This window comes from Phascolarctos cinereus, unplaced genomic scaffold, assembly GCF_003287225.1.
Source record: "Phascolarctos cinereus isolate Bilbo 61053 unplaced genomic scaffold, phaCin_HiC Scaffold_2;HRSCAF=192, whole genome shotgun sequence".
Classification (NCBI taxonomy): Eukaryota; Metazoa; Chordata; class Mammalia; order Diprotodontia; family Phascolarctidae; genus Phascolarctos; species Phascolarctos cinereus.
The window spans coordinates 195,000,307-195,072,395 of NW_027555625.1; positions in this window are offsets into that span (position 1 = coordinate 195,000,307).

Genomic DNA, 72,089 nt, shown 5'->3' on the forward strand with positions numbered 1-72,089 from the left:
AAAGAACAATCTTGGCAGAATTAACAAAATAATTGTTGATCTTTTATATATTCATGGAATTTCAGATTAAGAAGGTATCTTTAATACCGTAAAATCTTTGATAATTTTGCAAATGAAAAAAATTGAGGCCTAGATTAGGGAAACAATTTGCCTAAGGTCACACATATAGCTAGTGACAGAGTTAAGACTAAACTACAGATTTCCTGACTTCCAGCTCTTGGATCTTTCTTCTACTGTACGACAAGTAAACTGATGGTAACAATCCTAGTTCACAGAGGTAGGAACTATGTTTGGAGACTCATTAATAATTGCTAGCTAGCCACCTGGAGTCATTACTACTGTTAACCTAATCAAAGTTGTGGCTATGATAAAAGCATTGGATTTGAACTGGATTCAGGAGCCCTAAGTTTGAATCCTGCACAGCCAGTTACTAACACTGATGATTTGGACAGAAGCATTTAATATTTATGAGCTTCAGTTACCTCACATTTTAAATGAAGAAACCAGACTATGTGATTTCTAAGCTCTTACCCTGGTTGAAATTGTCTAACTCAATATTGGATTCTTCTGCCAATATGCTATTTGTTCTTAGACAAGTCATCTCAAATGTTACTTCAGTATTCTCATCTGTAAAATGGGGATAGACACATTTCTTTCTTCAGTAGTTTTCATTTTATTTTAAGACTTATAAAGTGTTTTGTATTCAACTCTGGCCTCAGCCACTTGACATTCACTAGCTGTGTGATCCTAGGCAAGTCACTTAACCCTGATTGCCTCATCAAATAAATAAATAAATGAACGAATGAATGAATGAATAAAGCACTTCGTAAAAGATTAAAAGCCATAGAATTTTGAATCATTGGTAACATCAAGATGCAGTGCTTTGCCTAATTTTGTAGGTACCTTCCCAGAATATATCTACCTCTTTCTCTACAGAAATTACACAGGAAATAAGCAGCATGTGCAGACTCTCAGCAGAAGTTTGACATTTTTGCTGGTGTCAGTTCCTACAGTTAGCCCTTGTCATTCATTGAGGCAGAACAATTCCTCGTTACAAAATGTGCAGTTTTTAACTCCTTTTTCATTTAATCTCACCAATTATCTGCTGAAGTTACACATGAGTGGCCCTATATTTCAAACATGTGTTTTATTATCCTACTCCAGATCACGTGTCCATGCAACTCTGCCTAGATTTTGACAAACAATTAAAAGAAACTGGGATATGATATCCTGAAGAAAAAGATGGAGATGGAATTAATTTATCATAAAGGGACATTTTCAAGTATATGAAAATGATGCCTTTCTCTTATAATCAGTGAGAAGAAGCTAGAGTAATATCATCCATATGTTAACTAGCCATGTTTTTCCCATGTGGAGGAAATGTAGAATGTGGCAGATTGACATCCTTTATATAAGGAGATGGCATACCTTGCTTTAAGCACTCGAGGTGGTCATTACAAGTTACCTGGAAGACAATTATCTGTATGCTAAGTCATATTTCTTTATACAGATACATCTGTAGTTTTTAACAAAAAAACAAACAAACAACTCCAAAATAGGAAGAAATTATATTCAAAGTTTAGAACACATTAAAAGGAAAAATATATACAACATGTAAAATAAAGTACATCACAAAATATGAAGATGAAGCATGTAGGCTTATTTTTCAATGTTTCAATCTTCCACCAACATTCTACTCCAATATCTGATTATAGCATTAGGACGACACAGAGTTTTCAAAGGCAAAATCAACAGAGAACCAATTCTATTATGCCATGGGATCATATGATTATAGTTCGTGAGTTGGAAGGAGGATCCTTAAAGAGTCTACCTAAACAGAAAGATTTCAAATTAAAGCCCTATGATGTCATCCAAGGTCCTATTTAGCTAAATTTAAAGAAATGTTTATTGTCAAGGTGTCCTCAGAGTGATGATTTTTCAGACATAGATACTTTAAAAAACTATTTACAATGCCATTGATCAACTGTAAGCTTTCAGTGGACAAAATAACCATGCCTAACAAAAAAAGAAAAAAAAATCCATATTATTGAAATTTTGTCATATAATACTTAAAGAAATAGCACCAATACAGTTTGGCTAAAGTAAAATCTCTAACAGCATGTTGGGAATATAGGACTTGCCTTCATGAAGCTTATCCAGGTAATAAATTACAGAACCAAGATTAAATTGGAAAGACTGTGATTCCAAGCCTAGGTTTCTCTTCAGTACCTCACACAGCTCTCCAGAAATTTTAAGTTATGTTTGTAATGTAGCAAACATTTTGAAACTGCTTTATATTTGACAAATCATTTTTTCACTCCACAATCCTATGAAACAAGTTATGCAAGTATTATTGTAACCATTTTGCCAGTGGACATAGCCAGCTAATGAATATCAGCTTCATTACTCAAACCCAGATCTCCTGACTCAGCGTCTGACATCATTTCTATTGTATCATGTGATATCTCAATGTTTGGTAACCTATATTGGCAACAATGACTTATATGAAACTTACACCTAGACAGTTAGCAAAGAATACTTACATTAATTGAAATGCATTCTGGACTCATTATACAACATAATTTATATAACGTCAGAGGAACTTCCTCTTATGATTTTATCTAGAAATAGCTACTCCTACATTCTCTGCACTCCACATGAATTGGAAACCTACCAAGTTTCCAGATATACAGAGGGGGGAAAATCAACCATATGTTGAACAAATGTTTTCTAGCTTTGCACTTTTGACCTGCACCTCTGTTTCATAGTTACCAAAAAAAAAAACCTGTCTCTATTTTCTAAAGAAAGTTAAAACCATTTTTTAAATGTAGTAAGGATATGTTAGTGAATAAGGATTCAAGAGATAAAACATTAGACGAAACATAAAGTATTTTCACTCTTCTGGGAAATGAAGGGAGAGGAAGGGAATACACATTTATGTAGTGACTTCTGTATATCAAACACTGTGCTAAGCACTTTTCACAAGCATTATCTCACGTAATCCTCACAACAACCCTCCAAGGTAGGTGCAATTATTTTACAGTTGCAGAAACTCATGCAAACAGAGGTTAAGTGACTTGCCCAGGGTTAAATAGGTAGTAAGGTCTGTGAATTTGAACTAAGGTCTTCCTGACTTCAGCCCACCACTGCAATACTAGTTGCCTCTGAAGTGGGAATAATTCTGTTAATAGTGTCAAATCAGGGTAAAACTTCTAGCCTTTTGAGGTTAAATGCAAATTTCTGCAGAATAAAGGAATGTTTTTGAACAATAAGGATACACTATAGGAAGAAATTGATTATTGAACTATCCCCGAGTAGAAAAACAAAAGGTAATAGCTATTGAATGGATTCATCACTCTAACTATATTCAATTTTTGTTTAATTTAATCTATTCAGGAGGCATGGCTATTAGAGCCACATTGGCATAGCAGATGCTGAAGTTCTGGATTTGGATTTGGGATACTTGGGTTTGAATACTGCCTCTGATTTCAAAAAAATGGATTTTTTCTTGTTCCCTTCCTACTATTCTGATGATTCTTCCATCTACTTCATCCATATCATCCATATCATCCATATCATCCATATCATCCTCTTAACTTTGTCACCAAAGATTCTGTCCTAGACAACTCTCCTAATTTTTTCTGTACATTTTCTGTCTTGGGAATCTCATCAGCTCCTATGGGTTCAATTACCATTCCCTTAATTCCAGTTTCATATCTGCCTATTAGAGATTTCCAACCAGAAAACCTGAATCACTATTTTGACTCCAAATCTACCTTTCTTACAAACAACATTCTTCTTACAATGTAAGCAACACCATTATTCAAATCTTCCAAGTTCATAACTACCAAGTAATTCTTGTTTGCCCATTGTCACTCACCCAATAAATTTAATCAGTGGCCAAATATTGCCATTTCAATCTCCATAACATCATTTTCACATGCATCTCTCCTTTCTATTAAAACTTTCATCCTCCTAGTCCAGGCCTTCATCACTTCTCTCCAGACCTATTGTGATAGCCTCTTATTTGGTCCTCCTACTTCCAAAGTCTCCTCATTCTAATCCATTCTAATGCATCCGCCATAGATCTATTAAAGTGATTTTCTCAAAATGCAGGTTTGACCCTGCCACCACTGTGACCCTACCTCACTCACTCAAAAAAAAAAAATCAGTGTATATTATATCTAGAATCAAATATAAATTCTGTTTGTTATTTAAATATCTTCCAAACCTGTTTATAAATAATATTATCACCCTTTTATGAATAAAACAAAAATGTGGCTCAGGTGATTAAATAGCTTACAAATTGTTAATACAACTATTTTCAGAGATGTTGTTTGAACCCAGAACTTCCTCTCCTGTGTTTTCATTGGTTATGCAGACCTCATGGTAAAGAAACATATTTTATCAGTGGAGATTAGAAATTGGTACTTGATAGACTAATGCTGATAAGAGACTCTTCTATTCATCCAAGATTTTAGGAGAGCTGAATAAAAGGGTTCAGAGGGGGAAAAATTGGTGGAATTCATAGATTAAAATTCTACAGGGAAAGTAATTTCAGGAGGGGTGAGTTGCTGCCAATTGGAGACAAAATGAAGAGAAGCACTTCCTACATGACAGGAGTGAGTGGTCTAAAGAGACCAACGTAGATTCACAGGAAATTCATTGACCAGCTGTATACAGAAGAAAGCAAAGGAGGGTATAGAAAGAATGAATGCAGAACTGAGAAATCCCAAAGAGAATGTTGTACTGAACACTAAAGCTCAAAATGAGCTGAAACTACCAATGAATGTTGTGTATAACTAAAAGTGTTGTTTGTTTGACTTATATTTGGATAAAGGTAGGCATCAAAGAAATGATAAACCTAGGGAATGTGTAATATAATAAGGGACTACAAACAGAAGACAAAGCTGCTCAACTCTGATTTTACTTCTATTTTATTTGCCCGAAATGATGAAGTTAAAACCTAAAACGTGTATGAGGAACATAAAAGAGAATCTATCTACCCCTATGACTTCATTTACCATGCCCGAACAAAAGATACGAAGATGCTAAAAGAGTTGGTATATACTATGGCTGAGTCACTACAAGTGATTTTTAAAAACATGAATGAGCATGAAAAGAGAGTAGCCAAGACTAAAAACCTGACAATATCTAGGTTTTCAAGACAAGTGAAATTGACTTTGATTTCTGACAAAATCAAGAATATCTATTACACACACATGTGATATTATATACAGATTATATAACTATAAACACTATATGTATATATATATATATACATATAACTATACTAGATATACATTATATAACATGTATCCACATAAATCTTAACCCATATAGATATATGAATCATATTAAAATGCTGGTCAATAAACATCAAATATGAGAACTGATTATTAAAATAACCTTCTTAATCAAGAACACAGTAAGGCAGACTAATCACTTTTTTTTTCAGTTACTAGAATGGTAGATGTGGTTAATTATATGCACAGACAAGCTAGGCCAGATTTTCTTTTCATTTCATTTTCATATACTACGACTCCAAATCTAATACTCTTTCCACTGTATTATGCTGTATCCCTCAGGCATACGTACTTGACCCTGTACTGCTAAATAACTTTTTAATCAGTGAACCCTATCAAGGCATAAATAACCAGCTTATCAGATTTCTAAATGATGCAAAGCTTGGTGAGATCACTAATAAGTTCAAAGGCATAATCTGAAACTAAAAAGTTATTAACAGGCTTAAATATTGGGTTAAATGAAATAAGATTAAATTTAATAGCAATAAATGTAAAGCTTTACACTTGGGTTCAAAAAATCAGTGTCTGCAGTATAAGATGGTAAAGGCATAGCCAGAAAATAGTCCACCTGTAAAATCTCTGGAGGTTTTATTGAACTCTATTTCCATATCAGTAACAGTATTTTATGTTAGCCAAAAATGTTAATACTGTTTCACTCTACAACAAGAAAGGCATAGCAGCCCAAAATTAAAAGTGATGAGAGTTTCACTGTTCTTTAACCTGGGTAGACCATATCTGCAGTATTGTGTTAAATTTTGAGGGTATCCATGAAAGAAACTATAGAGTTTCCACAGAAGGACAATCAGTATCCTGAAGTTTTTGAGAATGTGACATATGAGAATTCATTGAAAGACTTTGGCATGTTTATTCAAGAAAAGAATTAGGGGAGATATAATAAACGTATTCAAATGTTTAAAAGGCTTTTATAGAAAATAGAAATTAGACTAATTCTGGTTGGCCCCAGATGACAGAATTAGGTACAATGGGCAGAGAATAGAGTTAGAAATTTAGGTTTGTCACAAGGAAATTCTCCCTCACGATTAGGGATCTCCAAACCTGGAATGGATTGCCATAGGAAGCAGTCCATTTTTCCTCAGTAGAGATCAGAAAGCAAAAGCTAAGTGACCATTTGAAACTATTTTAGAACATATTATTTGTTAAAGAACAGATTGGGCTTGATGGCCACTGACAACCATTTCAACTGAGATTCTGTGACTCTGTGAAATCATGAAAGTCTCAGGAGTCAGATGTACTCTAGTTGCTGATAAAATGGAGATTAGATGTAGCTGTGATGGGGAAAAATTAGAGATTATTGGGAGAAACCTAAGTGTATCTGTATTTTGTTTTCTTTAAATCTTAATTTAAAATATATCCAATTAAAACACAAGAATTAGAAATTCCAGTATTCAGCTCCATTAATATAATTCTATTTTGATTCAAAAATTCTGAGTGCAAATTTGTTTTATATTTCCTTTTCCTAGTTAATTGCGCTTAGGGCAACCTCGCTGTTCCAACCCCAGTGCACAGGCACCACTATCCATCACCCTGTAGATTACCCAAATGGCAAGTATAATACATAGCTGAAAATTACTTCCAGTATGTTCCTTCAGGAACACAGACCCAAAACATGAAAGGATAAATTGTAGCAGCTGTGGCTTAGTAAAAAGACCATTAAGATTATTATTTATTAGCAGTTAATATTTTCCTCAAGAAATTAATTTGTACTTATTTATTTGAATGAATGGATAACCTCTCGTTGGAATATAAGCTTCCTGGGGACAGGAACTATTTCATTTTCATATTCATGTCTTTAGTAAGAGAGGAAATAAAGAAGTAAACAAACATCATTAAATCCCTACTGTGTGCCAAGCACATACGTGTGAAGAGTATCTCATTTGATACTCACAACCAGGCTGAGAAGTAGATACTATTATCCCCATTTTACAGTCGAGGAAACTAAGGAAGACAGAGGTTAAGTGACTTCCCTCAGGTAACAAACCTAGTTAGTAAGTATCTAAGGCTGGATTTGAACTCAGGTCTTCCTCAGTCTAGGCCCAGCACCCTATTCACTGTACCACCTAGGTGCCTCACAGTGCTTTGAGCACATGGTAGCCGATCAACTAATGTTTGATGAATAAATTTAATTGAACTGCATAAAGAATTATAAGACTTGGATCTGGGTCCACTTATTAGCTCAGTGACCCTTATCAATTCCCTTCATTTCTCTAGCCTGAGTTCCCATATGAGTAAAATAAGGCAGAGTATATTTGCACCACCCACCTTATGAGAGACAATATGGTATAGTGGGTAAAAAGCTGGCCACAGCGCCATGAAGATATGGGTTCAAGTCCTGCTTCTGATACAGATTGGCTATGCTTCCCTAGGCAAGTCACTTAATCTTTCACTGTTCTAGTCAATTCTCTAAATTTTATGTTGGAGAGAAGGTGACAACTTGCACTGGTAGGAGTTTTCTTATCTAGGAAGAAGTCCCTGACCTCACCTAACTCATAACACTGGAGTACATGTCAAATGAGACAAAATATGTAAGGTGCTTTGTGAATTGTAAAGTTCTATATGAAATCAGCTATCATTTCTAATAATCATGATGAATATCACAAAAAAAAAACCAAAATGAAAAGTTACCATTCTTAATACAGCATGAAAAGGTAATTGCCAGGGAGCCTTACCCATCACCAAATACTTTTGTATTTGGGGACATGTCCAGTTTGGTCTCTGATACTTACCTACTCTAAGTTTCTTCATCTGTAAAATGAGTTCCAGAGAAGGAAATGACAAATCAGTTCAGTATTTTTGCCTAGAAAAAAAGCAAATGAAGGGTTGCACACAACTGAAACAATTAAACAATAACAAGATACTATGTGAAGTGCTTTGCAAGAAAAATCTTATTTAAATCCTAACAGTAACTCTGGAATGTAGGTTCTACTATCATCCCCATTTTGCAGTTTAAAAAACTTAGGCAGATAGATGTTAAGTGACTTGTCCAGGGTCACATAGCTAGTGAGTATTTGAGGTCACATTTGAACTCCTCTCTCTGGACTTCAAGTCCAGCACTCTACTGCATCACCTAGCTTCCTCTAGTCAGAAGAGGAGTTATAGTCCCATAAAACTATTCCATTTGGATTTGACAGAATCCAAGTTCAAATCCTTGTTCTGTAGTTTAGTCTCTGTTTGACCATAGTCAAGAGTTTGCTTCTCTGTGCCTCAGAGCCAGAGCATGAGTTCAAGTTCTGACTCTGATATTGACTGGCTGTGTATCCCTGTCCAAGTCACTTAATCTCTCAGTTTACCTTATCTGTAAAATTAAAGTGGGTGGAATATATGATCTCTAAAGTCATTTTTCATTCAAAGTCTATGATCATATCTATTACCTTTACCTAAGGCCCTAGAAGTTGTTTATACATTCAACAAAATAATAAATAGCTGAATTATATCAAAAAATTAAACCCCATAAATAAATGCAGTACATTCAGTCTTATGGACCATAAGAACGCATCAGAAAAGAAGAGCTAGATGGTTGTCACATTTTTAGATGGCCATTCACAGAATAGAACATGTCCAGGAAAAGGGAACCAAAATGATAAAGATATTTGAAGCTATATCTCTGAGGAATGTTTTAATCAGCAGGGGATCTTTAATGGGAAATAAAGACCCACTAGGGACCTGAGTCTAACAACATATCTGAAGGGCATTTGTGTAGCAACAGGACTGGCCTTATTTCCTGTGGCTCTAGGGGGTAGACAAACCAGGAACAATGAGTAGGATTTTATGGCAATCTAATCCATCCTCCACTCAGCTGCTGGGTCATTTTCCCTAAAAATACAGGTCTAATCATGGCACTACATTTTTCAATAAATAATAGTGCTTTACTTTCACCTCAAAAATGAAATATAAACACATCTGTTTGGAACTTAAAGACCTTCACTAATTAGCCCCAACCTCCCTTTCTAGTTTTTTTTATACATTATTCTGGGTCATGTTCCTTCTAGTTCAGTTAAATTGTCTTTATGTTTCCTCATACACAGAACTCCATCCACTTACTATGCCTTTTCCTAGGCTGTCACCCAGGTCAGGAATGTACTCCTTTCTCACTTCTGCCCCATTGAATCCCTAGTCTCCTATAAGAATCATTTGAAGCATTACCTTTGACATGAGGTCTTTCTTTTTCCTGCAAGTTGTTAGTGACCTTCTCCCAATATCACTGAGTACTGATTTTTTTGATATATAGCTCTGAGACTCTAATAAGTGAATAGGAGAAATATCTTGGACAGAAAACATCCTGCCACATCTCAGCTTATGCCAAGTAGTCAACAATCTATTGAGGTGTCTGAAATCCTACCTCTGGAGATTCATTCCTTTGGGTCTCTAAGGCTGTTTTTCATCTTTAAGAATCCCCTATTAAAATGTAAATATTACATGTTAATGTAGGGAGGTTACTATGCAACATCATTTATCACTTTTGCAAGGATTAGCTTACTTGTTTCTTTCCTACAAAATGAATGAATTGCCATTAAAGATATTGGGACCCTTAAAGAGACGTGTTCCATTATCAGGAAGTGTGTGCAGAAAATGAAAGGGCAAGATATATATTTGCCCATGACACAATGTGGATGAAATGCTAATTCTAGGGACATGGGACAAGTAAACCCAAGTTGTAGAACTCTGGATAAGTGCTAGTGAAAAAAAAGAATAATGCCTTAGGGAGAGCTTGACCCTCTTAAATCCCCAAACTCCTTCTGCTGTAGAATATAAGTCCCTAGATGACAAGAATTGTTTCATCTCTGGTTTTGTATCCCTGTTGCATAATTTAGTAACTGGCACATTAAAAAAAAAAAACCCTTACCTATGACTTCATTGGTGTAAGGAACTCTACATGAGGAAATTCTCTATACTAGTGAAGAATAGAACCTGTTCCCCAATTTACATAATGAATGAATTACCTCAGTGCACTGAGAAATTTGGTGATTTGTCTAAGATTGCACTGCATACATCAGAGACCCACCTTAAAACCAGGTCTTCCTGAGGCCAAGGTCAACTCTATCTGCTAGTATAAGCTGACTCTCACTTGGCACATGGTTGGCACTTAATCAATGATTATTTAATTGAAATTAATTGAACTCTCCAAATAGTTCCATTATTCTCTACCCCAATATTATCATGAGATCCAAAACATCAGCAGTATGAAAAACAAAAGCATATAAACTCACCTGGAGTTTATCTAAAATAGAAACAAATTCAAAGAGGTCTAGAATATAGATCACTAGTTCCTAACTCTGGAAGAGGAGAAAAACAGACAAGTGATGTTTACAATCTTAACCCCCCTGAGACATTCTAGTAAATTCTTCAGTAATCAGAGATGAAAATGACCCCACTATTTTTGTGGTATCATTTCACTCAATATATCTAGTGGAGAAAATACAACAGAACTTAAAATTTTGGTTCCTACTTGGCCAGTTAACTAAATACTTAGCAAACTCAGTTATAATCTTTCCAGGTCACCTTCAACAAAGAACAATGTACCAAATTTTAAAATCATTCTGCACTTGTGTTAAACCCTCTGAGACAGTTCTTGTTTATTCTCTGCTACATGGTATTTCTAATTTATAAGACTCTTATTGTAAATTCCTGAAGGTATAGACCTTAATTTTTTTTTTCTGTTTGTAAACATTGTGTGCACTCATGGTGCTCTCTCAGTGCATAATAATAGAGGTAATAATAATGATGATGATAATAATAATAATAGAAGAAGCTTTCCCTCTGGTGATATTTTTCTAGCTTTAGATTGTAATTTACCCTTCCTCTTTCTGCAGAGATGTGTTATCTGCAGACTCTGCAGTGACATGTTTTGCAATAGATGAGTGTCTAGGCTGCTCTTGCTAAGAGAACCTTGTAAACTCGTTTTCATAACATATGCCTTTACATTTATCACATTATTCTTAAAGGTATACTCTGTTGGAATGATGGAAAACTGAAAGACACTTGATCTATGTTTAAAAAGCGTGCCTTGCTTTGGCTGCCTGAAATTTTCAAAACATTGTGTCTGCAGGAAGCAAAGTTTAGTAGGTACAGGAGAAAATTAGATGGGATTCAGATCCAGGCAAGGAGAGTTCAAATCCCTAGAGCAAGTTCTTCTGTAGCTGAGAGAATTGATGACTGCATTTTAACTGCTACTGAATCAAGAACAAGGCAGGAGGGGAAATGCAATCTCTATACTAAACCATAGGCCTGTGGTCACCATGGTCACAAACTCAGCTAAGTGTTTGTGTGTGCTTGCATGTACGTGTTTTTGACTTAAGTACCCTAAAGAATGATGGGCCTTTGTTACTGGGTCTAAAGGGGTTACTTGATTGACTCTTGCATCTGAGGGGTAGAAGAAATGATAAGGTGAATTAAGGGAATTCCACAGGAAGGAGATGGGGGAAGGGAAAGAATGGGGGTTGGGCATTTGTTTTCCACCTCGGAAGGATGACTGGATCTTTTTGCCCCAAGGAAAACTCAGTGCAGTTTTACAGCCAACATTTTTTTGCAAGTACAATGATATAACAGAATACCACAGTTCTAGAAAAAGGGTTCCTGATTTTTAAGACTCAGTCTTTCAGTGAACAAGTTTCTGTAGCATCATTTCAACCTTTCCACATTTCTTACACTATGGGGTATGGGGGGGAGCAGGGAGAAGGAGAAAAAGCCATTCAAAAAGTAGGGCCTTTGAATACTAGATTTAGAGTCAGGAGGGATCTTGTTCTGTAGTTGTTTTTCAGTTGTGTCTGACTTTTCCAGACCTGTTTTGGGGTTGTCTTGGCAGAATTACTGGAGTGGTTTGCCATTTACTTCTCCAGCTCATTTTACAGATAAGAAAATTGAGGCAAATAGGGTTAAGTGACTTGCCCAGGGTTACACAGCTAGTGAGTGTCTGAAGCCAGATTTGAATTCAGGAAGATGAATCTTCCTGACTCCAGGTCTGGCACTCTGTGCATTACGCCACCTAGCTGCCCAGAAAGTATCTTCATGGTAGCAACAATACTCTACTCAATAGTTTTATCAAATACTTTGCAAATATCTCCCTTGAGGCTCTTAACAAGCCCATGAAGTTCATAATTTAGGTATTATTCTCATTTTACAAATGAAGAAACTGAAAAGCTCAACAGAAATTATCTAGTCCAAATTCCTCAATTTTCTCATGATTCTATTGTAATGTTCACAGCATTTTTTTCCATATCTTCTGTTATCTCTTCAAGCCTTCCATATCATTTCCTCCTTAAATATGCTTGCAATAGTTAAAACGTTTTCCAGAAGCAAGGTTTGGTATATACAAGAAAAAAAAATGTTTAAATTACCTTTACAAAAGTAAATTACGCTACATACATGTTATTTCCCAACAATAGTATGTGAGTTCCTGGAGTTCAGGGACTGTTTCATCTTTTATTTGTTTATTTCTCATGTTTAAAGTCATGAATCACCTTCCTGATGTCATGGTGCTCTTTGAGAATGAAGGACAAGCAGAAATCAACAATATGTGAATCATAGTAGCTGCCCCATTGGGTACCCAATTGAACAGCTCCTGTTGGACAATACAGCCCCTTCCTTCCTCCCTCCCTCCCTCCTATCCTTCTGTCCACATAAGGAATCATACCCTTACCTGCAGGTGCTCTGCCCAAAGAAACATAAATTTTGATCCCTGAAACCTCACAAAATATCTTCAGATTTACAGGATAGATATCTTTTTTAAGGACCATGCCTTAAAGCAGACTGCACAACTTGTAAACTTCTTCCAGGGGCAGATAGTTTGAACTACAGACAGACTAATGATGATTGGTTGTCATGGGTCACATGATAAACAGAAGAGTGCACAGTGGCACCCTATATTTTTCCTGGCCCTCCACATCCACCACCACACCCCGGAAATCCTTTGGTGGGGCACAAGTGGCCTGCTGGCCATATGTTTTGCAGGCCTGCCTGAAATCCAAATCTTTCTGGCTCTCATTGATTGGACAACAAAATGTCCCAGCCCAAACCTTATTTTGTCTTTGTTTTCCTTCTGATGGCTCAAGAGTGAGTGTAAATATCAACTGTTTCACTTTTGGCCAAAAACCCTGAGGGTCTTCCTATCCCAGATTCATTTTTTTTTTTGACTAGGTAAAAAAGTTCATTGTTTGCCTCATTACTCAAAGTGAGAACTTTAAAAAAGGCCAAGGTCTCCCAATAAATCCTAGGCCATATCCTATTTTCCTGATGAATATCTGGCCACTGGACCTAGATGGCTCTGAAGGAAAATGTGAGGCTGGTGACTTTGCACAGCCCTTCCTCACTCAAATTAAATTCAATTGTAAGTCATGTCATTATCTCCCTGATGTCATGGTCCTCTTTGAGAATGAAGGACACACCACACAACCACAACCTAGCCTTAATCACTGAATGGGATTTGCTTCAGACAAACTGAGATCTGGGAAAGATCTTAGCTTTAAAAAGCCAAGGTCTTCCACTGCATCCAGGAGCACTCCAATCATCCTGATCTACATTTTGCCACTGGACTCAGATGGCTCCAGAGGAGAGAGTGAGGCTGGTGACTTTGCACAGCCCTCCCTCACTTAAATCCAATCCACTTGCAAGTCATGACAACACCTTCACAATGTCATGGTCCTCTTCAAGCACAAAGGACAAGCAACGACAACAACTTCATGTTTAGCACAGCACCAGGGACTTTCTCCTCTTTCCTTCTCTGAAAAGGAACTCACTTCACACTTCACTGAGAAAACAGAGTCCAATTGTCACAAGCTCTATCTTGTACTCTATTTTATCTTTCAGAATATCATCTCTCATTTTCTTCTCCTTAGCTCAAGGCTTTGAACAAGGGGTGGCTCTTCCTCTTGCAAAGGTCAGTCTTCACTTATATTCTAGATTCTGTACCTTTTAAACATCTCATAATTAGCCCTCACACTCTGTAATCTTCAGTCTTTCCCTATCTACCAACCTTTCCTTATTACCTACAAAAAATACATGAGTCTCCATCATCCTAAAAAAAATAAATAAATAAAATAAATAAAAATAAACCTTACAAACAGAAAGACCACAAAATAAACTTCATTTGATGATACAGTCCCTTCAAACCACCATCCTAAATATATTCTCCCTTTAACAACTGTGAAAAATGATTTTTCTTAGCAGACTCAGAGCTTCTCCAATCTCCTTTTCTTCCCTTCTTCAGGAGGACATTAAGATCTAATCTAATGGTGCTATTCCTTCTCATTGTGTTGCCTAGGTAGGTCTGTGAAAATGTTGATTCCTCTCTATTGTCAAAACAGGTGATATAGAAATTGATGTCTCTTTAACGAAGATTAAGTGACCTAAGTCATATAACCCAAGACCCTCATTTTAATATAGCCCACCTCCCCATGTGTTGACCAATCAGAATTGATTGGCAACCCTTTGGGAACACTTACTCTTCAAAGGGCATATAACTCTGTACTCCCAAGCCCCAAATTGATCCAGTTCTAGACCAGCTCCCTTAGAGGGGCCTGTTTCAATCTCAGAGGTTGTGACCCTTCAAAGACTGAAGTACACAGCGAGTTCATCTGGAATGATTTCACAGACTCAAGCATTCTTTTAAGTCAAGTTGGCAAAAAGTTTATTGTTAAGCTTTTCAGCGGGCAAGAATTCTTAAGGAACCTGCAACTTTAGAGGGGTACAGTTAAAGTTTATATAGGATAAAATACAACAAAACATGTGCCAAATATGCCAACTAGATGATTCAGGGTGGGTTTAGGGAGTGGTTAAGGAGTGGTCAGTTCTTAAAGGAACATGTACTTCTTGTACGTACTGTGCAGGCATTTTACCCAGGGTTCACTAGGAAAAGCCCACAAGGGGGGCCACATGGAGGTGTGGTTTTAGGCGTTATACATCATTAAGTTAACTGGAGTTCAGGGGTAACTTAGAGTTCTCCATTCTGCCATCAGTCAGTATCTTGTTTGATAAGATAGATGTAGGGAGTATACATAAGTCTAGAATATAGATAATAAGAAGTCCAGGATGTAGATAGTGAGGTAAGGCAGTAGTATAGATAGTCCAGTGGGTAAGAATATCTTTATGACCCAGTGCAAAGCCAGTTTAAACTAATAATTCCTTCAAGTGCTGTTTGTAACTGCACCAGGAAAACAGATAAGGGAAAGGTTCTTGCTGGGACCTACTCATGAGTAATTGCTAGGCACAGTGTCCTTGGGCTGGGGAGAAACTGTCAGAGACAGTGTTTCTGAGGCTAGGGAGAAATTGGGGTTCAAGTACATGCACCCAAACACAAGCACCCAAGCACCCCATCAGGTCCAGTTCTAGACTATAACTCCCATGCAAAGCACGTTGCCAGCTTGAGAGAAGTTAAAAATGTGAACACAACTTAATTTCATTTGTCTTTTCTTAGAACATACTCTGGTGTGGATGTTGACACAACCAAATTCCTAGAAGTCAGTTACAATTCTTGCCTCTACTTCCTCTCTTCCAACTAAATTCTTTACTTGTTGCAGTGGAACAGCAGGCCTTATCACTTACCTGAAACTGCTGTCTTCCACGCGACCAATAGTTCATTAACTATTGAGTACCTTTTTTTCCTCAGTGCTCATGTTTCTTGAACTCTGAGTAGCATCTGTCACTGTTGACCATCCTCTCCTGAGTCCCCTCTCTTGTGGTTTTGTAACATTGCTTACTTATATTTTTCTCATTACTTTTCTAGCCTCTCCTTCTCAGTCTCTTTTAATAAATTATATTCTGTGCTCCAGCTTGGACCCTCTTTGTACATCTCTTCTCTCAGTGATCATGAACCCTATGGATTCAATTATCTATATTAATTAAATTCATATATATATATATATATATATGTATATGTGTATGTGTACATATTCATATAGATATAGTTTGAAGCATGTGTAGTGTACATATATATATATATATATATATATATATATATATATATATATAAACATACACACATATATATATACACACACACACTGGACATGCCTCAAACTAAACATCCCTCATCACCTTTTCACCAAAACTCCTCTCTAACTTCACTATTTCTATTGAAGGCACCACCACCATCCTTCTAGCTACCATTTTCTTTCTTTTCTTTTCTTTTTTTTTTTAGCTAAGCAGTGGGGTTAAGTGACTTGCCCAGGGTCACACAGCTAGTAAGTGTCTTGTGTCTGAGCTTGATTCGAACTCAGGTCCTCCTGACTTCAGGGCCGGTGCTCTATCCAATGTGTCACCCAGCTCCCCCCGCTAGCTAACATTTTCAAAGCTCCAGTGTCATCCTCAATGCTTCACTCTTTCTCACCCCATATAGGATCAGTTAGCAAATCCTGTGGATTTCACCTCCATAACATTTCTCTCTAGTCCACTCACAAGTCACTACAGTAGTTCGGGTTCTCCTAATTTCTCATTTGATTTTTTAGAAGACCTTTGATTGGTTTCCCTATCTTCTTTCTCTCCTATATGCATTCCATATTCCACCTAGCTGCTTAATCACAAAGAGACAGAAAGAGGGGTGTGTGAGGAGAGAGAGAGAGAGAGAGAGAGAGAGAGAGAGAGAGAGAGAGAGAGAGAGAGAGAGAGAGATCAAGCATTTACTGTATTTCCTTGATTTTCTTGATCCTATATGACAAATACCATTTTGAGGAAACAATTTGATTTTATATTTACTTGGTAATTTTTCATATTCTACTTCTGTTAGGATGTAGAGTGTAACTAAACATAAACCATAAGATAATGCTTTTTTCCAGATATTCCTCAATATCAAAGGTAATTTAAAATTGATTTTTCTGACATTTCACAACTCCAATTTTCTTCTTCATTTAAAAAATTATAAGCAAATGTATTTCAGAGGATAAGCTTTGAGTAGGTTAATTATTACAAGCATAGTGTGCATATATAAATTAGATGCGTAGGAATATATACATACATATATGGTCATCCTGCAAAACACATTTACTTTTAATAATCTAAAATAATGAGTTATAAAAGACATGAATAATTAATTTAAATTATATTTAAAATTAAGGAAGAACAGAAAATATGTTATCTTACGTTCTATGTTTAGTGATAGTCTATATCCTAATTTAGTGACAATCTACATCCTACCAATATGTGAACACTTATGTAAATCTATGTAGATATTGATATATTTACCATCATTTCCCCAATTAATGGAATCATAGAAAGCTCATATATCTCCATCAAATCAATCAATGAATTAATAATAAAATAAAACAACTAGATATGAACAGGTCCTCAATCAATTTGAAAGAATCATAAGGTCATTGGATGAAAGCAAATGAAGACATGTAGGAAATATCTTGTGATTAGCTGAAAAAATCACACATACTTTTGGACCTACGTATCACACAACAAACCAGTGCTAAACACAGATTCTAGAAGCAGATCAGTTGGTAAATCAGTTCAGTGGCTGAAGACTCCTGAGAGGGAATTAGCCTTGGGGATAGACTGAGGTAAGTGAGTTTCTCTCCTGCTTCAACCCCAAAATGACCAGGTAACATTCTGGAGTGTCCACTAGATGCTGATAGTGATGTCCCTGTAACAGCAGTGGCTAAAGACAGAATCTTCAAATGACCTGAAACACTGAGGGCAAACTGGACACTCCCAGGAAAGGTAGCTTCAAAACTCTTGTAAGTGTACTGAACTGGAACCTTTACAGAGGGCTAAAATTAAGAGGAAAATCATGAGGAATCCACAAAAAGAAAAATGGCATTATAGTATCTAGGAATTATCAGTTTATCTTTTAGCACATATACTCTTTATATGAGTCCACTTTTTCTAGGGACTGTATTTACAAGGGCAAAGTGTTTCCCAGGTTAGAAAATACAATACTGTAATAACTGCCCTTGCTATATCTGCTTTGGAAATACCTTTTATGAAAGCTTAATAATGCTTATTGTTGTTCAGTCATTTTTTAGTCTTATCTGACTCTTTATGACACATTTTAGGGTTTTCTAGGCAAAGACACTGGAGTGGCTACCCACTTCATTCTTCAGCTAATCTTACAGATAAGGAACTGAGGTAAATGGGGTTAAGTGACTTACCCAGGGTCACACAGTTGTTAAATATCTGAGGCCAAATTTTAACTCACTAAGATGAGTCTTCCTGACTCCAAGCCCAGTACTCTATCCATTGTGCCACCTAATTGCCTTAATTAATGCTTGCTGATAATCAATGGAGAACATATTGATAAGGATCATGGTACATAGTCCTCAAAATCCAAGTTCTTTAGTTTTACTTCTGGAACCCTAAATAAAAGTGGCAATGGCTTTCTGATGATATAGTCCACTGATTGGAGTAAGAATTTGGGAGGTAAACCTGGGAGGGGATGCAACATACATAAATAGAAGTATTATAATGCTTGTCTTTGGAATACATGCCCAAGGAAAAACCACCACAACAAATATGTGAAATAGGATTTTAACCGAATGTGTCTCACTGTTACTTCCAACAGGAGACCCTTTGGACAGAGTACTAGATATTCAATTTACAATTCCGTGATATTGGCTAATAACAGGAAATTTCCCCTCTCTATTCCTTTCTTTAAAGGTATACATGTAAAAATCCAAAGGTCAATAGTTATTTTCTATTTATTTTCATTCACACATGCTATGGTTTTAATAATTATTTCTGAAGGCTGAAATTAATGTGAAGATTTAGAATTAATATGATATGACAATAATATCAATTCTCAAATGGTAATATATTTTAATGAGGCAAAATGCAAATCATGAGATGTGGTAAAGCAATCACATTTCTCAGTCAAAAAAGAAATAAGGCGTAAAGCCAATTAAAATAGAAAATATTAATAATAAAGCATAATTTATTCCATATGATTCTTCAGATGGGAAAGAGAAATTATATTCATGTGATTGCCACTATGGATTTTAACTTATACTTCATTAAGAACTGAACTACCATCTCACTCTGAATGTCTCTGATTGTCGCTTAAACTGTTGTGATTTAAGTCATTTAGGTATTTTTTAATAAATACACATGAAAGGATAAACATACAATTAACTTATTATCATATATTTGACAAATATTTTGGTCTATGGTTGAATTATCCTTTTTATTTTAATATTGTCATTTGCTATCTTTTATTAAGCCTTCTCTGATGTAGTCATTGTCTTCCGGGATAAATTTTTTTGGAATAGAAATCCAGGGGAGCCCAGGCATGTCACCTCTCTATTATAATATGTGAAAACATTTAACCAACTACAGGAGAAAAAGGATTGGGCTTAGGGTAAAGTGGATTTAACATGAGAAGTGACCTTAGAGATCATGTGATCCAGCTCCCTCATCTTATAGAAGTTGAAAGTGGGGAAACGGCTTGTTCAATGTCTCATGGGTAGCACATAAAAGAAGTAAGATGCAAACCCGTGCTCTCATTCCAACTATGGCAGTAAGTGATATCACATAACTACAGGGGCTTTCTCTCAGGAATCTTTAAAAATGAAATAAAACTACCACATTATTAACAGCCACACACACAGAAAAAAAAACATCACTAGCTGGTAGCATGTCATGATGAAATCTGACAGTGGATTGCTGTTCATTCTTCAAAACTAGCCATACTTCTGGTACCAGGAAGTAAGTACTACTAACATAATCCAATCCAATCCAATCTTTATGGATGGGTTATGTTTGATCTAAACTTTGTATTTTCTAATCCCCAGGACATATGAAGTTTAGATAAGATGTAACCCTTGTTCTAATAGAGCTTACAAATATAATCATAATATGCAGTTCTTTATTTGCGTAATGCAAAAAGAATTGGGTTTGGAGTCAGAAGACAGGTCAAAAACTTACTTCTGCTAATTAATGTCTGGTTAACTTAGACACACATTGTCTTGCTTGTGGCTTCTGTTTTTTCATTTAAATAATGAAGGAATCTGGCTTCTTTATCTCTTAGACTAAGTCTTCTTGCCCAGAGGTGACATACTTGAGGCCCCATTAAAATGTAATTGGGAATATTTTTAACACAATAAATAAAAATACAATGTAGCACAGATGGTGTTAATTTATGGGTGTCTAAGTAAGTTTGGATATACAGGGATAAGTGTCTATTTGTTGGACACTACTGTTATGGGTTATGATGACATAATAAAAGTTTAGAAAGGTATAAAAGAGTTTTCTGTCATTTGAGGAATTACAAGAAGTTATTTTCAGAAGGGAAAACAAGTCATAAACTGCATTAATGGGCCCAGTTTTGTCAACTTAGAGATAAATGAGTGCAGATACTACAAATGAACTAATCTCAGGAATTACAGGGGGGGACTACATTTCTAACTGTAGATACAGCCCTGATTTTTCACATGCTTTTGAGCACATCTTCACTGGAAAGAGACAGCAAGCAGTGTAATAATAGCAATAATAATAATAATAATGGTAATAATAACTATTGTGTATCATTTAAGATATATTTCATTTTCTTTTTAACAAAAATCTTTGAGGTAGGTACTATTAACATGTCTATTTTTCAGATAAAGAAGTTGAGGCACAGAATGTTTAAGTTACTTTCTCATGGTTATGTACTAATAGTCAATTCATCATCAAACATTTATTAAGCAACTAATGTATGCCACACAGAGTGATAGGCACTGGGGGTAGAAGTACAAAGAATGAATCAATCCTTAATTGCAAGGAATTTACATTCTTTATTTTAATTATTTAGCATTTCATTTTTCTTGCAGTTACATGTAAAAACAATAGTTAACATTTGTTTTTAAACTTTGATTTCTAAATTCTCTCCCTTCCTCCTCTCCCACCTTGCTCATTCAGAAGGCAAACAATTCAATATAGGTTATGCATTTGTAGTATTGCAAAATATTTCCATATCAGTCATGTTTTGAAAGAAAACATGGACCAAAAAAAACTTCAAGAAAAATAAAGGATTACATTAAATTGAAAAGTTTTTGCACAAAGCCAATGTAGTCAAGATTAGAAGGGAAACAGAAAGCTGGGAAACATTTTTTACAGCCAGTGTCTCTGATAAAGGCCTCATTTCTAAAATGTATATGTATATGTATACGTGTGTGTATATATATATATATATATATACACGTATACATATACATATATATACATGTATATGTACATATATATACATGTATACATACATATATATACACACACACACATATATATATATATATATGAAAAAATGCTCTAAATTACTATTGATTAGAGAAATGCAAATCAAAACAATTCTGAGGTACCACATCACACCTATCAGACTGGCTAACATGACAAAACAGGAAAATGATAAATGTTGGGGGAGATGTGGGAAAATTAGAACACTAATGCATTGTTGGTGGAGTTGTGAAATGATCTAACCATTCTGGAGAGCAATTTGGAACTATGCCCAAAAGGCATTCAGAGTTGTCTTGGCTTTCTATTGCTGAGAATAGCTGTCATTCATAGCTTATCATGTTACAATATCACTATTACTTTCTAGACATACATTTCATTTTGCCTCACCTCATGTAAGTCTTTTTTTTAATTCTTGTTAGTAATGTATCTATTTTTAGTTTTCAACATTCACTTCCACAAGATTTTGACTTCCAAATTTTCTCCCCATCTTGCCCCTCCCTCCACCTCAAGACATTGTGCATTCTAAATGCCCCTTCCCTTAATCTGCCTTCTGTTTTAAAACCACTCCCTTCTCTTATCTCCCACCACTTCTATTTTCCTGTAGGGCAGGATAGATTTCTATACTTTATTGCTTGTATACCTTATTTCCCAGTTGCATGTGAAAACTATGTTTAACATGTGTTTTTTAAACTTTGGGTTCCAAATTTTCTCCCTTTCTCTCTCCCCACCCACCCTCACTGAGAAAACAAACAACTCAATACAGGCTATACATGTGTAGTCATGCAACACACTTCCAAAGTAGTCATGTTGTGAATAACTATATTTCCCTTCATCCCATCCTGTCCCCTCCCATTTATTCTATTCTCTCTTTTGAACCTTTCTCTCCTCAGAAGTATTTGCTTCTGATTACCCCCTCTCCCAATCTGCCCTCCACTCTATCATCCCTCTGCTCTCTTATCCCTTTGCCTCCTATTTTCCTGTAGGGTAAGATAGAATTCCATACTCAATTAAGGGCATATGTTATTCCCTCCTAATGTCAAATCCAACGAGAATAATATGCACTCATTCCCTCTTACCTTCCCCCACTTCCCATCCACTGTAAAAGCTTCTACTCCCTTTCTCCTTCTCCCAGTATGAACTTCTCTCACCCCTTAATTTTATTTTTTAAAATATCACCCTTTCATCTTCAACTCACCCTGTGCCTTCTGTCTGGATGGATAGATAGATAGATAGATAGATAGATAGATAGATAGATAGATAGATATACATACATACATTTTCCCCTCCAACTACCCTAACACTAACAAAGGACTCATGAGTTACAAATACCATCTTTCCATGCAGGAATGTAAACAGTTCAACCTTAATAAGTCTCTTATGATTTCTCTTTCCTGTTTACCTCTTCATGTTTCTCTTGAGTCTTGTATCTGAAAGTCAAATTTTCTATTCATCTCTGGTCTTCTCATCAAGAATACTTGAAAGTCCTCTATTTTACTGAATATCCATTTTTTTCCTCTGAAGGATTATGCTCAGTTTTGCTGGATAGGTGATCCTTGGTTGTAATCCTATCTCCTTTGCCCTCTGGAATATTATATTCCAAGCCCTGCGGTCCCTTAATGTAGAAGCTGCTTAATCTTATGTTATCCTGATTGTGTTTCTACAGTATTTGAATTGTTTCTTTCTGGCTGCTTGCAATATTTTCTCCTTGACCTGAGAACTCTGGAGTTAGGGTACAATATACCTAGAAGTGCTCCTTTGGGGATCTCTTTCAGGAGGTGATTGGTAGAGTCTCTCCATTTCTATTTTGCCCTCTGGTTCTAAAATATCAGGCAGTCCTTGATAATTTCTTGAAAGATGATGTCTAGGTTCTTTTTTGGATCATGGCTTTCAGACAGTCCAATAATCTTAAATTATCTCTCCTGGATCCATTTTCCAGGTCAATTGTTTTTCCAATGTGATATTTCACATTGTCTTCTATTTTTTCGTTCTTTTGGTTTTGTTTTACAATGTTTTGATTTCTCATGAAGTCACTAGCTTCCAATTGTTCCATTCTAATTTTTAAGGAAGTATTTTCTTCAGTGAGCTTTTGGACTTCCTTTTCCATTTGGCTAATTCTGCTTTTGAAGGCATTCTTCTCCTCATTGGCTTTTTGGACCTCTTTTGCCATTTGGGTTAGGTCATTTTTTAAAGTATTATTTTCTTCAGTATTTTTGGGTCTCCTTTAACAAGTTGTTGACTTGTTTTTCATGATTTTCTTGCATCACTCTCATTTGTCTTCCCAGTTTTTCCTCTACTTCTCTTACTTGCTTCTCAAATTCCTTCTTGAGCTCTTCCATGGCCTGGGATTGATTCATATTTTTCGTGGAGGCTTTGGATGTAGGAACTTTGACTTTGTCATCTTCTTCTGGTTGTATGTTTTGATCTTTTTTGTCACCAAAGAAAGATTCTATGGTCTGACTTTTTTGTGCAATTTGGTCATGATCCCAGCCAGCTGCTTGAGTTATAAACTTTTTGTTAAGGTAGAGATCTGCTTCCAGTGTGGAGAATGTACTGTCACAAGCTTTGTGGGTTTTGTGCAGCTGTTTTCAGAGATATTTCCAGAGATCCATAAATTTTCAGTTCTTCAAGGTGGTATGATCAAGGGTGAGGTGTTTACTCCTTTTCTGGCCTGGATTCTGGTCTATGAGTGATCACAAGCTCTCTTTTCCGTCTTGGAACCATGAGGAAGGTTTCCTCTTCACCACCACTACAAGCTCTACCATGCCAGTGCTCCTCCTCACCCTAGGACCACCACCCAGAACTGTGACCCAGATCCAAGCAAGGGCAAAGCAAGAGAATCCTGCCTCAGTGCCAGCAAAGAGATCCCTGTAATCCCTCTCTGATCAGCCACTTGATTCCCCTGCATTCTGTGACCTGAGAGCTCTCTCACTGTGATCACAGACCTTTCCTACTGACCTTCTTAGTTGTCTTTGATGTTTGTAGGTTGAGAAGTCTGGAAATTTCCACAGCTGCCAGTGATTCAGTCCCTTGAGGCCTGTTACAGGTCTTTGCCTGTGCATGCACACTGAACTGCATTCCTCTCCCAGTCTGGAGCAAAAGACCTTTCCAATCAACCATCAAGGTTATCTTGGGCTGAAAACTTGTTTCACTCTGTCTTTTTGTGAGTTCTGTTACTCTTGAATTTGTTTACAGCCATTTTTACAAGTATTTGGAGGGGTTTGGGGAAAGCTCATACAAGTCACTGCTTTTACTCTGCCATCTTGGCTTTGCCCCCCATGTAAGTCTTTTTCAGGTTTCTCTGAGAGCATCCTGCTCAATAGAATGAATGAAATATAATAGTATTCCATCATAATCATATGCCATGCTTTGTTCAGTCATTCCCCAATTAAAGGCATCCCCTCAATTTCCAATTCTTTGCCACTAGAAAAAAAAACTGTTATAAATGATTGTGTACATACACAGGTCCTTTTTTTTTTCTTCTCTCTTTTGGAATACAGATCTTGTAGGGTTATTGCTAGGTCAAATATTTCATGGTTTTATAGACCTTTGAGCATAGTTCCAAATTGCTCTACTGAATGGTTGAATCAGATCACAACTCCACCAACAATGCATTAATGTCTGATTTTTCCCTCATCCTCCCCAATATTTTTCATTTCCTTTTTCTATCCTATTAGCCAATCTAACAGGTATGAGGCAGTACCTCAGAATTGTTTTAGTTTGCATTTCTCCAATCAGTAATGAGTAAGAATGTTTTTTTTTTTTTAATATAGCTATACATAGCTTGGATTACTTCATCTGAAAACTATTCATGTATTTTGATTATCAATTGAGGAATGGCTTTTATTTTTTATAAATTTGATTCTGTTTGAGAAATAAGGTTTTTATTAGAGAAACTTCCTTCTACATTTTTTTCACAGTGAGGATTGTTAAATGCATTTCCCTCCATCCTATTCCCTTCCCCATAATTCTATTCTCTCTCTCCTTTTACCCTATCTCTCTTCAAGAGTGTTTTACTTCTGACTACCCTTTCCTCCAATCTGCCCTACCTTCTATCATGCCCCCTTTTCTTATCCCCTTCCCCTCCTACTTTCCCATAGGGTAAGATAGATTTCTCTTCTCAATTGAGTGTATATGTCATTCCCTTTTTGAGCCAATTTTAATGAGAGTTACTAAGGTTCACTCACTGTCCTGCACCTCCCCCCTCTTCCCCTCCAGTATAAAATTGTTCTTGCCTTTTTTATGTGAGATAATTTACCTCATTCTATCTTTCCCTTTCCATTTTTTTCCAGTACATTCCTGTCTCACCCCTTATTTGTAGGTATCATCCCTTCATATTCAACTAACACCTGTGCCCCTTTGTCTATATACATGCCTTCTAACTGCCCTAATAATGAGAAAGTTCTTCCGAGTTATAAGTATCATCTTCCCATGTAGGAATGTAAACAGTTTAACCTTATTAAGTCCCTTATGATTTCCCTTTCATGCTTTCTTTTTATGTTTCTCCTGAGTCTTGATTTGAAAGTCAAATTTTCTATTCAGCTCCGGTCTTTTCATCAAGAATACTTGAAAGTCTTCTATTTCATTGGATGTTGATATTTTTCCTCTGAAGGATTATGCTCAGCTTTTTTGGGGTAGGGGATTCTTGGTTGTAATTCTAGCTCCTTTGTCCTCCAGAATATCATATTCCATGCCCTCTAATTCTTTAATGTAGAAGCTGGAAAATCTTGTGTCATCCTCACTGTGACTACATGACATTTGAATTGTTTCCTTCTAGCTGCTTGCAATAGTTTCTCCTTGACCTGGGAGCTCTGGAATTTGGATATAATATTTCTGGGAGGTTTTGTTTTGGGATCTCTTTCAGGAGGTAATTGATGGATTCTTTCAATTTCTATTTTACCTGCTGGTTCTAGACTATCAGGGCAGTTTTTCTTGATAATTTCTTGAGAGATGATGTCTATGCTCTTTTTTTTTTTTTTGATTATGGCTTTCAGGTAGTCCTATAGTTTTTTTTTAAATTATCTCTCTTCAATCTATTTTCCAGGTCAGTTATTTTTCCAATGAGATATTTCACATTGTCTTCTATTTTTTCATCTTTTGGTTTTGTTTTTATTGTTTCTTGATTTTTCATAAAGTCACTAGCTTCCATTTGCTCAATTCTAATTTTTAAGGAATTATTTTCTGCAATGAGCTTTTGTACCTTCATTTCCATTTGGCCAACTTTTCTTTTTAAGACATTCTTCTCCCCACTGGCTTTTTGTACCTCTTTTACCATTTGGACTAGTGTGTTTTTGAAGGTGCTATTTTCTTCAATAATTTGTGTGTGTGTCCTTTACCAAGCTGTCAACTCTCTTTTCATGATTTTCTTGCATCACTCTCATTTATCTTCCCAATTTTTCCTCTATTTCTATTACTCAATTTTCAAAATCCTTTTTGTGCTCTTTTGTGACCTGAGACCAATTCATATATTTTTTGGAGCCTTTGGATATAAAAGCTTTGACTTTGTTATTTCCTGAGTGTGTGTTTTGACCCTAACACCAGAGTAATTTTCTATTGTCAGAATGTTTTCCTGTCTTTTGCTCTTTTTCCAACCTATTTCTTGACTTTTAACTCTTTGTTAAAGTGTGGCTCTGCTTCCAGGGTGGAGGTTGTACTGTCCTAAGGTCCAGGGGTTTTATGCAACTGTTTTCAGAGATACTTCTTTTTTTTAATATAAATTTATTTTTAGTTTTCAACATTCACTTCCAAAAGTTTTTGAGTTTCAAAATTTTGCCCCATCTCACCCCTCCCCCACCCCAAGATGGCATGCATTCTGAATATCCCTTCCCCTAGTCTGTCCTCTCTTCTATCTCTTCCCCCTTGTCTTATCCTCTTACCCTTCTTCTTTCCTGTAGGGCAGGATAGACTTCTATACCCCATCTCCTGTATTTCTTATTTCCCAGTAGTATGTGAAAACTTTTTTTTATAAACGTATGTTTTTAAAATTTTAGGTTTCAAATTTTCTCTCTTCCTCCCTCCCCACCCACCCTAATTGAAAAGGCAAACAACTCAATATAGGTTATACATGTGCAGTAATGCAAAACACTTCCACAGTAGACATGTTGTGAAAAATTAACTCTATTTCCCTTAATCCTATCCTGCCCTCCCATTTATTCTATTCTTTCTTTTGATCCTGTCCCTCCTCAGAAGTATTTCCTTCTGATTACCCCCTTTCCCAGTCTCCCCTCCTCTCTATCATCCCCCTGCTGTCTTGTCCCTTTCTCCCCCTATTTTCCTGTAGGGTAAGACAGATTTCCATACCCAATTAAATGTGTTATGTTATTCCCTCCTTAAGCCAAATCCTATGGGAATAAGATTCATTCATTCCCTCTCACCTTCCCCTGCTTCCCCTCCACTGTAAGAGACTTTTCTGGTTTTTTTTTTTTGTGAGATAAATTACCCCATTCTACCTCTCCCTTTCTTCTTCTCTGAGTATCATCCTCAGAGATACTTTCAAGGACATGTAAGTTTTCAGTTCTTCCAAGGTTTTATGTTCTAAGGAGAGGTGTTTACTACTCTGCAGTCCTGTGCTCTGGTCTTTGAGTGACCATAAGCACCCTTTTCTGCTCTGGAACTGTGAGGAGGATTCCTGCTCCAGTGGGGCCTCAAGCTCTGCTGTGCTAGTACTCCTCCTCACCCTGGGACTGCCACCCAGGACTGTGACCTAGATCTGAGTATGGGCAAAGCAACAGAATCTTGCCTCAATGTTAGCAATGAGAGTTCTGTAGTCTCCTTCTAAATAGTTGTTCAACCCCCTTATTGTCTGTGGGCTGAGAGATCTAGAAGCAGCTGCTACCACTGCTGATTCAGTGGCTCTCAAGGCCTGCTTCCGGTTTGCTAGGACTGGGTCTGTGCTGAGTTGGCCTGCTCTGGACTGCGCTCCACTCTTACTTAGGTGCAATAGACCTTTCCTTCTAACCTTCTAAGGTGTCTTTGGCTGGAAAATATTTCACCCTATTTTGTGTGCATTCTGCTGCTTTAAGAATTGTTTATGGCATTATTTAAAGGTGTTCAGAGGGGTTTGGGGAAGAGAACAGGTGAGTAGCCCAGCCTTTTCTCCTCATCTTGGCTCTACCCTCCCCCCCAGAATTTACTTTCTTATGGTAAAATAATTTATCCACTTCTTTGTGCCCTCTCAGTGGAACACAATGAAACTAGTTAGATGATCTGGGTTCCCAATCTTGTCTTTTACACTTCTACCTCTGTGACATTGTGTTACTAAATGACAGAGTGAAGTGGACTTGGAATCAGGACGGCCTGATTTTGAATTCTACCTCAGATATTTGCTATCTATATGACCCTAGGAAGTCACTTAACCTCTCTCAGTCTCAGTTTCTTCATAAAAGCAGAGTAGTAATAGTAGTAGAACAGTAGTAGTAGTAGTAGTAGTAGTAGTCATCATAGTAGTAGTAGTAGTAGTAGTAGTAGTAGTAGTAGTAGTAGTAGTATAGTAGCAGCAGCAGCAGCAGCAGCAGGAGGAGGAGGATGAGGAGGACGAGGAGGAGGAGGGAGGAGAAAAAGTGGTAGTTGTAATCACAGTCATAGTCATAGTCACAGTCATAGGACTGCTTGTGGTTATGGTTGTGATTGTGGTATTTATTGTTGCTATAATGGTAAATACTTTACTTCTCTGCAACTTAGTTTCCTAATTTTTAAAATAAAGCTATTCCAGGATATTATCTCTAAGTTTCCTTCTGGATAAAATATTCAGTGATTCTCAGCCATTTGGTAATATTAGCATGAGTTGGAGGAACAGGAATTCTACCCCATTTCTGCCAGCCAATAAATGGGCAGTGGGGTTAAAAAAAAGTATTTCAAAATAAAAATATTCATGGAAACAATATGCTAAAGATTTTCAAGGAGAAGGTAATACTGATGCTTGCTAGTGTGGCAAACTATTTAACCTCCCTAGTACTCACTTTCCTCAGCTCGAAATAAGAGGGTCCTTTCTAGTTCAAAAGCTCTCATCTCTTATCCCAAGCTTATTGGATAGATTTTTTTTTTTGCCCTAATGTTTTTTATGACCCTTTAATACATAACCTAGAGGGGGAAAGAGGTCAACAGAATACTTCACCATAGTAATAAGGTACTTCAAATCCCAGTCTAAATTGGTAGCCATAGTAAAAGGTTGATTTAAAAATACGATGAAATATTAGGGACAAGGAGATATTTATGAATCCTGTGTGTTTATGCCTTTACTAAATCTAACAAGGTAACAGATTCATATCAGTTAATATTTAGCAAATCTTCACGCCCCCTCCCGACTCTGAAATGTCATCTTCTACGCTTCGTACCTAGTTTGCAGTCTGTAGGTGAGTCTAAGTATTCACTCCACTCAAAGGAGTCCTTTTTTCAACCAGATGAATAAAGTAGGCAAAAACACATTTATGTCAAATTATCCAAAGGTTCTACTCTAGAGTGAAAAATCACTGAATCAGCCAAAATACTATTTTTCCATGAGAAATCTGCCACATCAAATGGAGAAAATAAAAGACATGTTTAAGGAAAAGGGGAAGCATAGACAACAAAGAGCATATATACATACATATAAATATGTGTATGTGTGTATGTATACACACACACATACACACTACCATTCCCTTCACAGAAGTGTGCACACATACACTTTTAAGTAATAGCACAAACAACATTAGGAATTGCATTTTGAAGTTTACATCAAACTATGCAAATTTCCCCCTTTATCCCTTTTAATCTCCACTAGATGCATGTCTTTTACATTCAGAGTTTAAGTTCCTGACCATAACTTGTCTGAACACAGGGAAAGAGAATGGAGAAATACTGGTGTTATTTTTTACAGCTGTTGAAGGTTTTGCTTCTTAGATCTATCCAATTCAGCGACCCTACTTTTTTTGGCAGCTTACCACACATGCTTAAAGGGAATAGGAATCAGGGTGAGAAATGAGAAGCAGAGCTAAAGTGATCAAATTATTATCAGAGCACAGTAGGCTACTGAGGAGAGTGGGGAAAGGTCTCTACAAAAAGACATGAATTTACTGCATCTTAATTGATACTAAATAATTTTAAACTGATGTTTGAAGTAATGTTCATTATTTTGAGAGAAATCTCCTAGTCCAAGATTTTTAGGATGAATAGATAGTTTGCATTGCAGCTATTTTATACATATGTGTATGTATATAGAGACATATACACATAAATACACACATACGTGCATGTATATATACATATATATATGTATATCTATATCTATAGATATACATGCATACATATATGCATTTTCCCACACTTTTGATAGGCTAAGACTGTTCCCCTCCATTGGAATGAGTCCTCCTTTTCTTTTGCTATAGAATGCTTAATCTTCTCTAACTTACACTCAATTTATCCTTTTGAGGGCTGCATTTCCCTTTATGTCATGGCCTTCTCCTTCTCTAATGAACTGAGGAGCAGCAGAGTTTGGGGAAAGTCATTATATTTCTCTCAGTAGTGCCCACACAGCCCTCTCAGTTCTCTGACTTGTTTCATGGAACCATTTTATTCATTAAAAAAGCCCAGGGTGATTTAATGCTGTTTTTTCCATTCTGTACAATTTCAGAAACCCAACTTTCTGGCCAACCCTTTCCCAAAACAGAAAGCTTATTTCAGAATTTATTGAAAGTAGTAGATAAGTCACTCAATTTTTCATTTTTTCTCCCCTTTTCACCTCTCTAGAAGGTGAACCTGCTTATTATTTCAGTGTATATATGCTAACAGGACAGACAAGAATAATCTAAACTTTTAAAAACAGTTAAAACCACCACATTGAGGGAAAAACAATAACAAATAAAAGTCCAATATGCCATTCCACCCTTCAAAAGAGTTATTACTGAATACAGGGGTAACTGAGCGCAAACCTCATTTCTTCTCCTATTTTTTTGATTAATCAACTCCATTCTCATTTTCCTCATCTTTAAAATTTACATGACCAGGAGACATTTGCTTCTCCCCAGCATGCACCTCTCCATTAAACCAGGGAGCTTGCCTGAGGCCATACCTATATATCTGATCCATGCATAATGAAGCATGAAGCTGCCAATTGTAGAGAGCCTCTGCTGTGTCAGAGACTGATAGGCATTCATTTGCTAACTCCCAAGGGCCTTCACACATCTCAGGGTTCATGTAGTATTTATTTTAGGCACTCACATTTCTCATCTGCGTTCTTCACACCATATGTACAATGAGTAACACAATCCCTACATGAAAAAGCTCTCCAGGTAGCTTTAAATGGAACTCAGCAGAGTAGAGATGGGAGAGGGGGGCCGATGGAGGTGGAGGAAGTGGGGCTGTGAGATGGGCTTGCATGGGAAATGAAGGCTGTGAAGTGTCTCCTACACAACAGCTGCCTAGAGTCTTTCAATTTGAGATGACAACTGCCTCTTTAATAAGGCCTTGCCTTTACCTAGGGACTGACTGCATGGATTGCATCTCGACCTAATGCTTATTAACTGTCCCCAACAGCTTCAATAGGGAGAACAGACCAAGTTGTTCTGCCTTTGGATGCAATGGCTCTGCTCTTGATTTCTTTATGCTTTCTGGCCTAGCAAGGCACAGCAACCTAAGGAACTACCAACTGAGTTGGAACAGGTGTGGACTCTTTAAAGGAGCTTTTGTGCTTGAAGAAAGCTTAGAGATCATCTCTTCCAATCCTTTGAAATTAAAGATAGGGAAAGTGAGATCCAGAGAAGTGGCTCTCCCAAGATCACACATTATCTCAGATTTTCAAGGCCATGTATTTCAACTCATACCTAAAAAGAATCCCCACTGAATTATATACAAGAAATTGTCATTCATTAGGGACAGCTAAGTGTCATATTAGATGGATTACTAAGCCTGAAGTCAGAAAGACCCGAGTTCCAATGTGACCTCAGACACTTATTACCTGTTTAACCCTGGGCGAGTCACTGAACCCCTCTGTTTGCCTCAGTTTTCTTATCTGTAAAATAGGGATAATAATAGCATTCACCTCCCAAGATTGTTGTGAGAATCAAATGAAATAAAAATTGTAAAGCACTTATCACAGTGCCCAGCACATATTAAGTTAGTTATTTTTATTATTATTATTCAGCCTTTGTGGGGTGACCTGCAGTGAATAAAACCCTAGTACTTCTTGAGGCAACTGTCTTCATTCTTGGATTACTCTAATTTACAGGAAGGTTTTGTTTGTTTGTTGTCTGTGACAAACCCAAATTTGCCTCTTGACAACCCCCTCCACAAGATCCTAGATTTATAGCTCAAAAAAGCTTAAAAGACAGACAATCACATCATCTGAAAGGTTAGGAAGCTAAGGTCAGGAAATGTGAATTATCTTGTCCCAGATCACCCAGGTAGTAAGTAGCAGAGCCAGGATTTTAATCTACTTCATCTTATTACAAATTCAGCATACTTCCTACTCTATCTTGGGGACAAGAACAAATCTCACTCCTCTTTCAATTGACGGTCCTTCACACACACACACACACACACACACACACACACACACACAGAGACATGTGTGTGTATATATGTATATATACTACATACATATACATATATGTATATACACATATATATACATATATACACACATATAATATATACATGTGTACAGATATGCTTATATACACATATGTGTATATATACATATGTATATATGCCTATAGCTATGTACATACATGCATATACATATATGTACACACCTATACATATGTATAGATGTACTTATATGTATGTATATAAGTAAATATGTATGTATATTTATATATAATATATTATTTATATACAACATAATATATATAATAACCTAGAGACAATCCCATGCTATCTCTACTTCCCTTCATAGCAACAAATTACATCCTGTTCCAAGGAAATAACATGCAGCATTAACTAATTTGGAAAATAAGTCCTAGGAGAATATGTTTTCATACATATATGTTTCATCCACATATGGCCTATGGAAATATATGAACACACAATCACTTAAAAAGTGTTTTGATATGCTTGGTTGTTTTTAATGAAACAATCACTATTTGATGAAGAGCTACCATGTTCAAGTGGTATGGGAAGGAGTTGGGGAGGAATGTAAATATGAAAAAGAAAATGGGGGGTAGCTAGCTGGTGCAGTGGATGGAGCACTGGCCCTGGATTCAGGAGGACCTGAGTTCAAATGAGGTCTCCGACCAGACATTTGACACTTACTAGCTGTGTGACCCTGGGAAAGTCACTTAACGCCAAATACTTCACCCAAAAAAATGAAAACAAACAAAACACTAAGAAGAAAATGACATTTTTATGCATCTATACATTAATTTATAAAATTCGGGCTACATCATGATAGACTAGAAATGAGGACAAAGGTATCTCCAGATCCACATGAGAGTTACCCAGCATCCTGTGGTGGTGGTGGTCTTCTCATGCTGCGATTGAGTTCAGCCATATGCTGGATGTTTCACCTTCTAATGGAGGAACATGATCTCTATTCTAGAGCTGAATTTAATGTTCCAGTAGCAGGATGTAGTGAGTGAGTAGGGTGAGGGGAGTGAGGTTGGTAAGTATACAGTTGTTCAAAAGCCAAGGCTCAGGTCATGCCTACAATAGCTAGCTAGCAATGTGAAGAGAAAAATACCATCCTATGCAGGGCTAGCACTAGCAGATGGCAAGACTCTCTATACAGCCCAGATTTCTCCCTGGTACTCAAAACAACCACTGTTTCCATCAAGTAAATCATGGTAGCTTGAGCCAGTATCCCATATGAATATTTCAACAACCAAACTACTGCTGGCAATGAAACATATAATTCATAACTGGAATACTGCAAGCCTCTCTCTATAAATGGGGAAGGAAAGATACATTTCATCTTGGTCAGGCAAATAAAAAGAAATACGATCTTGTACCTTTGAAGGTTGACTTGAATATCATGTGGCTTTCATGACCGTGAAAATCTTTTGGTTTGCAAGGCATTTCTTCACAGGTCCAAGTATATCAGCCTCCACAGATGAAAGGTTTCCTTTAGAAAAAAAGGTATCATTTCAGGGCATGTTCAATTAAGTGTTAAGTGAAAATGACTCTATCCACAATTGAAAGGGCACAATTCAATAGTGCTGGGAAGAGTGCTTCAAGATTTTTTTTTAATTTAGTGTACACATCTACATGTACGTATTAGGCATCTGATCTAATTTAAACTTCTTCCTAATTAGGCACAGAGAACATTTATCTAGCTCATGGAGGGAATTCTGAGAATCAGATATTACATTCAGTTATTAAGAAAACCTTGAGTCTGCCAGATAGGTGCTGATCCCCATCATCAATTTCCCTCTTGAGGACATAGTTTCCTTAACTGTAAAATATGTATGAGAGGAGGGGGAGAGTGTAGATTAAATGATCTCTAAGATCCCCTCTAGATTTAATATTCTATGAGTCACAGAATGAACTTGTGAATTTATGAATTTAGAGTTTGAAAGGACCTCAGTGGACATCTATTCAACTAATACCTAGAAGGAAATTCTCACCACAAAATAACAGACAAGTAGTTATCCAGCCTTGGGCAGATGATGTCCAATGAAAGAAAATCAACCACCTTTCAAGGTAGCCAATTCTACATAGCTCTGATTGTTAAGAAGTGTTTGTTTCCTAGCAACATATATAAATTTGCTTCTTTGAAACTACCTCTTTTTATTCTTGATTCTGCCCTCTTGCACCAAATAAAGCAAGTCCAATCCCTCTTGTAAATGAAAGTCATTCAGATATGTGAATAATTATCATATTGCCCCTGAGTCTTACCTTCTCCAGGACAAACATCTCCAGTTACAAAGACTGATCCTTATATATAATGAAGTCAAGCCTCTTCACCATTTTTGTTGCCCTCTTATGGGCTTACCTAGCTTTTAGCAAATCATTTGGCTAATACAGTATTTCATATTATACTTGTAGAAAAGTTGTAGGGATGTGGGCTAGTTAAATAGTACAATGAGATAGACTGGGATCCTGTGCCTTTTCCAGTTAATCAAAGTTCTTACTAAACTGTGGCATCTAGAAATGAGCAGGACAGTTGCTGTACACAATGCTAGTACCTCATCTCTATGTCATCAAGCAGAGAAAATGTGAAAAGGGGCTCCTTAAAACAGATGCTAGGCATTTTGAATTAACTTTTCTCTCAGGCTAATTGGCCTGAAACCAGCTGTGGGTCTTTTAGGCATGGAGAATGTAAAGATCATTGCATTAATTGAGCAAGAGGCTTCTGAGATTTCATGAAACCTCCAAGTAAGTTGTTTTTACCTCCTTCTAGACTGATTTTACCTGGCAGCGACTAAATTGAGTATATTTTTTTCGTAAAGTTGTTGTTGTTGTTTAACATGAACACTCAAGCTCTTCAAGTTCCACAGTAACCAGGTGTGGAACCCTTCTTGAGACAACTCCAAATGTGATCTGATCAAGACAGAGTAAATTAGTACTTCAGCTTCTTTTTCTCCTGGAAGTCATCTCTCTCTGAATGAAGTTTAGGATCTTATTAGCTTTTTTTTGAGGCTACCATAACAAACTCTCAATTCTTTTTGAGTTCGCAGTCCACTAAAGCCACCTTGTCACTTTCAGATGAGTGATTCTCTAACCATGATTTTCCTATCTTGAACTCATAAAGTTGGTTTTTAATCCAAATGTAGAAAGCACACTATTTATTCCTATTATATGCCATCCTATTAGATCCAATCCAATGCTCTATGCCATCAAGACCTTTGTGGATTCTGACTCTGTCCCCTGGTAAATGAGCTCTCTCTCCTACTTGAAATGTTGATAAGTATGCTATCACCTCTATATACAACATAGATGCCAATGTTAAACAGCACAGGGCCAAGCACTGAAACCTGACAAGCTGATGTTAAACCATTAATCACCATTCTTGGAAGCCTACCATTAAATCAGTTTCTAACTAACTTATTGAATTGCCCTATTACCTAGGCTACACCTCTACATCTTTTTCTACAACAATATCATGAAATACTTTATCATATCACTTGCCAAAATTTAGGTAAATGAAATGTGTATCTTTTCATATTCTATCTGCTTAGTAACCATGCCAAAAAAGGAAGTAAGGTTAGACTGTTAGACCAAGGAAGCTCTTCTTGATGACACTATACTGGCTTTTGGTACACACAAGTTCTTTTTCTACATTTTACTCACCATGTCTTTAATGATTCATTCCAGAATTTTCCCAAGAATCAAAATCAAGCTTTCTGGTTTGGAGGTTTCTTCTTTCTTCCTTCTTCCTTCATTCCTTCCTTTTTCACTTTATTCTTTGAAATTGTTAGAAAATGAGGCAATGTTTTTCACAGCCCTGTTCAATTGTGGTTCATGATAACAATGTCTCTACCTAAGTATTAACCGCTGGAGTTTTCTGAATTTTCCTACCCTTGCACATTTTTCAATATGGAAGAAAAGCTGATTCCAATCTCTCATTATCCTCTTTTAATAAGCTATGCTAAAGATCACTGAGTTGGTGATTAAAAACCTAGGTTCTTGTCACAACTCTGTATTAACTAGCTTTGTATATTTGGGTAAAGCACTCCTACTTTTTTTAGAACCCAGGTCCCTCATCTGTTAAATAGGGGTTTAGGCTAGATGATTTCTAATATCCCTTCTAAAATTAATGTCCTCTGATTCTATGTTTCTAAATTAGTCTGTGGAGATTCTAATTGAGCTTAGAAGGCACAGAAGAAGAGAACATGTAAAAGGCAAATCCAAATAATCTGATAGAAACTATTAAGAACATTACATCATGATCTCTTAAAGCTATATCAGTGAAAGCACTAAAAAAAATTAAATGAAATTGAGAAGAAAACTAGAAGGGAATGAACTCTTTGAAATAATGTTCTTCTTCCAACTGTCAAGCTACATTTTAATTAGAGAGCAAGAAAAGATGAACATATCTTACTTTGAAATATAAGATTGACAGGAAAAGAGAGATTTGGAAGTGCAAGGTCTTTTAGAATGTCAGGGTGACAGAAATATCAAAGGAGACAGAAGCAAAAGGGAGAATGAGTTTAAGCAGGGATTACATCTTCCCCCAAAGTCATGCTCCAGTTGTTTCTCATTGAATTAATCAAGTGAGCCTGGATTATCAAATAATATACACCAGCAAAGTAAAAACTCTAGAAGATTCTACCAAACTATAAAGTTTCAGTTACAATGTGTCTGCTTTCTGAAGACAAGTCTTGTGAAATACAGAGGACCACTAGATTGGCCACTAGGTGATGAATTGCTTGTCCAAGGTAACTCATACATATTAAAATATATACATATACATACACATACACACACACACACACTATATATATATATATATATGTGTATATATATATATATACGTATATATATATATATATATATATATATACGTATATATATATATATATATATAAAAATGGTCCTTATATTTCTCTGTTCATGGTGAGGGACAGAAAGGGGACAGAAAGTATCAAGAATCACAGTTCATTATCTATCCATATTAACTTATCTGTTTATATTCTAAGTGGGATTTCCTTATCTAATGGTCAACAAGAAAACAACAAAATGGACTCTGAAGTCCCATCAGCTCTATGGAGGAACTGAGTTATATCATTCTGGGCATTCTTACTATAAATGAAATAAGAATAGAAGAAAAAATTCAAAGCAACTCACTCAAAGTCTATATCTATTGGCAAGTCAGGATGTGGCTTGGGTTCATCATCTTGGTGGTCATCCCCTCCAAAAAGTTGTTTCAAGTTACCCACTTCTACTGGAAAACCAGAACATGGAATAAGGACCTCTTGATCTCTCAAATTTATGATTTTGGCTGCTAATACTTGGAACAGTCATCACAGGCTTGCATTTTGTTCACCTGTGCTCAGGGAAAAAAGCAAAAGATACAACACAAAGCAAAAGGTAAAACCACAGACTTGCAGTCCGGTCCCTTTCTCACTTAGACAAACATGTGCTTTTGTCTTCTTGTGGGACCACCTACTACATCAGCACTTCTTGATTGACCGACGATTGATTGATCAACATTAAATAAAAGAAAAAATGAAAAATGGGATGAGCAAGTAGATCAGATGTCAAGTCAGACAAGGCCATGATAGATGCTACAGAATTTGGGGGGTTTTGAGTGAACAATTCTCAAACTATTAGAGGAAAGAAATTAAATACTTGAAGAAAAGCACATCCAGTATTGCTATTTTTAAAAAGTAATTAAGATAATATTAATAAATACTGGCCCATATACCAATTTTCCCTTCTTTGCATAGTTTTTGTGAAAATCATCTACACCTGGTTTAAACAAGAAGGAAGAACAAATAGAATCTGTTTTAGGAAAATGCCAAACAACTTTAAATAATGCTAGGTTTTTCCCAGAAACAGTGTTGTTGTATGTTTATGAAACATGGAGCACAATAGTATCTAAAGAATTGAAAATAAATATCACACAAATGGCAATAAGGGGTACATGGTAAGCATGAACAGTCTGCAATGCATAAAGAAGGAAGAAACTTGAAGAATATCAGAAGTAAGAGATTTTTCATCAGGAAAATGTGTTATAGAAAAGCAAGTTGTACTGGACATGTGGCAAAGGCAAGGGATAATAGTGAAAACAGCAGCTAACATTTATACTATACATTAAGGTTTGCAAATAAATTCACCTATTTGTCCATTTGATTCCCAGAACAACTCTGTGAGGTAGTAGCTATTATCATCTATTTATATTTTACAGATGAGACAACTGAGGCAAACAGAGGTTAAGTGGCTTGTCTAAGATCACTATCACATGGAAATATTTGAACCCAGGTCTTCCAAGTTCAGCGTTCCTACTATTTGTCAATCTTTCTCTTATTGATTGTGGTCATAGCTCTATTCCTGAGTAGAGAGAGAAAATCACTTCATATCTCTGCATTTCACAAATCAGAACAAAATAATAATTGTTTTATTGTCATTATAATTATTGTTACTATTATAGCTAGTACTTTCTATTTCCCAGGCACCACACTAAGTGCTTTACAGTTTTACACTTATTCTCTCATTTGACCCTTCAAACAACGCTGGGAAGTAGGTACTATTATTATCCCCATTTTAAATATGGGAAAACTGAGATAAAAAAAGATTAAATGATTTAACTAGGATCACAATAACAAAAAATGATTTTAACTCAGGTCTTCCTTTCTGATTCCAAGTACAACATTCTTACTACTTTGTCCAGTTCTCTCTTGTTGATTCTAGTCATAGCTTCTATTCATATGTAGAGATAGGAAATCACTTCACATCTGTTTTTTTACAATCAGAATAATAATATTAAAAATAATAATTATTATTATTAACCTAGCACTTGATATGTGCCTGGCACTGTGTTAGATGCTCTACAATTAATATCTCATTTGATCCTCACAACAACCCTAAGGGGTAGGTGCTATTATTATCCCCACTAATGGATGGAAAAGCTGAGGCAAATAGAGATTGTGACTTGCCCAGGATCACAAAGTAAGAATCTGAAATTGTATTTGAACTCAGGTTTTCCTGACTCTAAGCCCAATGGTTTGCAACCTAGCTATAATATGCATTTGCCTAAGAGATAACCTAGAAAAATATATAAAAATCACTTTTTAAAATTGTGCATAGTAAAACCTCACCTACTATGTCCAATTAATAATATATCCTCCCTTCATGTCAATCTGTGGCATTTCCCTGTGGTATTTAGGTGACCCTGGGCTTTCAAAGCCTGTGCCTATGTACTGAAGCTCTGGAAGGTCCCATAAATCTGGGAATCTTTATATGGATTTCTTAATGTGAGGGGTTTTTTTTAATTCCTAAATTTAAACATCAAAGAAAAACGAGCATTTTTATATACAAAGAACTCAAAAAAATGAATTGTGTATTAAAGCATGAATCTCTATTGCATACAACTTTCTTTAGCATATATATATATATATATATATATATATATATATATATATATATATACATATACATATACATATACCTCTGTCTCTATAATCTATCACCTATATATCTTTCTAGTAAATTCCAGCTATTATTTCCAAAAGAGTCTTTCTGGATGCCCTTCTATACTCCTCTCTGCACTTCTAAAAGTGACAGAACCAAGATATGACCCAAGTCCAGCATGATTCTTCTGATTCTAAATTCATTGGAAATTCATTTCACCACACCATCTTTTATGTATAACCTCCTCACTTCCTGCTATCTCCTTCTCCATATCACTTTTATTACACACCAGCAAAGTTATACCTCAGAAGACCATAGGTTGAGACTGTATTGCCTCTAAGGTTTCCAACATCAAAATTCAAATGACGGATCGTAGCCTCCTACCTTTCTACCTCTCCTTCCCTCACTCATACTCACTCACTTTTAATCCTCATAGTCTCTAATTCTTCTTTCTCTCCACATTTTTTCATCATATCTTTCTCACTACAGTTTTACTTACTGTTCCAGCTATGACCATAAGATCAGTAATTTCAATAATTTTCTATCATCTTTCTTGATCTTTTATCTTGATGCATCTGACTTGTGTAACCATTTCATAACATTCAATTTCCCCCTCGCTGTTCCCAGATTGTTAAGCATTCTAGAGAATATAAAGAAACCAATATGATTTATTTCACCCACTATAAATTTGTGCTGTATAATCTCAGCTGGACTCTCATCATTGAAAAACATTTCAGTCAACACTACCATCATTCCAACCCAAAATGCTTTAAGTGAATAATTCTTTCCAACTTTAAAGTCAATTTGCACCAAGAATCAGTCCCCTACTGTTTCAGTTTGTTGAGGTGAAGCTTACCAACAACAAAAGTAGAATAATAACAACTTATGTTCATATCAACCCCTAGAAACAATAAGAAAAACAATTCACCTCTCCATTTCCCTTTATGGATTACAATGCATTTTCCCCACAGTAACATTTCGAGATAATGCTGTAGTGTAGGTAAGATAATGCTGTTTTTATATAAAAAAAAAAAGGAAATTGAAACTGAAAATGTCATTCACCCATGGCCAAACATGCAGTAAATCCAAACTCATACATTTTAGCCAATAATTTATGCAAATGTAAAATGATTAGTTGCAATTTTCAATAATTGTAGTGATCTGTAGGGGAAAAAAACTATAGACAATAACAACCATACTTTGTTTAGGAGAAGGAGGAGTAGAAGCAGCAGTGGCGGTGGTGGTGGTGGTGGTGATGGTGGTTATTGTAATAGTAGCAATATTTTAATGCAGACTTCAGGATGACTATGAATAAGAAATCTTGGTCCCATTCTGAGTTCTAGCACTAATTAACCAAAATGAATTGTACAATTCATTTTTATTAAAACTTTACTGGTCTTATTTCCCTCATCTCTAATATCAAGGTATGGAACTATATAAGGTATACACACACATATGTATATGTGTGTGTATCTATGTGTGTGTGTGTGTATGTATGTATGTATATTTGTGTGTGTATATGTATGTATGTATATATATGTATGTATATATATGTATGTATGTATGTATGTAAAATTTGTCTAGTCAGCCAAGATCTGCCTTCTCACTCTCTCTTCCCTACCATACCTCTCCAATTGAGAATATGAAAGAAACAAAGGCTTTACAAACATGTATAGTCAACCAAAACAAATTCAAACATTGGCCATGTTCAAAAAAATATTTGTCTCAATCTGAATTTTGAGTCCTTCACCTATCAGGAGGTGAGCGGTATATAATTATAATGATAGCTAGCATTTTTATAGCACTTATTTTGTGCCAAGCACCACGCTAAGTACTTTACAAATATTATTTCATTAGATCCTCACAACATCCTGCAAGGTAAATGTTATTCTAATCTCCATTTTGCATTTGAGGAAACTGAGGCAAATAGTGATTAAATGACTTTTCCAAGGTCATCATTATTCCTCTAGAATCCTGGATGGGCATTAGACACTAAGAATTCAGTGCAATAATTTTCCATCATAACTTCTTTATCCATTCATCAACTTATTGGTACTTCCTCAAATTCTTATCTTTGCTACCTCAAAAAAGGTTATAAGTGTTTTTGTACATCCTTAGTTTGTTTTACTTAAGACTAATGCCTCCCTTAATCTTCTGTTGCTCCCTGCCCCTTGACTGCTATTTTCCTGTTGAATGAAATGTACTTCTGTAACCAATTGTTTGTTTGTTATGCATGTATATATCCTTCCTTCTTTTAACCACTTCAGATGAGAATGAGCTTGAGAGGAATTGTCAGCTACTCTCCTCAACCTCCACCATTTTGTTTGTATAGATGTCTATTGTGAGATATTTTTTCCTAACTTTCCTTTCTTTTCCCCCTCCACACCCCACTCTGTTCCTATTCCCCTTTCTTTCCATTCTTTTCTTTTGATTATCAAGACATAACTGAATCATTACTAGGCCTTGTCTAATTGGACTCTCTTTCTGAACTCTGATGATAATAGGATTCAGATGGGACAGATGTATCATTTCCTCATATTTTAACATAAGCAGATTATCCTTGTCTATTCCTTCACTATGTTCACTCACATTAACATTTTTATGTTGCTCTTTGTTGCAATGTCTGAACTTAAAAGTTTCTCCACAGCTCTGATCTTTCACAGGGAATACTTAAATCTTTTATTATGTTAAAGATCCATATTTTGCCCCTTAGTATTGTACTCAGTTTTGATGAGTAAATTATTCTTGACTATTAACCCTTCTGGAATAACATATCCCAAGTTTCCACTCCTTTAAAGTGAAGGCTGCTAAATCATATGTGATTCTAAGACTCCTCAGTACTTGAATTCTTTCTTTATGGCTATTTTCAGTATTTGTTTTCTTTGACCTGATAACTCTAGATTTTTGTTATGATGTTCCTGGGAGATTTCATTCAGGAGTTTCTTTCAGGAGGGGACCAGCACATCCTTTTTATTTCTACTCTACAATCTGGTTCTAAGAGATTTGGGTTTTTTGGGGGGGGTTTGTAGAAATATGTCTAGGCTCTTTTTTTGACCATGGATTTTAGAAGATACAATGATTTTTAAGTTTTTTCCTCTTCAATCTTTTTTTCTGATTAGTTGGTTTTGCTGTGCAATATTTTACATTTACTTGCATTTTCCAGCCTTTTCACTTTGTTTTAGTATTTCGTGTTGTCTTATGGAATAATTGACTTCTATAAATGAATTCAAAATTTGGGGGAATTTGTTGCTTGGGCAAGATTTTATAACTTTTGTATTAGACTGTTAGTTCTCTTTCCAGTTCCTTCTTTCATATTCACATTTGTTTTCCATGTTTTTTTCCTCAAACTCTTATTCGATTTGTCAAAAAAGAAACAAATTTTTAAACTACTCTTGCTTCATCATCATGAGAAATTCTAGTTGAGTTTGTGTCCAACATGTTTTGTTTGCTTGTTTGTTTTTCCTCTGAGGCATTGCTTGTAGATATTTTGGAGTCATTCTTTTCTTCGACATTTTGTGACTTGAGTATCTGTGTCACAATAATAGCTCATGGTGGAATTCTTTTGCTTTTTTGGTTGTTTGCCTGTTCTCACAGCCTACTTCCTGACTTTGTACTTGATGTTAGGTCTGGGCTCTGCCACCCTTTTAGAGGGAAGGATTAGGCTCGTCCTGTTCCTGATTTCCTGGTTATTGAGTTTTGTAGTATTCTAGGATCTCAGGGAAAGACTAGGGACTTGCAATCTTTCAGTTCTCCCAAAGTGATATGATCCAGGGTAAAATCTGATTGTTGCCCCCTAGGCTGAGCTCTGCAAGTTCTTGACCTGAATTTGAGTCGGTGTAAGAACAGACTGCTACTGGATTCCACCTCTATCAGCAAGCTAGAAAAATCTATTGGTTCCGAGTGACAAAATTGTAGGTTACCCTTTGGACTGGAATTTCTATCCTGATTATTCCTCTTCAGGGTGAGCTAGTTACTTTAACTGAGAACATGTTCTGCACATGGGGTCTGAGCAACATCCCTTCTGCTGCTACTGGCTTCTGAATTTTCTCCCTCTTCAGACACTAGCCAAATCTTTCCTACCCGGGAACACTACTCACTTGACCAAATGCCTTCCTGTATCTGTGACTTAGAATTGGACAGTGTGCAGAAAAGATGCCTGTTGGCACTTGTCCCTATTGCAATGCCCTCGTTAACTCTAGGATACCCCACTGTGGGTCTGGGATTTCCTCTTAGCCTGGTGCATACGTTCTCTCTGAGCACCAGAGCACACCAACTGGTCATGGTAGACCCTGTCCCCAGTATCTACAAACCTCCCTGTCTGTCTCCCTATGCAGAACTGGGCTGGACAAACAACTTCCTCGACTTTTTGTGAATGCCACCATTAGAATTTGGTCTGATGTACTTCCTAGATTTGTTTAGAGAAGTTTGTGAAGTAGAACTCACTGTACTGTTCCCTACAATTCCATCATCTTGGCACTACCTCATGAGCTCTATCTTTCCTTCCAGCTGTAATAATCTATGAAACAAGAGCCTTGTATTCATGTCTTCATGTAACATCTCTGTCATTATTAAACTAACCAGCAAAGCTACTTCAAAAAAAATTTTTAAACTTTTAAAAACCTAATTCATTCAAATCATCTATTCTCTCTGAACCTTACTTTTCTCCTCTGAGAAATGAGGGAGTTAGACCAGATGTCTAAGTTATTTCCAACTCAAGAATGCTACAATCATATAAAGAAATTTTTCACAATGTACGAGTAATTCTCCCTTAGTAAATTAATCCAGTTGTGGATATGTGACATTGAGTCTTTCAGGTCGCTCGCTATTCCTCCTTTTTATTGCTACTAAGTCAAAATATGTAATGAGGCATAGAACTTCATCTGCACCTCTCTAATGCATTGAACATTTAACACTACATATTGGAATTATTTATGTTAATGTCTTTATCCCCTACCAAACTATAAGTTCCATGAGGCCAAGCCAAGATTTGTTTCTTGGTGAACATTTATTTTAATCTCCCCCCCGCCCCAGCATTTGTCCCTGGGTAACAGAGGCAGGAAATACTTAATATATACTTGTTCAATAAATAAATGGAGTACCTGCTAGAAAGAGTACATCTTTTCTGCTTTTTTCTCCCCCTGTAATTTTAGGCATTGGGACTTTTTCATAGGCTTCCTCTCTCTTTTATCTCAAACGCAAACCAACTAACAATCTCAGTTCTCTTTTGGTTCTCAGAATCTTTGCTGTTTACAAAGGCATCACTCAGTTTCTGTGTGCCTTACCAGCTAAACTCTCCTAGCAAACAGACACCAATATACAACACTGCATTAGTTTCAGTAACAAAGTCAGAATATTCAGTAAAAATTGCAAAAATAATCCTATTCTAACACTCATAATTCCATTTGCTGAAGATATACTGAAAGTACCATTAAAGATAAAATTAAAGGAGGAAAAAATGACCTATTAAAAGATTTTCATAGAATTTATAAATCAGAAGCACTTTAAGTCCCCCCATAAAGGTGAATGGTTAAGTAAAGTATAGCCAATTAACATCATGGAATTAAGATCTTCATTAATGAGGAATAAGAAACTCCTTAAGAAATACTGCACAGTAAAAGAACAAAAAAAGCAAGGAAGAATAGATTTCACATTAACTATAATGATACAAAGAAAAGTGAATGAAGAAATTAACAGAGTCCTGATGGGGACTTGAAGTGACAGAAAAGTTATTATATCTTACATAAAAATTAATTAATTAAAATATAGTTACAAAACAAGTTTAAGTATTTGCACTGCTCTTTGCTGTTAAGTTTATAATAAATTATTTGATCTTTAAAATAAAAAGTTAAGGTATCTTTTTTTTTTTCCCAGGAGCCAAGATGGCAGGGTTAGCATGAAATCATCACTCTCTCTTTTTGACCTCTTAAAAAAGTTTAAAAATAGGAATCAGCTGGGGGGCGGAGCCAAGATGGCGGAGTAAAAGCAGTGACTTTCTTGAGCTCTCCCCCAAGCCCCTCCAAATACTCATAAAAAATGGCTCTACACAAATTCTGAAGCAACAGAACCCACAAAAAGACAGAGTGAAACAAATTTCCAGCCCAAGACAACCTGGATGATTAATCAGAAAGGTGTATCTTGCCAGGCTGGGAGCGCAGTGCAGCGTAGCCTGGGAGTGCAGGCCACAGCAAACCTGGAGCAGGCCTCAGAGGACTGAATCACAGGCAGCTGTGGAGGTTTCCAGACTCCTCAATCCAGGAATGCCAAAGACAGCTTAGGAGGTCAGTGGGAAAAGTCTGTTTCTGCCAGTGCTCAGAGAGGAAGGTGGAGTTTCAGCTTCATTGCCCAAGAGTGTGGCCCTGTTGGGGGCAGCTGCTTCCCAAGCTTCTGGCCCACAGACTGAGGGGGAATTCAGTGGCTGATCAGAGAGGGATTGCAGGGATCTCTTTGCCAGTGCTGAGGTAGGAATGTCTTGCTTTGCCCATGTGTGGATCTCGGTCACAGTTCTGGGTGGCGGTTCTGGGGTGAGGAGGAATGCTGGTGTGGTGGAGCTTGTAGTGGCTGTTCAGAGGGACCCCTCCTCACACTTACAGGAAAGAAAGGAGTACTTGTGGTCATAGGCCAGGAAAGGAGTAAACACCTCCTCCCTTATCATACCACCTTGGAAGAACTGAAAATTTACAGGTCCCTACAAGTATCTCTGAAAACAGCTACACAAACCCCTGAAGCTTGGGACAGTACACTCTCCACATTGGAAGCAGACTCTTACCTTAACAAAGAGTTTAAAACTCAAGTAATTTGCTGGGATCATGAGCAAGCAGCGCAAAAAGAGTCAGACTATATTATCTTACTTTGGTGACAAAGAAGATCAAAATATACAACCAGAAGAAGACAACAAAGTCAAAGCTCCTACATCCAAAGCCTCCAAGAAAAATATGAATCAGTCCCAGGCCTTGGAAGAGCTCAAAAGGGATTTTGAGAAGCAAGTAAGGGAAGTAGAGGAAAAACTGGAAGAGTGAATGCAAGAAAATCATGAAAAACAAGTCAACAGCTTGCTAAAGGAGACCCAAAAAAATACTGAAGAAATAACACCTTAAAAAATAGCCTAACCCAAATGGCAAAAGAGGTCCAAAAAGCCAATGAGGAGAAAAATGCCCTAAAAAGAAAAATTGGCCAAATGGAAAAGGAAGTCCAAAAGATTACTGAAGAAAATACTTCCTTAAAAATTAGAATAGAGCAATTGGAAGACAGTGACTTTATGAGAAATCAAGACACTGTAAAACAAATCCAAAAGAATGAAAAATTAGAAAACAATGTGAAATATCTCATTGGAAAAACAACTGACCTGGAAAATAGATCCAGGAGAGAGAATTTAAAAATTATTGGACTATCTGAAAGCCATGATCAAGAAAAAGAGCCTAGACATCATCTTTCAAGAAATTATCAAGGAAAACTGCCCTGATATATAGAACCAGAGGGCAAAATAGAAATTGAAAGAATCCACAGATCTCCTCCTGAAAGAGATCCCCAAAGGAAAATGCCTAGGAATATTATGCCAAATTCCAGAGTTCCCAGGTCAAGGAGAAAATATTACAAGCTGCCAGAAGGAAACAATTCAAGTACTGTGGAAACACAATCAGGATAACACAAGATTTAGCAGCTTCTACATTAAAGGACCAGGGCATGGAATATAATATTCAGGAGGGCAAAGGAGATAGGATTACAACCAAGAATCACCTACCCAGCAAAACTGAGTATAATCCTTCAGGGGAAAAAATGGTCATTCAGTGAAATAGAGGACTTTCAAGCATTCCTGATGAAAAGACCAGAGCTAATAGAAAATTTGACTTTCAAATACAGGACTCAAGTGGAACATGAAGAGGCAAACAGGAAAGAGAAATCATAGGAGACTTATTTCCTGCATGGAAAGATGATATTTGTAACTCATGAGAACTTTGTCAGTATTAGGGTAGAAGGAAAAATTATATGTATGTAGAGAGAGAGAGAGAGAGAGAGAGAGAGAGAGATAGATAGATAGATAGAGAGAGAGAGGCAGGGTGAGTTGAAGATTAAGGGGTCATATCTGGAGAATAAAATTAAGGGATGAGAGAGGATGATACTCAGAGAAGAAAGGGAGAGGTAGAATGGGGTAAATTATCTCACAAAAAAAAAAAAAAGAAAAGTCTCTCAGTGGAGGGGAAACAGGGGAAGGTGAGAGGGAATGAGGAATCTTATTCTCATAGGATTTGGCTTAAGGAGAGAATAACATACACATTCAATTGGGTATGGAAATCTGTCTTACCCTACAGGAAAATAGGGGGAGGGGACAAGAGAGCAGGGGGATGATAGAGAGGAGGGCAGATTGGGAAAAGGGTAATCAGAAGCAAATACTTCTGAGGAGGACAGGGTCAAAAGAAAGAATAGAATAAATGGGAGGGCAGATAGGATTAAGGGAAATAGAGTTAGTTTTTCACAACATGTCTGCTTTGGAAGTGTTTTGCATAACTGCACATGTACAACCTATATTGAGTTGCTTGCCATTTCAATGAGGGTGGGTGGGGAGGGAGGAGGGGAGAAAATTTGGAACCCAAAGTTTTAAAAAACATGTTTTAAAAAAAATGTTTTCACATGCAACTGGAAATAAGAAATACAGGAAAATGGGGTAGAAGTCTATCCTGCTCTACAGGAAAATAGAAGGGGAAGGGGATAAGAGAAGGAGGGGGAGAGATAGAAGAGAAGGCAGACTAGGGGAAGGGGTATTCAGAAGGTGTGCCATCTTGGGGTGGGGGGAGGGGTGAGAAATTTGGAACTCAAAATTTGTGGAAGTGGATGTTGAAAACTAAAAATAAATAAATTTGTTTAAAAAAAATTTTTAAAATAACACCCAGGAAAAATACTGGAGCCGAGGAGCCAGCAGAAAGACAGGGTGAAGTCTCAGCCTGGGAAATTTGGAGGATCAGCAAGAAAGATCTGTTTCACTAAGGTAAAAAGGGAGTGCATTCCCTGACAGGAAGTATACCAGCAAGCCAGAGGCAAGCTCCACCTCAGCAGGCAAACACCAAACCAGGACACCCTGCATGCCTTAGCATAACCAGGGGAACTGGCAGAATCCAGCTTTAAGAACCACCACTTGCACTGATGCAGCCCCAGCAGACAGGCATCCCCCAGCACTGGACCTTCATGTGATTCAGCACAGCCTCAGTGAGTAAGCATCCTCCAGCAGCTGGATCTCCTTGTGTTCAAGTCAAATTTACAAGAATACAAGTCACTCCCCAGATGCTAAATGGTCAAAGAATATGAACAAACTGTTTTCAAATGAAGAAATTAAAGCTATCTATAATCATATGAAAAAATGCTCTAAATTACTATTGGAGAAACGAAAATTAAAACAACTCTGTGGTGCTACATCAAACCTATCAGATTGACTAACATGACAAAACAGGAAAATTATAAATGCTAGAGAAGATGTGGAAAAATTGGAATACTAATGCATTATTGGTGGAGTTGTGAACTGATCTAACCATTTTGAAGAGAAATTTGTAACTATGACTAAATGGCTATAAAACTATGCATACCCTTGATCTAGCAATACCACTTCTACATCTGTATCCCAAAGAGTTCATCAAAGTGGGAAAAGGACCCATACATACAAAAATAGTTATAGCAGCTCTTTTTGTGGAGGCCAAGAATTAGAAATTGAGGGGATGCTTATCAATTGGGGAATGACTGAACAAGTTGTGATATATGAATGTAATGAAATATTATTTTTCCATAAGAAATGATGAACAGGAAGACTTCAAAAATATTTGGAAATACGTGCATGGACTGATGCTGAGTGAAATGAGCAGAACCAGGAGAACATTGTACATAGTGACAGGAACATTGCATGGACAGACTTTGATAGATTTAGCTCTTCTTAGCAATGCAAGGATCTAAGACAAATCCAAAAGACTCATGATATAAAATGCTATCCATGTCCTGAAAAAGAACTATGGAGTCTGAATGCAGATCAAAGCATACTATTTGCTTCCTCTCTCTCTCTCACTCTTTCTCTCTCTCTCTCTCTCTCTCTCTCTCTCTCTCTCTATATATATATATATATATATATATATATATATATGTGTGTGTGTGTGTGTGTGTGTGTGTGTGTGTGTGTGTGTGTGTGTGTATGTATGTGTATGTATATATACACACATATATACATATACATATTTTGTTTCTTCTTTCTTATGGTTTTTCTCTTTGGTTTTACTTCTTTGCAACATGACTAATGTGGAAATATGTTTAATATGATTGTATGTATATAGCCTATATCATATTGCATGCCATTTTAGGGAGGGGGAAGGGAGGGAGAGAAAATTTAGAACTCAAAATCTTGTAGAAATGAATGTTGAAAACTAAAAACAAATAAAATTTTAAAAATAATAAAAAATAGAAAGTTAGTAGAAAGCAGGGCTTATGTTCCAATGTTGAATGACTATATGTCCATATTTCAATGAATCCATGACATAAACAATGTCTGATGTTCTCCACAGATGAATATAGCAATCCATTCATACTCTATAGCTTTCAGTAAATTCTCTCTAGTGAATATATTACAACAGGGTATATACAGAACAAATCAAAGTAATTTTATCTTTGAATCTTTCCCAGAGAAGAGTGTGACATTTGTGGTATCTATCTGTTACTCCTCATAATGGTTGTGTGAATATCCTTCCTCTTTTTCTGGCTATAGTCATTTAATGATGGATTTTACACAATACACCTTGGCAATAGTCACATTGTATTCCCACCCACCATGAATCTTTCCATTGCCTTCTGGTTTATCAGCAATTTTTATTTTTATGAAATCATGATTTGTACTACTATCATCATAATTAGTCTTGTTCATTTATAAATATCACTTTTCAAAATAATATGAGGCTCAATGGTAAGAACTAGAGATGTTTAGCCTAGAAGAAAAAATGGGGGTGGGGAAGGGGAGGTGACTGAACCTGCCTAAGGTGGTGGGCTATGATTTGAATAGCTGTATGAAATGAGAAGGGGAAGGAAATAAGTATTTATAATGCTCCTATTTGATTGGTTGGTTGCTGTCCTTCATTCTTTAAGAGGACTAAAATAACATCACTATGTTAGAATCAAGTTACAACTTGTCTGACTGTGGCTGATCAGACCAATATGAGCTCGGAATGGTCTACCACAGTTCAGACACAAATAGTTCATGTGAATATTTGGGGTGGAGTCTCTACATTTGCACATCTCACATTTCTTTTGAGCTATTTCAATTCAATTTTGCTTATAGAGCACAGCACCTTCTCTGATGAGGGCACATCATGCTGAGCGGTCCTGTGCCAGTGTCTCCTGTGTCACAAAATCAATCCCAAAGTTCTTAGGAGAGACCTGGAGAGTGTCCTCGTATCACTTCTTCTGACCACCGTGTAAGTGCTTGCCCTATGTGAGTTCTCCATAAAATAGTCTTTTTGGCAAGTGCACATTTGGCATTTGAACAATGTGGTCAGCCCATCAGAGTTGCACCCTCTGCAATAGAGTTTGAATGCTTGGCAGTTTAGTTCAAGAAAGCACCTCAGTGTCTGGTACCTTATCCTGCCAGGTGATCTTCATAATTTTCCCAAGGCAATTCAAATAGAAGTAATTCTGTTTCCTGGCATGGAACTGCTATACTGTCCAGGTTTCACAGGCATACAACATTGAGGTCAGCACAATAACTCTGTAGACCTTCAGTTTTGTAGTCAGTCTAATACTACTTCTCTCCCACACTTTCCTTTGGAGCCTCCCAAACATTGACCTAGCTCTGGTAATGTGTGCATAAACTTCATTATCAATCCCTAGAAAGCATACTGCCGAGATAAATGAATTTACCCACTCCATTTGCTGCAACCAATGGTTCCACATATAGGTGGTGTGATGCTGGCTGATGGTGTACTTGTATTTCCTTGGTGTTAATTGTTAGGCCAAAATTAGCACAAGCAGCAGAGAAATGATCTATATTGCATCTCAACTTCAGAGGTTGCATTGAGTGAACAATCATATGCAAACAGAAAATCATGCACCAATATTCCCTCCACTTTGGTCTTGGCTTGTAGCCTTTTCAAGTTGAAGAATTTACCATCAGCACAGTAGCTGACCTTGATGCCACGTTTGTCCTCATTGAAAGTATTTGACAACTGGCTGAAAACATCATGCTAAAAAGCATGGGAGCAAGCACACAGCCTTGTCTCACTCCAATGATGACTGGGAAAGTATGAGAGCACTGTCTGTTATTCACAACCCAAGCAAGCATGCTGTCAAGAAACTGACAATACTGATGAAATACTGATGAACTTCTCTGAGCAACCAAATTTTAACATAAGCCCTGAAGACTGACTGTATCAAAGGCCTTGGTCACAGATACAATGTTGTGTAAAGACCTTTGTTCAGCTCTTAACATTTCTCCTGGAAACAACATATCAACTATTTCTCAGCCCTTTCTGAAGCGACACTGGCTCTCAGGTAGATGATCATCGTCCAGGTGAAGAATCAGGCTATTAATGAGTACTCTGGCAAAAATATTGCCAGCAAGGACTAAGAAAGAGGACACGCCTCTCCCCACCATGATAGTCACAGGACAATCTATTTCCTTACCTTTATAGAGATGGACAATAGAGGCATCCTTGAACTTCTAGGGGATAATTTCCTCTGGCCATATAACCCAGAAAATTTCAGGCAGCTTTTGTATGAATAACAGACCCACCCACCCCACCTTGTAAATCTCAGCTGGAATAGAATCGGCACCAGCTTTGCCACATGAAAGTAATCTAATAGCATTCAAAACCTCTTCTTCATTTGGAACTTCAGCTAGGGAGGGATTGAGATCAACCTGAGATAAAGTCAATGGCTTCAGCATTGAATAATGACAATCTGCTAAGAACACTATGGAAGTGTTCAGCCCATTTCTCTAGGATCATGTCCTTATCACTAATCAATGTGGCTCCATCATCATTGAGTAGTTGAAATACATCATAGGTGTATGTCCCCTAAATAGCCTTCAGGGCATTATAAAAGCACTTTGGATTGTTGCTATCAGCATAAAATTGAATTTCATCTGCCTTCTTATTGAACCAAGAATTCTACATCTCTCTAAACTTCACTTGTACTTTACTTTTGATGAAATTAAATGCTGCCTTCTTAGAAATGGATGAACTATACTGCTGGTAAACCCTGTGGAGTTCTTGTTTTTCATTTTGCAGTTTCTGAATTTCCCCATCATTTTCATCAAACCAGTCCTGATGTTTGCTAATATTCTGATCCAGATGAGCAAATGAAGTACTGTACGCCAAATCTCTGAAAGATGCCCACTGCTTTTCTGTCCCACTGTTGCCAACTGTATATTGGCTCAATTTTCCCTCCAAGTTAGCAACAAAGTGTTCCCACTCAGGAAGTGCTCTAATCTGTTGCCATTAATTCTTCTGGCAGTCATTTTGACTTGGGGTCACTGCTCTTGTTGAATGGGAATATTTAGCTTGGAGAGGATAAGTATATAATCAGTCCAGCACTCTGCACCACACATTGCCTTCATCGCTCTCATCTCCTGTCTGCCTCTTCTTCTTACAATCTTACAGCCTATTAAACACCATTGTTTGTTGTGAGGGTACATCCACAAAATTTTATTGCTTTTAGGTAAATGGAAAGCAGTGTTGGTGATGAGAGTCATAAGATGCACAAGGCTTAGGTAGTAAGTGACTCAATTCCATTCCTCCCAAGGACTTCCTGCCATGTCTGGTAGTCTGAGCCTACTCTAGCATTAAAGTCTCCCAAAACTGTAAGCTTGTCCTCTTTTGGCACATTAATGATAAGAGTCTCCACGTCTTCATAAAAATTTTCTTTGACCTCATCAGAGTTCATCATGGTGGGAACATAACCACTGATGATAGTGGCGTGGTATTTTCCTGCAAGTGGTAATCACATTGTCATGAGTCTGTCATTCAGTCCTTTTGGTAGTCATACAAGTTTGTTGACCAGATTATTTTTGATTGCAAAACCAATACCAGCTTCAGAGCATTCCCCTTCACTGCAGACACTCCAGAAAAAAAAAATGTGTATCTAGCTCCGACTTCAGTAAGTTGGCTTTCATTTGTCAGCATTGTTTCACTCAGGGCTTCTCTTTGGATGTGATACCTGCTGAGTTCTCTCATGACAAGAGCTGTTCATCTTTCAGGTTTACTGAAGTTTGTGCTGTCTATAAGTATGCACACATTCCATGTACTGATGGTGAGTAAAATCATCTTTGCAGAAGTTTTTGTACATTTTTTGTGTGTTTTGACCAGAGGGTGTGATTCCTGCCTGCAATGGTAAACAGGCCAGGGTTAGGTAAGCAACAATTTTTAGGGCACCTTTTCTGGCCCCTTTCTCATGCCAGGAGGTGAGCAATATGATCCTTAAAAGTTTGCTCAGACACCCAGGGGGCTGCCAAATCCCACTGCCGCTTCCAGTGAGAAGACTACCTTATGGATGAGGCCGCCTTTGTTCAGGGTAGCAACTACACCTCCCAGTGTATCTGCACCTGCTGCTTCATCACTAGCTTGTCACCAGAGGACTTTGAGATTGGTAAAATGGTATGGGTGATGTATTTTTATTCAAGCATCAATTGAATTTCAGTGAGACATAGTTGCATGAAGTTGTTGGCCTCACTCTCTCTTCAAGAGCCATCACAGTCCACTGGCAGGACAGAGTCAAGATGACTAGTGATGGCTCAAGATGCAGTTGATGACCTAGGTTTCTTCAATGTCTAATCAAGCTCTAAATGCTCCACAGCACCTGCTTCAGCTGCCTTCATGGCTATTGGAACAAACTGTTCTCATCCTCTCATTCCACCAGAAGAATTCTTCACATGCTTGGGATAGACACTCCCCTAACTCACCAAAGGGTTTAAGACCACTCAGTTACCCTCAATCTTGTTTAGTCTGTCTGCCAAAACAGTTACCAGGGTATGTCCACTGCACATGCTACAGCTTCTTGGAGCTACTGGTAAGAGTTGGTGACAAGTGGTCACCAAAACTGGAAAGCAGCCCTGAAAAGGGATTGGCATCCCTTGCACCAGACTTCCTTGTCTTCCCTGAACACACCCTATACCCCAAAGTTCCTACTGCATAACAGGTGCTTTACAAATATTATCTCATTTGATTCTCAACAACCCAGTAAGATAGGTTCCATTACGATCCCAACTTACAGTGGAGGAAACTGATGTAGACAAAGGTTAATCAACTTGCTTATTCTCACAGAGCTATTAAATGTGTGAAACCAGATTTGAAATCAAGTCTTCCTTTCTCTAAGTCCAATGCTATATGAAATGGGCCACCTGGTCAGTTTCTGCTTTGAGAGACTTGGAAGCATTCTGGTATATTGAGGAAAGCAGGTATAAGTCTCTAAGGGGTTCATCCTGGGTTCTTAGGTCTGTGCTCCATTGGCTTAGCCAGGCCATGTGAGTCTGATCAAAGGGGTCAGGGCTCCAAGGAGCTAAGAAAAATGTTGGAACAGTGGTTTTTTGGGGGTAGAGAGTCCCATCTGAGCCTAGGCCAGAGAGCTAGGCTATGAGCTATTCTAGGGGGATCTCTCATAGTTGTTAGAAAATGGAGACAGGATGAGGGTAGGAGCTATCAAGGAGGGGTGGGGGACCCTGTCAGCAAGTAAGTGGGGCTCAGTGGAGCTGCTTGTAGAGGTCCATCCTTCTTAGGCTGGTGGGCTGGTCTCTGAGTGACTGCATAGACAACCAGTCCTCTGAGTCAGAGATAGAATCAAGGTCTGAGAGGCTACAAATTTATGTACCAGTGTCCCCATCAGCAGAGGTATAGTTGATTTATTACTGATGGACATTAATTAGTAAGTGGTCTGCTAGCGAATAGCAAGGTGAATAGCCTATGGTAAGCTTGTGGACAACCAATGGGGTACATGTGTGCACATGGAAAGCAAAAGGTGAGATGGTGAATAGCAAGTTATGTGGAGACAAAGAAACATATCATAGACAAGTGGAGGAATTTCTACATCCAGGCCTAGTTATCTCTAGGAAGGAATCATTAGGTAGATGAGGCAGCCAAGTCCATAATGGATAGAGCACTGGATCTGGAATCTGGAAGACCTGAGTTCAAATCCTGCTTACTATCACTACTATCTGTTCGAGCAAGTCACTTTACCTCTATCTACTTCTGTTTCCTAACCTATAAATAGGAATAACAGCACTTGCCTTAAAGATTATTATGAGGATTAAATGAGACAATATTTGTAAAGTACTTTAAAAGCTATACAGTACTATATAAATGCTATATAATTATTATTAATGTCATTATTATTTGTGGAGAGAGAATTGCTGTCCAGGTATTGGTTGAACTGTATTTGAGGTTCAGTGATGCTATTATTTGCAGTTTCCTTACAGCAAACCCTCAAAGTAATGTTCGAACTAGCTATTGACCAGAACTTCTTGGAGGATAAGGAACTGTTTGTGGCCACACATCTAGTGTTGGATCCTGGAATTGGACCCAAATACTCTCACTTTAATTCTAGAATTCTTTTCACCAGCCTGACATAAGTACTCTGTCAATACTCACAAATTTATTCATTGGATATTCACCATGAAATGCTCATCTCCCATCATGGAAGGTCCTGGCATGAGGCTAGGACTTAAAATAACAAGCTTCTAATTAGCACTGGGACTTGTGGACAAATTGTTTAATGTCCTGGCCTCAATGTACTAACATTTGTGACCTGGAACACAAGAAATAAAAGCTTACTTTAACTTGAAGACTAAATACATTACCCAAGAATACCACAAAGGCCACATTTACATTGACTTGAATATAAAATATGCTTTATTTACCCTCAGCATACTTAAATATTGCAAGTATATTATTTTCATATTAAATATTCCCCTACTTCCCAAAGGTTTTTGAAAAGAAATGAGATGGAGAAAGCAATTTAACCATCTGATGGTCTGAGAGAGGGTCATTCCAAACATTTTAATTGTTTGTTTTTTCACAGAATTTGGAGTTTTCCTCTGAACATCTTCAAAATCTGCTTTGTTTTCAGAGTATCAAGTGCTTTTGGAAAACTTTTACTCTTAAAATATACTTACAATTCAGACTTCTTCATGTGAAATATCAGCATTATCTTAAAATGTCCATATTTACTATTTAAAGAAATTCCAGGCATTTAGAGACTCAGTGAATGGGAATCAATACTATTAGAACCTCATTATGGGCTGCTATTTAAATTAGTTTGATTCAACAAACACTTACTAAAGAACTATTTTGTATTGATTATGATTGATGCTAAGGGAGATAATATAAAATATGACTCCTGACCTAATGGTGCTTATAATCTAATAAGAGGAAAAGACAAAATTATAGAAACCACAATATACAGTACTACTTGAATCAATGATTATATCCCTTATTAAGCACTTAATATATTCCAGGCAGTATGCTAAAAGTAAGGGATACTCATTAAAAAAAAACCATTAAGGTTGTACCTGCCTTCAAGAACTTACATTCTAATAGGCAAATTCAATACATGCAAGAGAATGGTAACCTGGCATGGGAGTTTTGGTATGGGAAATCACATTGATTGCTACTTCCATAGGAAAGTTAATTGGTAGGCTTTTTTTTCAGAACTGTAAGTATTACTGATTTGATTAATGTTCTCTGAGCAAAAGGTAAAGTGGGAATAGGGGCAGGGTACAAAAGGAATGGGAAGCAAATAGTAATACAGCTTGAGCAAATGACTTAATGGGATATGAAAGTGAAGTCTGGTATGGTCTTGAGTCTGAGGTCAGCTAGACGTATTTGTCTAAATTTCAGATTACATTCATTCAATCACCAATCAAGATGGTTGGACTCTGGGCAAAAATGTGTAGATTAATTTTCCAAGGACTGGGGAAGTGGATTTTGGGAGACTTAGATTTGGTACAGAGAGTGCTGATCAGAAGGTGAGAAGCATGGTATCAGGGGAAGAAGATGACAAGATGACTGGGGAAATGGCTAGATGGCATGTGAAGGAAAATTATAATGAGTTTGTCAGAGAGGTGTATACAGTATTAATTGAATTTTAAGAATCTATCATTACCTAAAAGACGTATCAGGGAAGACTTATTTCAGATTCTAGTACTGAAATTGGTCTTCAAAGGAAGGGTAAGAATTGAACTGGCAAAAAGGAGGCAGTAAGGCATTCCATGATGGTTAAAATACAGCCTATGATAATAGTTGATGACAATTATATATTACATTGCTGTTCAGTCATTTCAGTTGTGTCCTACTCTCTGTGACCCCATTTGATGTTTTCTTGGCAAAGATACTGGAGGGGTTTGCTATTTCTTTCTCCAACTCAGTTTACAGATGAGGAAACTGAGGCAAGGAGCGTTAAGTGACTTGCTCTGGGTCACACAGCTAATAAGTATCTGAGGTCACATTTGAACTCAGGTCTTCCTGACTCCAAACTCAGTAATCTATCCACTGTTCTACCTAGCTGCTCTTCCCCATTATTGTAATTATCCATTGATAGGAAAATTACTTTCAAATGTCTGTATCTGGCCCCCATCTTTCTTCTGAGTTCCAGTTCTCCAACAACAATTTCCTGCTAGACAACTACCTGAATGTTTCATATGAATCCCAAACTCAGAAAATCTAAAACCAATTTAAAACTTTACCTCTAAACCTCTCTAACTTCCTTCTTTCTGCTAAGGGCATCATCTTGCTAGGTTTGCAAACTAGAAAGTATCCTCAATTCTTTACTGTCATTCGAGGCTCCTATTCAATCAGTTTCTAAGTCTGGTCAAATCTGTCTCCACAACATTTCTCCCACCTAATCCCTTATTTCAAGTCATATTCCAATCACCCTAGTTCAAGCTATCATCTCTCCAATATTGTAGATGATTACAAAAGCCTCCTCAGTTTCCCTGCATCCTTTTTCCTACCCATCCATGTTCCACACATACAAGAATGATATGCCTGAAGGACAGGCCTGAACATGTCACCTTCTCAAAAACCTTCATTTATCCTCTAGAGCTTCTAGAATTAAATGCAAATGCCTCGTTTGGAACTTACAGCCCCTCACAATCTAGATAAAGCATGTCTTTCCAGGATGATTAAATATCATTCCCCTTTATTCACTCTTTTATTGTTGTTCAGTCTTTCAGTTATGTCTGACTCTCCATGGCCCCATTTGAGAAGTATGCTGGAGTGCTTTGCCATTTCCTTCTCCAGCTCATTTTACAGATGATAAAAGTGAGACAAACAGGATTAAGTGACTTGCTCAGGCTCACACAGCTAGTGTCTGAGGCCAGTTTTGAACTCAGGTCTTCTTGACTCCAAGACCAGCCCTGTATCTAATGCACCACATAGCTGCCCTCTATATTACATTAATCTAATTTAATACATTCTGGCAACTGAGCTAAACTGTGAGCATTATTCCCACTAACCCTGGATCTCTGGCTCTCATAAACCATTAGTGCTGCCAATTTCAGTTCCTAAATCTGCTGGGTTGGTTTCTGCAGGACTGATATCCTGGACTTTTGCTCCTCAGGGAATTATTTTGGGGCTGACTACAAAATAAATCCCAGATTTGTGGACCCCCAGATTTGCATGACCCTTAATACCAGGCCAGACTTGATAGCTTCACCTAGAATAGGTTGAGGAGAAAGTTAAAAAAAAAATCAAAGATTTAGGCTAATTTTCCAGGGCCACATAGATACAGGGCAGAGTACAGACAGGAAAAGGCCACCCTCGAAGCCCTTTCCTCCTTATGTATTGATCTCACCTGCTGTGAGTGAAGGAGGCATTTTCACCATACAGGGAAATGCTATAAAAACCCCCTCCATTGATAAAACTGTTGGGTTTTAAAGATGTCAACATTTATAGCTATGCAGCCAATGAAAAAAAGGTTATTTCTTATACATAATGCCTATGCATGCTCCATTTCCTCCAAGCTCTATGCATCTTCCATGTGGATGATGCCATCTTAACAAACTGGTAGTGTTTACACATTAGTCTGACCCCATATAGTGTTAACAATAAAGCATCAATGAAAGCGATTCTTTGTCAACTCTTGATATTATGTGGCTGCAATTCAATTTAACTACTTCAGAAAAGAAGGCAAATTCTGCCCCTCCAATAACAGTAATGGGTCTGTCTTAAGCTAAGAATCTCCTTCATGATCCATGATAAACTACTCCGTTAAAAATTGTATCGTAAGCCTTGTGTTCAGTCTTAAGGCCTATGGTGATAGCTAGGAAACATTTCAGAAGATATAGTTGGGAATGAAATCCCACACAGGTGAAAGAATTTAACGTTTGAAGAGACCTTAGAGATCATCTAGCCAAATTATCACAGAAATACTGAGTTAAAAGGGACTACAGAGTTCACTTAATACAACTAATATCTGAAAAAGAATGTTCTCTGTAACATACATGGCAATCTGTGATCTATCCATTTAACCTTTACTTGGTGACTTCTAAGGGGGAGAAAACCGATTCTTCAGGGAAAACCCATCCTAAAATTGGATAGCTAAAATTGTTAGAAAATAGTTGTTGTTGTTGTGTTTTGGTTTTTGTTGTTGTTGTTGTTGTTTACGTTCTGCCTGATTTGCCTCTTTTTTACTTCTATTCATTGTTCTCATTTCTGCTATACCCACAAGTGGCAAAAGCTTAATCATTCTTGACTGGCTGTTCACTGTCCCCAAAATGCTCTCCCTCCTCCTTCCTTACCTGCTTCTCTTGACTTCCCTGAAGTCTGTGTTCAATTTCTACCTTTTGCAAGATTTCTTTACCACCAACAACCCTTAATCTTTCACTGCCAATGTTTTCCTTCTTTTTCAAAAAATTATTTTATTTTAAGTTTATGGAATAAATACAATAATTTCTATAACACGGTAAAAAAAAAGATGGTTGCACATGAAACTGAAAATATAATATGTATGACTTGCAATTTCTTTTAAATATACAATAGTTATCATGTGAATTTCTTTTTTTCTTTCTTTTTCTTTTTTTGTTCCTTCTCCCTTCCCACCCTAGCTACCATTAGACACAAATAAGCACACATACACACAAACACACAAACACACACACACACATGCATAAAATTATTCAATACATACTTTCATTTATCAGTTCTTTCTCTGGATGTAAATAGCTTCTTTCTTCATATTTCCTTCCCAGGTAATTTGGGTATTTATAATAGTCAAAATGACTTATTCACTCAAAGTCTTCCTCAAAACAACAAATATTGTTGTTACTGTATACAAAATGTTCTCTCAATTCTGCTCATTTGGCTCTTCATTATTTTGTGCAAGTCTTTCCATGATTACTTCCCTTTATATTGAACATATTTGAAATGTAAATAACTGCTTATATGTTATGTCACCTAATAGAATATGAGTTCCTAAGTAGCAGGGACAATATCTTTGCCCTTTTTTTGTATACCCAGTTCTTAGACAAATGCTTGGCACAGAGTGGCCACTTAACAATATTTAAATCAAAATATATTTTGTGAGGTCACATTGCTAGTTAATCATCAGAGCTGAAAAATAAGGTTTTTCTGACTTCAAATCGAAAATTTTAGGCAATATGCCATTCAACTTCTCCCTCTGTAGATGGGGAAAGGGAGAAGGAGGATTACAAATAAAAGTCGAAAAACATAGTCTGAGGTGAATAAATTAGAGACCACAGATTCTCAGAAGACTGGAAAATCTCATCCCTGTATATTATAAATACATTTGCTAAGAAGAGAGTCAGAAAAAGGTAGAAGTGGTCTCTACTAAATAAAATCACACACTCATACCTACATACAAATATAACTGTCTATAGCTTAACTGACAGAAAACAATGGGTTTCTGACTTTAGAGTCATGTCAAAATCACGTGACTGAGTGCTGCCAAGTATCAAATTAGAAGAAAGTTTACAATGAGGCAAAGACTATGTATGGATATATTAGCTCTAACTTGTTTAAAAGCAATTTCCTCTGAAAAAATGAGTAATGCTGTCATAGGATCATAAATTTGCTGGCTGGGTATGAATATGTATGTTGGGGTGAGGCCTTGGAGATCATCTCTTCAAAAAACTCTTTATTTTACATATGAGAAATCTAAGCCCCAGATATAGTATATAACTTGCCAACTGCCATACAATTAGTAAGTGATAGAATTAGGATCGAATCCCAACTTCTCTGACTTCAAAATCCAAACCCATGACTCTTTCCAATGTGCCATGGTGGGATGTTAATTAAGTTGCCATTATACAATCTCACCTTTTGAACATCAACATTCTAATTATAGTACACATCCAAGACTCAGGGAACACCAATGATTCTGAAGTCAATCCAACACCCTCAATTTACCAATGAATTTCAGGGAGTTAATGGACTTTCTCTTACCAATATACAGTATTGTCTCTTTAGTAATTATCTACTTAACTTGTATGAACATTGGAAGTTGTATGGTTTTCATTTTTCAGGCATGTAACACTCATGCATTTGTTCAAGGGGAAGAGCTATCAATTAGAGTGGCACTAAGCCTACTATTTCTGGTTCTGAATAGGTATTGGATCTCAATTATTGACCTAAACCCTGAAAAAAAATCATTTTTATGGAACTAAAGAAACCCAAGATAATCTGACCATTTCATAGATCAGGGCAAATGGATACTGCAAGGTAGTTTTAAGTTTTCCTCTGTCATATTCTTCCTAGGCTTTTTAATATGAAAACAAATATTTCATTCTTTCCTTTCCTTCCACTGATGCACCTGTAGAACTATTTCCCTCTTTCCTTCTTTCCCTTTTGCACCCATCATAAACATGTTTGCATATTGCTGTGGATCAATTATACCATAAAAAAGACTTTCATATGATGTCAACTTCCATATTAATAAATCTAATCAGATCATAAAGTTTTCCTTCTTGATTCTTATTCTCCTTGTTTCATGACTAACACAATAGCAATGCTCTTGAAGTTAGAATCTGTGTAAATGTATGGGTTTAATCAGATTTACATGAATACCACTTGAAAAGTTTTCAGTGATTTAAGACAAATTTTTCTAGGTTCTATGTTGTTATTAAACATTATAGAGAAAATTGTCCAAACTTATTTTAATCATTAGATACTGGCTTCTTCAAGCATAATTAATAATTATGATTTATGATTGACTGCTTATTGCATAGGCACTCTCCTTTTTCCAAAATGCCCACTTTTAAAGAGGAAAATGTAATAATATTTCATTTCTATTCTTCAAGGATGTGCTGCTTTAGTGTGGGTTCTCCTTTCCTTGACACATATTATATGCCCTCAATGACTTAATGGATTGCCTTCATGAATGTGCATACCTGAAAAACTGCCAGTTGGGACCCCATGTACTATGTAGTACTGAGTTTCTCCAATAGTAAATAACATTTACAGAACATTTTAATGTTTATAAGACACTTTACCTAAATTATCTTATTTGATCTGCACAACGACCCTGCAATATAGTTATTGTTTCCATTTCACAGATGAAGAAACCGAAGCTGAGAATTTAAAGTCTAGGCAGTACATATCTGAGGGAGAATTCAAACTCAGGACTCTTTTCTCTGTGCCATCCAGCTGCTACTAAACCTCATTAGGCTGGTCTTCAAATGAAATGATGTGGGGAGTGATGGAGGATTCTAGTATAATCTCTGCCGGGGAAGAAGCGATGCCAAGAGAAGCCAGAAGCACAAGCACTGTCCACATACAGCTGAGGAAGCAGAATGGGATTTAAAATTTCTACTACCTTACTGGGCCTGATCCTAGGTTTGGAACCACCAAGGGTTATAGAAAATATATTCAGAATGTCTTACCCATTTTGACCCTCCATATAAGAAGTGACAGATTTTGATTGAGTCCAGAGAACTAAGGGGGAGAGATCCAAAAGAGACTCAAAGACAGAACTGAGACAGAGGAACCAGAATGTTTGACCACACCAGTGGAAGAAAAGGAATTGAAATCCAGCTTTGGGCTATCCTTTTACCTCAGTAAGTACTCAAAGAGGAGACCTAGGTCATCGAATCCTGTATTGCATTGCCAGAATCTGTCAGCACAGACTGGTATATCTCCCAGAAAAAGGGAAGGAGTCAGAAAGTGAATGATGAATTATAATGTTGAGGAAGAAACAAGCAAAACAAAACTACTGAAGCACCAAAGGCAAAAATCTTCAAAATCCCAGAGCACAAGCAAATAAAGCAAGAGAAAGAAACTCAAAATGCAAAGAAAGGAATATGAATAAATGTTCAAATAGCATACAAAGTTCTTTTAACAAATACTACAAGATAAAGGAAAATGAACAAATGCTTGCTGAAAAACAGTATTTCATGGACTCCCAAGAGAATGAAGAACTCCAACAAGATACCACAGAACAGTTGGAAAGAGAAAAAGAATCCATAAAATAATAAGTTAGGAATGAATATATTTCAGATAGAACCTCAATGCATAAATTAACAATTCAAAGAACATTAAAAAAATGAATCCAAAATGGGAGTTTTCTCACCAGAAGTAAAACAAGATTAGCACAAGTAAAACACTAAGATACTAAAAAGGAGGAAAATGTAGCAGGGAAAAAGCAATGGCATTAAAAAAAACACACACACATATACTATACAAGCCAAAGTGATTGACCTAAAAGACAGGATGTTTAGAAAAAACTTAATGGTCATTGTTATCCCAAAAGGACATTATAAATCAAAAAATGCTTGAATGCCAAAATTCAGGACATAATATAAGAAAACTGCTTATAACTTCTGAATCTGAGGCTGGGAGGGGAAATCAGTGATTGAGAAAATCCAGAGATTGCCTGAGGTGGGCTGGCTGGGGGAAAGAATAAAAAACTGTACTTCAGACTCCAAGATAAAAAATTTTAAACTTAACAATTTTAGTGACTGACAATAAATTCCATGAGCAATCCAGAGAAGGACCTTTAATTATAAAGGAAAATTAAGTAACATAAGATTGTGGTATGTGAATATAATTGTAATACTACTGTGCAACAAGAAATGATGAACAGGCAGATTTCAGAAAAACAAGGAAAGAATTACACAAAGTGATGTAAAGTGAAATGAGCAAAACCAGGTAAGCATTGTATATAGTATCAATAACATTGTGTGATGGTCAACCATGAATGACTCAGCTCTTCTCAGCAGCACAATGATCCAAGACAAGTACAAAGGACTCAGGAAGGAAAATGCTATCCACATCCAGATAAAGAACTGATGGACTCTGAGGGTATATCAAAGCATATTTTTTCACTTACTTTATTCCTTTTTGTATTTTTTTCTTTTGATCTGTTTCTTCTTTCAAAACTGTGACTAATATGGAAATATGTTTTACATGATAGCACATGTATACTTAATCAAATTGCTTACCATTTTTGTAAGAGGGAAGGGGAGGGAAGGAGAAAGAAAAATGTGAAACTCAAAATACTGTAAAAATGAATGCTAAAAATTGTTTTGACATGTAATTGGGGAAAAAACACTATTTTTTAAAAAAGCAAAAAATGTACCTCCCATTCAGAATCTAATAGCTTTTATTCCATTTCTGGGAAGCTTTTGCTAACAGAGCTTTCTTTAGTTTAAATGATACCCTTGGGATCTCAGATTTTATCTTTAACATTTTTCAATATAGTAAATATTCAGCACAACAGATATTCAACCAGCTACATGAATAAATTCTACTTGTTTTATATGTATGAAATGTAACTGGTGAACTACAAGTTATTTTGCTTCTTTAGTAAAATAGTCTGACTTAGTGGATAAAATATGTTGCTAATTCATTAACCCAGAGATATTGAAGAAGTTATTTAGAAGATGTTAAATATCAGGCAAAGAACCATCACATGCCTCTACTATGAAAGGCAGAGGGAGAAAAGTAGAAAGTTATCCAAGAAGACACAACAGAAGCTGGGGCCTGTGGAAAATAGGAATGAATCAGACTTGGTCAGCTGGATCAGACACAGTGGCTCCTAGAAAATAATAAAGTGTGTTAATATGATATTTGAATAGTGCAACTTTGGTTGCTTATGATAAGGTTCAAAATAAAATGAAGTGAAGAAGGCAAAATGGGTAGGAAGGTTGTCAGTTCATCAACATGTATTAAGTGTCTACTATGTGCCAGCCATTATCCTATGTCATGCTTATCAAAATAAGTGATTTTTTTTCTCTTTTGCTTTGTTTTATAACTTAATCACCCAGGTTCATAAGCTTGGAGTCATCCTCATCTCCTCTGTTTGTGTGTGTGTGTCTGTTTGTCTCTGTCTCTGCCTCTGTCTCTGTCTCACTTTGTCTCTCTCTGTCTCTATATCTCTATGTGTGTATGTGTGTGCATATGTGTATACATATATGTGTATCTGTATGCACATATACATATGTGTATGTGTGTCATACTCAACTCCTTGCTCTCCCTCATTACATGTGTGTGTGTGTGTGTGTGTGTGTGTGTGTGTGCAAACGGTTCCTAAGTCTTGTGGATTCTACCTCCACAACATCTCTTTTGCATCTGTTACCTTCTCTTCACTCACATTGACACTAACCTATGTCAGGTCCTCATTATCCTTATCTAGGCTATTGCAATAGTCTCCTATTTGGTCTCTGTGTCAAGCTGCTCTCTTCCCCAACCTGTCTTTATGACTGACAAAATGGTATTAGTAAAGAACTGATTTGACCTTGTCATTCATCTGCTCAATGACCTATAGGGACTTCCAAATGCCTTTAGGATAAATAAAAACATGTTCTTTTACAATTTAAACCCTCTATCATTTAGCTGGAATCTATCCTTCCATTTTTTATTACTGTCCACATAATCTATTGTTTAACCAAACTGCTCTTCTTTCTGTTTCTCACACATAACTTTCAATTATAATACATGCCTGGAGTAGAATGACCTCTCTCCTTACCTTCAATTTCTAAAGTCCTCAGATTCTTTCAAAGCTCAGTCTTTTCTAACACCCCAAATGCAAATTAACTTTTATTTACTCTGTATGTAGGTTGTATACCCTTACATTTGTGCTTATGTTTGTTTTTTTTCCTCTGATAGAAAAGTACTTTGACAGAAGAGACTTTTCATTCAGCTCCTTGTACTTCCAGCACCTAACACAATACCTGATACACAGTAGGTGCTTAAAATATTGTTGCTGGATTAAACGAAAAGATGAAGATCAAATACAGAGCTCTTTAACATAGCACAAGAGAGAGCTGTCCAAGATGACACTGATTGATTAATCGAGGTGCTTTGAGAACAGTTTTTAAATAACTATGAATCTACCTGGTTGAATTCATCATTAAGTCCCTATTTTTGCATCTTGTCCACCAAAATATTGTGCTAGACCTTGCCAAATGCCTAGCTGAAAATAGGTCTATAGCATCACGTACATCTAATCTGTCAAAAAATAAAATATGTTTAGTCAGGCACGATTTATTTTCAGTAAACTCATTCTGGCTGTCTTTGTCAGTTCTCATAAACCATCCATTGAATAATCAATTGCAGAATTGTGTAGAGATTGACATCAAGCTCTCCAAAATAATTTGTTTAATATACCTTCTTTCCATTAAAAGAGTTTTTGATCTGAACTTAAACTCCAAAAAGAGAATTTCCAAATATGTATGTATATGTGTGTGTATATACACATATATATACACACACATATGTATGTGTGTATGCATATGTATATATGTGTATATGTATATATACATAAGAGAATTGAATATAAAATTGTAAATCTACATTTTATAAGTTTTGATTTTTAAGTACATAATAAATTGCTCATTTAATTTTCAAAACTGTCATTCTTGCCTTTGCTTTCTTCTGCTCCCTTCTATGTGTTTTAAACTTACTTTTTTCCAATATGCAAGTCATTTTTTTTCCTGACTCAGCTTCTTGCAATTGAAAACAAAAGGAACAACAGGAACTCTAAAACCCTTGTAGCACATATGTATAACTATGCATTTGCAAAATATATCTTTCATTCTGCACCCTGACTCCATTGTCATAGTCATGAAGAAGGTATCATGCTTCCTCATCAATCCCCTGAAATCATAGATGAACATTGTAGAAAAATTGTTAAATCTTTTATATTTTTTGCAATTGTTAGTGGATACATTGTTCTTTTATTTCTGCTCATTTCATTCTGCATTAAATCCTACAAGTCTTCTGACATTTCTCTAAAACCATTCCTTTTATCATTTCATATACCACAATAGCATTCCATTATATTTATATGCCATAATTAGTTCTGCCATTCACCAACTGATGGCCACTCCCAAAGTTTCCAGTTTTTACTATTATAAAAAACAGCTGCAATAAATATCTTTGTGTATTTTGGTACTAGGCACTTTTCCTCTCTCTTTGATCTCTTTGGCACATAGGCATAGTTGTGGTACTGCTGGGTCAAAGGTTATGCACAGTTTAATGACACTGTGTAAAAAATTCCTAATTGATTTTTGACTACCAATTCATGGCTCCACTAACAGTGCACTCATGGATCTGTTTGCCCCAAACTGCTTCAACATTGTCATTTCCTGTTTTTGTCAACTTAGCCACTCTGATGGCTGTATAGTGGAACCTCAGAATTGCTTTAATTTGTCTTTCTATAATATATCAAATAACAGCTTAGATTTCTTCTTCTGAAAACTATCTGTTCATATCCTTTGACCATTTATGAATTAAGGAGTAGCTTCTATTCTAATACATTCAACTCAATTCCATATATATTATATATGTGCATATGTATGTATATGCATATATATACATATATGTCTGTACATATATATTTGTATAAGTGTATTTTGTATATATGTATATTGATATAGATATAGATCTACAGCTATATGAATATACAGATATATATCTAGAGATGATATATAGATAAATACATACATACATACATACATACATACACACACACAGGCATACCTCAGAGATATTTCATGTTCAATTCCAGATCACCATAATAAGGTAAATATTGCAATAAAGCATCACACAATTTTTTTGTTTTCTAGTGCCTACAAAAGTTATGTCTATACCATATTATAGTCTGTTGAGCATGTAATAGTATTACATCTAAAAATGTATATACTATAATTAAAAATTGTTTATTGCTAAACTATGCTAACCATTATCTGAGCCTTCAGCAAGTTGTAATCTTGCTGATGGAGGGCCTTGTCTCAATGTTGATGGCTGCTAACTGATCAGGGTGGTGGTTGCTAAAGGCTGAAGTTGCTGCGGCAATTTCCTAAAATAAAACAACTGTGCATACCCTTTGATCCAGGAACACCACTGCTACGTCTATATCCCAAAGAAATCCAAAACGCAAAAAAGGAAAAGGACATATTTGTACAAAAATATTTATAGTTGCTCTTTTTGTGGTGACTAAGAATTGAAAATCAAAAGGATGACCATCAATTAGGAAATGGCTAAATGAGCTGTGGTATATGATTGTAATGAAATATTATTGTGCTATAAGAAATGACAAGTCAAATGATTTCAGGAAAACCTGGAAAAACTTATATGAACTGGTGCAAAGTGAAGTGAACCAAACCAGGAGAATGCTGTACACAGTAACAGCAATATTGTTTGATGAAGAATTGTAAATGATTTAGCTATTCTCAGAAATACAATAATTCAAGACAATATCAAAGGACTATAGAGCTGATATTATTTGAATACAGACTGAAGCCTATTTTTCACTTTCTTTGTCATTCTTTGTTTTTTTCTTTTCTTTGAGCCTTCTTGTACAAAATGGCTAATACGGAAATGTTTTATATGACTGCACATGTATATGATTGCTCAACTCCTAAGGAATGGGGGAGGAGAGGGAGAGAGGGATAGAATTTGTAACACAAAACTTTAAAAAAAGTTTTAAATGTTTTAATATGTATTTGGGGGTATATATATATACATATTACATATATATACATATATATATATTTATTGCTTAACTATTAGAAAAAAAATAACATGATAATTCAGTTTGCCACATCAATTGACTCTTCACAAAAGATTTCTCTGTATTATGTAATGCTATTTGATAGCATTTTACCCACAGTAGAACTTCTTTCAAAATTAGAGTCAATCCTCTCAAACCTTGCCACCATCTTCTCAGCTAAATTTATGTAATATTCTTCAGTACTGTTGTGTTTCAGGAAATAGAGAGGCCAGAGGAGAGGGAGAGAGAAGAGGAAACAGCCTGTAGATAGAGCACTCAGAACACACACAATATTTGTTGATTAAGTTCACTAACTTATATGGGCAGAGTTAGTGATGCCCCAAAACAATTACAATAGTAATATCAAAAATCACTGATCATAGATCACCATAGCAGATATAATAATAATTAAAAAGTTTAACATTTTGTGAGAATAAACAAAATGTGACACAGAGATATGATGTGAGCACATGCTATTGGAAAAATGGCATGGACAGACATGCTTAATGCAGGGATGCCACAAACTTGCAATTTATCACACACACACAAAAAAAAAACTGTATCTGCAAAGCACAATAAAACAAAGCAGAATAAAGTTAGGTATATCTGTCTATGTACATGTAAATATACATATATGTGTATAAATAGCCTTTTTGCAAAGAAACTTGATGCAAAAATTTTCCTCAGGTACCTCATTGCCTTTTAATTTAGTTGTGTTTGTATTTATTATACAAAATCTTAATTCTATATAATAAATATTTTTCATTTTTGTGATCTTCTATTCCCCTTGTTTTGTAACGAACACATCTCCTATCCATCAATAAGAATGTTTAGTTTTTCTTTGCTCCACTAATTTGTTTCCGGTGTCACCCTTTTATCTTATCCATGCACCTATTTGAAAATTTTCTTGATACACAGTTTGTGTTCTTGATCTATACATAGCTTCTGCCAGACTACTATCATGTTTTCCAACATCAATTCCCATAGATAGAACAAGTCAATATAAAAAAATCATGGTTTTACATAAATTAATCTAATTATTAAATGTCATACAAATCAAACTACCAAATAATTTTTTTTATAAGCTAGGGAAAATAACAAAATTCATCAGAGAGAACAAGAGATAAAAAATTTAAGGGAATCAATTTAAAAAATGTGAAGGAAGAAGGCAAGATCAAAACCATCTGGCGGAAACTAGGCTTAAAATATCATCTCACATGATATACTAAGATAAGGACAAAATGGGGAATGTCATAAGCAAAATAGGGGATAATGCAAAAATATTACCTGTCATATATATGTAAAAGGAAATAGTTTATGGCCAAACAAGAGATAGAAAGAATCAGGGGAGGTGAAATAGATAATTTTGATTATATGAAATTAAAAAGGTTTTGCACAAACAAAACCTATGCAACCAAAATTAGAAGGAAAGGAAGAATTGGGGGTGGGTAGGAAGGGGTATGAATTATAGCAAGTTTCTCTGATAAAGGCATTTCTCAAATATATGGGGATCTGAGGCAACTTTATAGGTGTAAGAGCTGATCCCAGGCAATTTTCAAGATAAGAAATCAAAGTCATTAAGAGTCATACAAAAAATGTTCTAATTCACTAATAATTAGAGAAAGGAAAATTAGAACAACTCTTAGTTACCACCTCAACTGTTCTGGAGAACAATTTGGAACTATGCCCAAAGGA